The sequence below is a fragment of the Thalassophryne amazonica genome, chromosome 11 (genome assembly GCF_902500255.1).
Source record: "Thalassophryne amazonica chromosome 11, fThaAma1.1, whole genome shotgun sequence".
NCBI lineage: Eukaryota > Metazoa > Chordata > Actinopteri > Batrachoidiformes > Batrachoididae > Thalassophryne > Thalassophryne amazonica.
In genome coordinates this window covers 95,710,312-95,782,400 of record NC_047113.1, presented here as the reverse complement: position 1 = coordinate 95,782,400, position 72,089 = coordinate 95,710,312, and positions in this window count along the sequence as shown.

Here is a 72,089-nt window from a genome sequence, read left to right as displayed (position 1 = left end):
GTGGTAGGTGGACGTGGTGGAGCGGAGGGTTCTTGGAGCGGTGTGTGGCGTGAGGAGTTCACTATTTTCAATTTTCTTACTCGCTCATGAGGCGTTGGAAGAAAGAGGTGAAGCTTAAAACTTTAAGTAACTAAAACTGATTGGAATTTAGTGATGAATTTTTAAAGCCAATTATGAAGAAAAAATATTACATGAATGTCTTTAAGAAAAAGGAGATGAGCCACCTGTACCCATTGACAACAAACCTCCTTCATGGAGCCTGGACTGGGTCAATTAGCTGCTGTTGGAGGGCTGGTTCTGTCCGTCCGTCCGTCCGTCCGTCCGTCATCGATATCGGCAGCGTGAGCTCACCTGGGTCAGAGAGGTTCACTCAGAGGTGTCCCCGGGTGATCCCAGGGCTTGTGTCGGCTGGGTTCACCAGCTGTTGCAGTCCGGTCAGTCGCAGTCTGAGAGGTTCCTACCTTAATTTAGGTCTCCTCCTGTCCTGGAAAAGCTCAGATTTTGACGTTAAGCCATTATCATGTAATTCACGAATTACAACCTTGTTTTTCTCTGGAAAGCAGTGTTGGACCATCGGTGATGTCTCCAAAACATATATGAAAATCTCCAGATGACTTAGGAATTTCTCAACTGGGGTGGAAATACAGTATCTGTCTCCAGTGGGTTTTTGTAGTTGAGAGAGGATTAATATATTTTATTTAATCAGGTCTAATCAAGGCCATCGCGCTACAAAATAAAGAGTAAAAAAGCCAGTTTTGAAAGTGAATGCTCTCAATTCTCGATGCCTGTATTGGTATTCCCTGTGTACCAGAATTTAGGAAATATATTTTTCTAAATTTTTTTAGTGTCTGTAGTGTGGCATATTGCAATGTAAATTAGCAAAGTGGCCTTTTTCTGAGGGAATGTCAATTCCCTAGTTACTGTCTTTAACGAGCAGTCTCAGAGAAAATCATGCTGGATGACCGACCCCAATTTTGATGAAATTTTCACCATATACCCTTCAAGTAGATTGATTAGGAATGGCAAAGTAATGTTTTCCATCACGCAAAAATTTACTTGAATTTTGGTAAGTTAAAAATTTGATGTCAAAATGGCCTCAGATTGTGTTACATTAAAATATAGTAAAAATGGCCAACTTGACATATCGGTTCTCAATTCTCGACAGGTAGACAGAAAAAGTGAGTGTGATTCCTCATATGGGGTGCCAGTGATCTTCAAAAACTGCTGTTTGTTCTGTGGCATATTTCCTTATATTTCTGTAATTTACACTTTTGAATCCTATATAGTGCAGCAAATAAGAAAATATTTAGAGAGAATCCTGCAAATGGTGATACAAGCATGAAATTCGGCACAAATACTGCTCAGACATTACTCTTTTGAAATAACAGATTTTCAATAGGCAGCCAGGTAGGGGGTCAATTGAAGAATTACACAGGGGTCAAACTTTTAAAATGCTCCAATCATTTTGAAAACTACGTATACCACATTATTTGTCTGATCATAACAATTCGAAAAAAGGTATAGTTTGGACTATCTATGACTGAATTCCATGGAATTATGGGGTAAAACAGCAAAAATGGTGACAAAGATCAGTTTCAGTTTGTACAGGGGTCAAAAGCTAAAGACCAATTTAACCCTCTGGGGTCAACGCCATCGTATACAACGGCTGAGGCCAAGCTTTACTAAATTATAAATAACGTTTTAATGATATGAGATATAAACTTACTTTTTTTGCTGAAAATTTAAGTCCACAGACTTTCGAGTCAGCCATTGGCCATCTTTGTACTCCTCATAGAAGCTGTGTGATGACGTGCGCAATGTGAGTGTCCAATTGGAATTGGTTCACCGTCACATGGTTTTCCAAAATCCAATCGTAGGGCAGATTTTCCTCATGTGAAAAGCCAAAGATCGTTTTCAGAAGTGATATGTTACTAGTTGGCCCGTTTGAATAGCCCCCTGGGTGCTCCAATGAGTACATAATGTTAGTACATACTCAGTGTGCCCTGCGCCATTACGCACAACGAAAGTGAAAGCAGACAGAGAGCCTCTGATGACAATCTCACGTGCTCAAACAAAGAGTGTGTAACTATCAACATTGCTCCACTAGTTTGCATGTGAATGTTACTGGATAACTTTGTTGCTTTCTCTGCGTAAAGCACTGTTTACCATATCAATGACAACAAAACGCATAGACCATTTTGTATATATTGTTCAAAATGTGCATTTGTGTTTATTGTTTGAACCGTTCTGTTGTACAGTCTTCCACACAAGACCTCAAATTACCTTTATAAAGTGTCAAAACAGTTGTTTATTATAGTTTGCTGTGTGTTTTGAATAAATGTGTGTGGAAAATTATTTTTAGCTTTATTTTTTCCTTGCCTATTTTTGATTGTAAACCTTTATTACACTTATAAAACACAACAAAAACATATATATTCTGAAAGCACAGGTTGTCCTGAAAAAAAGAGACATAAAACTTGATTGTGGGATGCAGGGAGAGCTGTTAACAGCAATAATAAAACATTTATGCCAGGCGAGTGAACTGTCCAAACAATGCCCTCGGACCTCAGAGGGTTAATGATAGTCTGTTAATATCAAACCAACTCTTCAACTTTATCATTTCTGCTCCTAAATGAAACAGGTTTGTGTCATCTGCAAAGAGAACTGCTCTGAATACATCTGAAACTTTACATAAATCGTTAATGTACAAATTAAATAACTTTGGTCCCAACACAGAACCCTGGGGAACCCCACAAATGATGTCCAGATACAAAGAACAGCAGTCCCTGAGTTTAACAAACTGCTTCTGGTTTTCTAAATAGCTTTTAATCCAATTCAGAGCCACTCCTCTGATCCCATACAGTTCCATCTTTTGAAATAATATGTTGTGACTGATTGTGTCAAAAGCCTTTCTTAGGTCAATAAATAAACCTATTACTATTTCCCTTTGGTCCACATGTTTATTGATCTCTTCTATCTTCTTTTCCCCCATAACTCCATAACATTCAGTCATAGATAGTCCAAACTATACCTTTTTGGAATCATTATGTTCAAGCAAATAATGTAATATAGTTTTCAGTATATTACAGCATATTTTAATTTTGACCCCTGTGTAATTCTTCAATTGACCGCTACCTGGCTGCCTATTGAATATTCAGGTGGCTAATCAGTTATTTCAAAAGAGTAATGTCTAAGGTGCATTTGTGCCAAATGTGATGCTTGTATCACTATTTGCAGGATTGTTTCAGTAAGCTGCACTCACAGGTGAGCACTTCCAGTGCCAAATCTGGGTGAGCGGGAAATTTGATATTTCTCATCAATCAGTCAATTTTCTGCTTATTTCAGCAAATAAGATATGCTTTCCTATGTTTTCCAATATGCAGAATCGATTTATAGTTATATTGGTGATTAGAGGTCAAGGTCATTAATAAAGGTCAAGGTCATTCTCAAATTTTGCAATTTTTCACATATCTTTTGTGCTTAACAGGAAATTTTAGCACCCAAAATGATAAAATTTAGTTTGTGACTACAATTGATAGAACATATTGTTAGCATAAAGTTAATTGCTAACATACACAGGTTTAAGTATCTTCGCATTCCGTGAGGTTATCGGGCATTCTAAACACAGAAGTTGATGAAAAACTTGTGTTAAAGTTTTAATACTAATATCCATTTATTACAAAGAAGTATTTTCTCCACTCATACCATAATATGCACAAACCTGTTCACAGTATAAAACACCATAGCACCATGAAATATCTTCTTGGCATTACTCCTGATGTGTTGTTTATTTGATTTCAAAATGCTGGGGTGGGAGAACAAATGATAAACACATCAAAAATAGTGGGTTTTTAAATAATTTGTTACTAGGAGATGTTGTTCTTGCTGACAGGGGTTTTCTTGTAGGTGACTCGGTTAATATTTTAAATGCCAAACTACAAATACCAGCTTTTGGGTGATTCTCTGAATTTGCTGCACTTCGGTAAACAGCTTTATCTCAAAGTTTTTTCATATAAATTAAACCACACAATGCATTTTAATACAATAAATGAGAATACCCACGTCTTTGGATTAAAACACACAAATGTATTTTAAAGTGTATATTTTGAAAACATTTCTGAGTTGCTGAGGTGTAGAGGTCAGCAAAATGAGCATGTCCCCACTGATCAAAGTTACTACAACCCCTGGCAATAATTATGGAAGCACCGGCCTCGGAGGATGTTCATTCAGTTGTTTAATTTTGGAGAAAAAAAAGCAGATCACAGACATGACACAAAACTAAAGTCATTTCAAATGGCAACAATGGTTACTTTTTTAGACCAAGCAGAGGGGAAAAAAAAATGGACTCACTCAATTCTGAGGAATAAATTATGGAATCACCCTGTAAATTTTCATCCCCAAAACTAACACCTGCATCAAATCAGATCTGCTCATTAGTCTGCATCTAAAAAGGAGTGATCACACCTTGGAGAGCTGTTGCACCAAGTGGACTGACATGAATCATGGCTCCAACATGAGAGATGTCAATTGAAACAAAGGAGAGGATTATCAAACTCTTGAAAGAGGGTAAATCATCACGCAATGTTGCAAAAGATGTTGGTTGTCCACAGTCAGCTGTGTCTAAACTCTGTACCAAATACAAACAACATGGGAAGGTTGTTAAAGGCAAACATACTGGTAGACCAAGGAAGACATCAAAGCGTCAAAACAGAAGACTTAAAGCAATATGTCTCAAAAATCGGAAATGCACAACAAAACAAATGAGGAACGACTGGGAGGAAACTGGAGTCAACGTCTGTGACTGAACTGTAAGAAACCGCCTAAAGGAAATGGGATTTACATACAGAAAAGCTAAACGAAAGCCATCATTAACACCTAAACAGAAAAAAAACAAGGTTACAATGGGCTAAGGAAAAGCAATCATGGACTGTGGATGACTGGATGAAAGTCATATTCAGTGATGAATCTCGAATCTGCATTGGGCAAGGTGATGATGCTGGAACTTTTGTTTGGTGCCGTTCCAATGAGATTTATAAAGATGACTGCCTGAAGAGAACATGTAAATTTCCACAGTAATTGATGATATGGGGCTACATGTCAGGTAAAGGCACTGGGGAGATGGCTGTCATTACATCATCAATAAATGCACAAGTTTATGTTGATATTTTGGACACTTTTCTTATCCCATCAATTGAAAGGATGTTTGGAGATGATGAAATCATTGTTCAAGATGATAATGCATCTTGCCATAGAGCAAAAACTGTGAAAACATTCCTTGCAAAAAGACACATAGGGTCAATGTCATGGTCTGCAAATAGGTCAGATCTTAATCCAATTGAAAATCTTTGGTGGAAGTTGAAGAAAATGGTCCATGACAAGGCTCCAACCTGCAAAGCTGATCTGGCAACAGCAATCAGAGAAAGTTTGAGCCAGATTGATGAAGAGTACTGTTTGTCACTCATTAAGTCCATGCCTCAGAGACTGCAAGCTGTTATAAAAGCCAGAGGTGGTGCAACAAAATACTAGTGATGTGTTGGAGCGTTCTTTTGTTTTTCATGATTCCATAATTTTTTCCTCAGAATTGAGTGAGTCCATATTTTTTTCCTCTGCTTGGTCTAAAAAAGTAACCATTACTAACTGCCACAATTTTTTTTTTCCTGATTTCTTATAGTGTTTCTTAAAGCCAGGAAGTTGCCATTTGAAATTACTTTAGTTTTGAGTCATGCCTGTGATCTGCTTTTTTTCTACAAAATTAAACAACTGAATGAACATCCTCTGAGGCCGGTGATTCCATAATTTTTGCCAGGGGTTGTATTTCACTGAATATAAAACAAATAAAAATAGCCAGTAACCGCACGTATTGTCCACTGTTATAACCATTTGCCTGTCTACTTTAATATAAATGGAAGAAATATGAGACAAATACATGAATTATTTATAGAACAGTGCTGTTTAATCATGTCCCCTAGCTTTGTTCAACCCCGTAACAGCACACCATTCTCCCCTTTTTAAAAATAATGGTTCAGTCCAACTTTCACAGCATCCTGAAAGTGACATCACAAGTCTTTTCCCGCTCAAACTCGAACGAGTTTTTATCGTCAGATTAACATTGTCAAGCACAGCTTTTCAACACTGTTACATGGATAAATTATATTGACTATTGTTTTGGGAAAGGGCAAATAATTGTTTTGGAAAAATATATTAATTTCTTGTTTTCCCTCAATCCATATGCTGCTATATACATTTGATAATATGGACTTGTGGTTACTTTTGGCTAAAATCTTCAATCCCATAACATTCAACCCCGTAACAAAAAACACTGTCATGGGGTTGAATCATTGTTATGGGGTTGAATGTTGCACTGATTTTTAAGCCAGCTGGACCCTTTTCTCAAAATATTATTTCATGTTCCTTATTTCCAGAGAGGACCCAACAGATGGCTGTGTCAAATGCAAAGTGAGTAATGGTGTTTCAGTTTATCTTCTTATGTCCTCATTCCCAATTTTGGTACAGTCTACACATTTCCAACTCTTAGTTTGTTTTTTCACCTTGAGACAATCTTTGTGAAAGATGCGGCACGTACAGAAATTTGTGGTCCAGGCTAGTATAGTTTCCTCATCTGTGGTTGGCTCTCCACAGGAGCCGGTGCCATCTACCAGACTCGGTGCACCTGAGGTACTGAGCAGAGGCCCCCAGGGAACTGTGTAGGATTCACCAAATAGTTCTGGGAGGGTACATTTCTGAAGGAATGAGCAGACCCTATTGTAGGATTGCTCAAAGAATCTACTGTCAGGCAGTATTCTCTGGATGAAGACAGCTTCATTTGGGCTCCACACCACAAAGTCACTGTACTCAGCCTCTGCTACATGCAGGCTGAGTACAGTGCTACATGCATTTGCATGTAGCAGAGGCTGAGCTTAATCATGCAGGACGCACAATTAAGCAGAAACTTGATGCGATCCAAAAATTCTCGCACAAGTACAAATCGACTCAAAAAGAGCCAAAACTCGCACAGTGTAAATCCAACTTATGGTGTAGGGGTGAAGGGTTCTCTATGACGTACACCATGATGTCGCTGAACTCCAACTTCAATTTTATTTATGAAGCACTTTAGAACAGCCACAACTGAAACAATGTGCTGTACATGATGAAGCATAAGAAACAGCAAAACAAACCAACAATACAAAACAACAAAGAACAAATTAAAACAACTAAAACAGATTGAGGTCTCATGCTGGGTTTAAAAAATGGTGAACAATAGTGGGTTTTGAGGTTGGTTTTAAAAAGAGACAGTGAGGAGGCCTGGCTAATGTTTACAGGTAGATCATTCCAGATTGTCAGAGCAACAACAGAGAATACTTGGTCCCCTGTGAGCATTCACTTGGACCTCAGTACCTCAAAGGGCAGCTGATCAGCTGACTGGAGGCACCGTGCAGTGGCTTAAGGGTGAAGAAGCTCAGAGAGGTAAAGCAGGGTGAGGCTCTTTAAAGATTTAAAAACAAATAAAATAATCTTGAATTGAATCCTAAAGTGCACAAGCAGCCAGTGGAGGGAGGACAGGATAGGTGAAATGTGCCCCTGCTTTCGTACTTTTCAGCAATTTTCTTCTTGTACCACTGTAATTCAAGGACACCTATCCCATAAGTATGGCCTGTTTACAAGCTGCTCAGTGGAAAGAAACAGTCACATTTTAACTTGAATTGATTTACTTGTATCTATTCATTGTTTATATAGGTTGAACCATGTTCATGCACTGAGGATGTGTGTGTTACAATACTTGGAGTGAATGCGTAGCAGCACTTAGTATGAATTGAGCTGTCATGCCCCGCCCTGATCTAGGCTCCTATAGTTCATCTCCATCTGCCCCAGCTTTGTTTTATTAATTGTTATTTTCATCATGTGCTTATTCTATGTTCTGCTTTTTGCTTTGTCACCTTCTTTCTTTGTTACTTTTATATTTCAGCTGTGTTTCAGTTCCGTTTTGTTCAGTCAGTCTGTTTTTATTGTTTATCATTTAGTTATCATCTGCTTATTTTTGCTGTTAACATTTCTGTTTATCTGTAGTACCTTAATGTCAGGTTATCTTTCAGTCTCTGTTTTACTTATAGTTTTATTTCTCAGTCTGTTCAGTTTAGTTTTGTCTTAGTGTTTAATTCCGATTCTTTTCTGATCAGTTTTTTATGTAGGTTTTCTTCTGTGTTTATCTTCTGTTTGCTTTGCTGTTCTGTTCTAGTTTGGATTGATCATTAGTTGTCATGTCAGGAATTCACTGCTCACTAGCACCTGCCTGTCATCCTGTCTTTGTCTGCACTCCTCTCAGGTCTCTTTTATTCACGCCCAGTTTCATTTGTATCACAGTCTTCCTCTGATCACTGCACTCTCTTTTCCTGCAACTCCACTTTCTCATCACTGTTGGCCACACCCCATTTGTCTGTCACTTCCTTACCCACTTGTCACTGTTTTTTGCATCTCTTTTTCCCCTTAGAGTCACCTGACCACACCCCCATCCAGGTCCTTCTCCCACCACGTGCACCTCGTTATCCAATTACCACCTGTTCTTATTTAAACTGCTTCTGTTCACTTCCTCTCTGCTCGTTTGTTGATGTCAATCACTTACCAGCACTTCGTCTCATCCTGTTTATGTCTAGCCGTGTTTTTGACCCTGCTCTGTGTACTGGATTCTGCTTTTGCCTCAGCACCAATAACCCTGTTTGCTTGTGTATTGCCCCTGCTTGTTTTTGACCATGTCCTCGGTCTTGCCCCTGCCTGGTACTTTTGCTCCGCGGACTGCCTTCCTGTTACCGAACCCTTGCCTGAATTAAAGACCATCTTTTAATCATACGTACTGTTGGAGAGCCTGCATTTGTGTCCAGCCTCTGTCTGTGCTTCGTCTCCGCTCAGCCGACATGAACTTCACAGGTTGCTGAGGAAATACTGTATCATGGTCCTACATTTTGTCTTTGACAATAATCCCTTTGTTCTCAATCAAAGAAAAGATCCTGCCTTTGATCCTTTGTCTTTAAGATTCTGGGCATTATTTAATTAAAGTTTGTGTGTTTGTAAAAATTAGGGGTGGAATGATACACTAGCTCCACTATGCAATACATACTGTATTACATAATTACATCACTGTTCCAATAATTAGGTAGAAAGCAATCTGCGATAAATGCATTAACTTAAAAAAACAAAGTATTCTTAAGTCTAAAGTTTAAACCTTGATGATATGCCTATTTGTACAATTTATTAATCATTTTTTATCCTTCTGCAAGAGGATAATTCTGTGCAGCAGTTGGATTTTCATGCTATCGAAATACAAGTCAATGCATGATGACAGAATTATCATGAAACACAATGCATAATTACACTAGTAGTAAAAATGTGTAAAAACCGACAACACTGTGTAAAGCAGTGGTCTTCAAACTATTCCAGAAAGGGCTGAGAGGGTGCAGGTTTTCTTTGCAGCCACTGGTTCCAGCAGGTGATTTCACTGATGAACTCATCTCACCTGTTCAAAGGGATGTTAATCAGTGAAATCACCTGCTGAAGTCAGTGGCTGCAAAGAAAACCTGCACCCTCTCGGCCCTTTCTGGAATAGTTTGGAGACCACTGGTGTAAAGGATCTTACTGCGTGGGCTCAGGAACACTTCAGAAAACCATTGTCAGTTAACACAGTTCGTCGCTACATCTACAAGTGCAAGTTAAAACTCTACCATGCAAAGCAAAAGCCATACATCAAACATCATCCAGAAACACTGCTGCCTTCTCTGGGCCCAAGCTCATTTGAAATGGACAGATACAAAGTGGAAAAGTGTGTTGTGGTCTGATGAGTCCACATTTCAAATTGTTTTTGGAAATCATCGACATCGAGTCCTCCAGACAATAGAGGAAAAAGACCAGCACAAAGTTCAAAAGCCAGCATCTGTGATGATACGGGGCTGTGTTAGTGCCCATGGCATGGGCAACTTACACATCTGTGATGGCACCATCAATGCTGAAAGGTACATCCAGGTTTTGGAGAAACACATGCTGCCATCCAAGCAACGTCTTTTTCAGGGACGTCCCTGCTTATTTCAGCAAGACAGTGCCAAGCCACATTCTGCACGTGTCACAACAGCGTGGCTTCGTAGTAGGGTGATTCTTAGACTACGGGCACTTATTATGTCCTTTGATCATATTGTATGAAAAACAGAATAAAGGGGAAATTTCATACTTTTATAGTTATCTTTACAATGAAAGTGTGTTACGAAATTTGTTCTAGTAGTCTATGATGACTTTTTCGCCTTTTTTCAGCATCATTATATGCAAATATTGCCGTTTTGTGCTTGTCCCACACCCAGACTTTTGATCTTCAATGATAAAAATTAATGGTAAAGAAACATTTTTTCTAATGTTTTAAAATATCTCTGAATCAGTAAAATAATCAAAACATAATTGGGGTATTCAATGTCATACAACTGTTGTAATTTTTTTAAACAAAATGTAGTTGTCCCACACTATTGCCGTAATTTCCACCACAACACTGTAATGTCCCTTTAAACAGTTTGTATGAAATACTGTTTGGGTAGTTTCTATGGAGATAAACAGTGACATCAGAGCACATGTATATAGCGCCAAATCACAACAAACAGTTGCCCCAAGGCACTTTATATTGTAAGACAATGGTGTGGTGGAAATTACATTTACAAGGCCAATAGTGCCCGTAGTTAAAGAATCACCCAGTAAAGGAGTGCAGGTACTAGACCCATTGAAAATGTGTGGTGCACTATGAAGTGAAATATACGACAACATAGACCCTGGACTGATGAACAACTGAAGTCATACATCAAGCAAGAATGGGAAAGAATTCTACCTACAAACCTTCAACAATTAGTGTCCTCAGTTCCCAAATGCTTACTGAGTGTTGTTAGAAGGAAAGGTGATGTAACACAGTGGTAAACATACCACTGTCCCAACTTTTTTGAAACGTGTTGCAGCCATCCATTTCAAAATGAGCAAATATTTGCACAAAAACAATGAAGTTTATCAGTTTGATCATTAAATATCTTGTCTTAGTGGTGTATTCAACTTAATATAGGTTGAAGAGGATTTGCAAATCATTGTATTCTGTTTTTATTTACATTTTACACAACGTCCCAACTTCATTGGAATTGGAGTTGTAATACATATCTAGAAAATACAACTTCTTTGTATAAATATTTGAACCGGTTGATATCTGGACATCGCTTAAGTTTCTCCGTTAACCTATTCCATTTTTTTGGGCCACAAATGGAGACACAAAAGCACCTCCTAGTGCCAGCAATTTTAAAATAATACACTCAACAAAAATATAAATGCAACACTTTTGGTTTTGCTCCCATTTTGCATGAGATGAACTCAAAGATCTAAAACTTTTTCCACATACACAATATCACCATTTCCCTCAAATATTGTTCACAAACCAGTCTAAATCTGTGATAGTGAGCACTTCTCCTTTGCTGAGATAATCCATCCCACCTCACAGGTGTGCCATATCAAGATGCTGATTAGACACCATGATTAGTGCACAGGTGTGCCTTAGACTGTCCACAATAAAAGGCCACTCTGAAAGGTGCAGTTTTATCACACAGCACAATGCCACAGATGTCGCAAGATTTGAGGGAACGTGCAACTGGCATGCTGACAGCAGGAATGTCAACCAGAGCTGTTGCTCATGTATTGAATGTTCATTTCTCTACCATAAGCCGTCTCCAAAGGCGTTTCAGAGAATTTGGCAGTATATTCAACCAGCCTCACAACCGCAGACCATGTGTAACCACACCAGCCCAGGACCTCCACATCCAGCATGTTCACCTTCAAGATCATCTGAGACCAGCCACTCGGACAGCTGCTGAAACAATCGGTTTGCATAACCAAAGAATTTCTGCACAAACTGTCAGAAACCATCTCAGGGAAGCTCATCTGCATGCTCGTCGTCCTCATCGGGGTCTCGACCTGACTCCAGTTCGTCGTTGTAACCGACTTGAGTGGGCAAATGCTCACATTCGCTGGCGTTTTGCACGTTGGAGAGGTGTTCTCTTCACGGATGAATCCTGGTTCACACTGTCCAGGGCAGATGGCAGACAGCATGTGTGGTGTCGTGTGGGTGAGCGGTTTTCCGATGTCAATGTTGTGGATCGAGTGGCCCATGGTGGAGGTGGGGTTATGGTATGGGCAGGCGTCTGTTATGGACGAAGAACACAGGTGCATTTTATTGATGGCATTTTGAATGCACAGAGATACCGTGATGAGATCCTGAGGCCCATTGTTGTGCCATACATCCAAGAACATCACCTCATGTTGCAGCAGGATAATGCACGGCCCCATGTTGCAAGGATCTGTACACAATTCTTGGAAGCTAAAAATGTCCCAGTTCTTGCATGGCGGGCATACTCACCAGACATGTCACCCATTGAGCATGTTTGGGATGCTCTGGACCGGCATATACGACAGCGTGTACCAGTTCTTGCCAATATCCAGCAACTTCGCACAGCCATTGAAGAGGAGTGGACCAACATTCCACAGGCCACAATTGACAACCTGATCAACTCTATGCGAAGGACATGTGTTGCGCTGCATGAGGCAAATGGTGGTCACACCAGATACTGACTGGTATCCCCCCCCCAATAAAACAAAACTGCACCTTTCAGAGTGGCCTTTTATTGTGGACAGTCTCTGGCACACCTGTGCACTAATCATGGTGTCTAATCAGCATCTTGATATGGCACACCTGTGAGGTGGGATGGATTATCTCAGCAAAGGAGAAGTGCTCACTATCACAGATTTAGACTGGTTTGTGAACAATATTTGAGGGAAATGGTGATATTGTGTATGTGGAAAAAGTTTTAGATCTTTGAGTTCATCTCATGCAAAATGGGAGCAAAACCAAAAGTGTTTGCGTTTATGTTTTTGTTGAGTATATGAACCCCTTAAATTATACATTCCTTCTCTTTGCGTAAAATATTCTAGTTGTTTATTTTTCACTTCATGCATCAACTGAACAGTCTTAAATGAAATAATATAAAGTTTTAATATATTCGATTTAATAAACAACTGATTGGTATGATCCCGAAACCCTGAATTTTGAATTATTCTTAATTCTCTTTTTTGAAGGATGAATAATGATTGTAATGTAGTTTTACTGTTATTACCCCAAACTTCAGCACAGTGTGTCAAGTAAGGTGCAGTCAATGCACAATACAGAGTGTGTAGTGATTTACCATCTAGAATGTACTTTGCCTTATTTAATACTGCAATACTTTTAGAAAATTTATTTTGGATATGTTGAATATGTGCTTTCCAGTTAATTCTATCATCAATAATCACACCTAACAACTTATTCTCTTTGACACATGCCATATTTACCCCAAGTATATTTAACTGTATTTGTACATCCTGTTTATAATTTTCAAATAACAGTTTAGTTTTAGACCATTTTAATGACAATTTGTTCATGTCAAACAAACTCTTCAACTTTATCATTTCAGTTCTCAAATCAAACAATTGCTGCAAATTCTCTCCAGAACAAAACAGGGTTGTGTCATCAGCAAAGAGAACTGCTTTAAACACATTGGAAACTTTCCATAAATCATTAATATATAAAATAAATAATTTTTGTCCCAGCACAGAGCCCTGGGGAACCCCACAAACAATGTCCAGATATGCAGAACAGCAGTCCTTAATTTTAACAAACTGCTTCCGGTTTTGCAAATAACTTTTAATCCAATTCAGAGCCACTCCTCTAACCCCATAAAGTTCCAACTTTTGAAATGTTATGATTAATTGTGTTGAAAGCCTTTCTTAAGCCAGTAAATAGACCTATTACTAATTCACTTTGGTGCACATGTTTATTGAGCTCTTCGATTGCATTGCACAAAGCCAAAGCAGTGGACCTTTTCGCACTGAACCCATATTGACTGTCATCAAGCTGGTTGTGTAGTTCAATAAATCTGTCCAGTCTGTTACTGTAAAGTTTTTACAGTATGTTACAAAATTGTGACAATAAAGACACAGGCCTGTAGTTGGTAAAAAGATGTTTGTCACCAGACGTAAATAAAGGTATCAGCTTTGCCACTTTCATACCATTTGGAACAATTCCCGTTTGAAATGAATTATCGAATATATATGCTAATGGTTTAGCAATTTCTGTAATTATCTGCTTTACTAATGTCATATATGTACAGTGAGGTAAAAAGTAAGTAGAGGTCTGTAATTTTCATCATAGGTACACTTCAACTATGAGAGACAAAATGAGAAAAAAATCTAGGAAATAACACTGTAGGATTTTTAAATAATTTATTTGTAAATTATGGTGGAAAATAAGTATTTGGTCAATAACAAAAGTTCAACTCAGTACTTTGTAACATATCCTTTGTTGGCAATGACAGAGGTCAAACGTTTCCTGTAAGTCTTCACCAGGTTTGCACACACTCTAGCTGCTATTTTGGCCCATTCCTCCATGCAGATATTCTCCAGAGCAGTGATGTTTTGGGGCTGTCGCTGGGAAACATGGACTTTCAACTCCCTCAACAAATTTTCTATGGGGTTGACGTCTGGAGACTGGCTCGGCCACTCCAGGACCTTGAAATGCTTTTTACAGAGCCACTCCTTCATTGCCCAAGCGGTGTGTTTAGGATCATTGTCATGCTGAAAGACCCAGCCACGTTGCATCTTCAATGATAGAAGGAGGTTTTGGCTTAAAATCTCACAATACATGGCCCCGTTCATTCTTCTCTTAACAAAGATCAGTTGTCCTGTCCCCTTTGCAGAAAAAACAGCCCCAAAGCATGATATTTCCACCCCCATGCTTCACAGTAGGTATGGTGTTCTTGGAATGCAACTCAGCATTCTTCTTCCTCCAAATACAATGAGTTGAGTTTTTACCAAAAAGTTCTATTTTGGTTTCATCTGACCACATGATATTCTCCCAATCCCCTTCTGCATCATCCATATGCTCTCTGCCAAACTTCAGACGGGCCTGGACACGTACTGGCTTAAGCAGGGGCACTGCAGGATTTGAGTCTGTCTCTGCATAATGTGTATCCTTTGTTACTTTGGTCCCATCTCTCTGCAGGTCATTCATCAGATCCCTCCGTGTAGTTCTGGGATTTTTGCTCACCGTACTCATTATCATTTTGACCCCACGCGATAACATCTTGCGTGGAGCCCCAGATCGAGGGAGATTATCAAGTGGTCTTGATAATTCCCAGCCTCGTGCAGGTCTGCAATGTTCTTCCTGGTGTCCTTCAACCGCTCTTTGGTCTTGGCCATGGTTGAGTTTGGAGTCTGACAGTTTGAGGCTCTGGATATGTGTTTTCTATACAGATAACCAGTTCCAACATATGCCATTAATACAAGTAACAGGTGGAGGACAGAAGAACTTCTTAAAGAAGAACTTACAGGTCTGTGAAAGCCAGAAATCTTGCTTGTTTGTGGATGACCAAATACGTATTTTCCACCATAATTTACAAATAAATTCTTTAAAAATCCTACAGTTTGATTTCCTGGATTTTTTTTCTCATTTTGTCTCTCATAGTTGAAGTGTACCTATATTGAAAATTACAGACCTCTCTCATCTTTCTAAGAGAACTTGCACAATCAGGGGCTGACTAAATACTTTTTGCCCCACTGTACATCATTATGATCAGTTGACTTTTTACTTTTACATGTGCTGACTAACATGATAATTTATCTCTCATCAACCGGGCCAAGAAACATTGTATATGGATTTCTCTCAATTAACTGCCAGTTTACCCATGTAGTGTGTGGAATGTCAGCTGCTAAATCTGACCCAACATTAGCAAAAAAAAAAAAAAAAAAAAAAATTAAAACTGTTCACTATTTGGTTCATGTCATATTCATCTTTATTATTATAAGTAAAGTAAGTTTGGCAATTCTTTGATTTGGGTTTATTTCTTAAAATACTATTCAGTATTTTCCATGTTTTCTTTATGTTATTTTTATTATCGTTTAGAATTTTTCCAAAGTATGATTTTTTTTTTACAATTCTGCATAATGGTTGTTAATTTATTTTTATAATACTTTCATTTAAAATCCACCTCTCTTGATTTATTTCTAATAAACTCTCTATATAACATATTTATCTTCTTACACGCCTTTTCCAGTCCCTTTGTTATCCATGAATGGGCCTTGTACTTGTTATTTCCACTGCAATGTAGAATTGGACAATTTCGTTATACATATCAAGAAATATATTTTAGAATTCGACATATGCTAAATTGGCATCATTCTCCATATAGATGGAATTCCAATCCTGCAGGCGTAAATCATTTTTTAGGGTGGTAATAGTTTTACACATTGCAAACATTTTCAATATTGTATTTTCTCCTTCCGTTTAGTATTCAACTCCATTACTATAAAAATTGGTAAGTCGTCACTGATATCATTCATTGCTATGCTGATGATAGTGATACATGCTGATAACTGCTGGTAATCTCATCCACATAAAATCCTTGCAAATTCCCACTTTTAAACTCTGATAAGACTGAAAATAATGGTTCTTGGTCCAGTGAGACATCAACATCAATTTGACCAGCTAACGCTTAGCCTAGGCTTGTGTGTCATACATCACACTGACATAGTGAGGAACCTTAGGGTAATTTTTGATCCTACAATATTCTTTGACATGCACATTAGAGATATTATGAGGACTGCTTTCTTCCACCTGTGAAATATAGTGAAGATTCCTCCCATCCTGTCTATGGCTGATGCTGAGACCCTGATTCATGCAATTGTCTCTTCTAATTTGGACTACTGTAATGTTCTATTTTCTGGTTTATCACAGTCCAACATTAGGGGTCTCCAACTGGTTCAAAATGCTGCTGCCAGACTTTTGACAGAAAGCAGAAAGTCTGACCACATTACACCCATTTTGGCATTTCTTCACTGGCTTCCTGTCCCTGTGAGATCATATTTTAAGGTTCTGCTACTAGCCTATAAAACTGTTCACAGAATGGCACCTCCTTACTTAGCTGACCTAAATGAAACGCTACGTACCGGCCTGGCCTCTGCATTCTCAGGGTGCAGCACAACTTTGTGTCCCAAAAATGAATTAAAAAGTCTGTGAGTCACAGAGCTTTCTCTTATCATTTCCCTGTTCTGTGGAATGATCACCCTGTGTCAATTAAACAGTCAGATTCTGTACAGACTTTCAAATCCAGAATTAAGATGCACTTATTTTCCCTTTCGTATGGCTAGCATACTGGCATATTATGTTACTATGCTTTTTGCTCTGTTAAATTCAATTTAATATGAAACGGAGTGGGCCCCAGACTCAACTTTATCTAAATTCTGGATCTTTATTGAACCTTCGGGCTAGTGGCTGGTGATCACCTTAGTAATTCTCCTGTTTTTCTTGTTGCTTAATGCTGACAAATTATACTGTATTTTTTTGTCTTTCCAATGTCTGATTCCATTTTATTCTCTCTGTTTGAGGTGCGGCTCCATCCAGAGAGGGGTGTGGTGTTTACTTCTGCTACCCTCCAATCCTGTGCACTGGCAAAATTTCTTGGATATTCGTTTTGTAAAATGTGCTGGTGGCATGGCCTGAGCAGAGGGTCACCCCTTTGACTCTGGTCTGCTTGAGGTTTCTTCCTCAAATCATCAGAAGGAGTTTGTCACCTTTGTGCTTGCTCTGGGGGTTGGTAAGGTTAAACCTTACTTGTGTGAAGCACCTTGAGGCAACTTTGTGATGGACTCAGGGTGTCATCACTGCTTTTTGCAGATGATGTGGTCCTGTCGGCTTCATCGGCCTGTGATCGCCAACACTCGCTGGATTAGTTCACAGCTGAGTGTGAAGCAGCTGGGATGAGGATCAGCACCTCTAAATCTGAGGCCATGGTTCTCAGCCAGAAACCGATGGATTGCCTACTCTGGGTAGGGAGTCTTGTGCCAAGTGAAGGAGTTCAAGTACCTTGGGGTCTTGTTCACGAGTGAGGGGACAATGTATGAGACTGGCCTGAGAATCAGCGCAGCAGGGGCAGTATTGCATTCACTCTGCCATACTGTTGTGACAAAAAGGGAGCTGCGCCAAAAGGCGAAGCTTTTGATCAATCTTCATTACTCCTCTCACCTATGGTCATGAGGGTTGGGTCATGACCGAAAGAAGTAAATCACAGGTACAAGCGGCCGGAATGGGCTTCTTTTGGAGGGTGGCTGGTGTCTCCCTTAGAGATAGGGTGAGAAGCTCAGTCATCCGTGGGGAGCTCGTAGTAGAGCCGCTGCTGCTTCGCGTTGAAAGGAGCCAGCTGAGGTGGTTCGGGCATGTGTCCCGGGAAAGGGAAGCCTGGGGTGACTAAGTGAGTGACTGAATGAGTGACTGAGTGAGTGTAATGTATTGGGATAGATGTATATTGTCTGCATTGCAATACTGGTGGCACTTTCCAAACAGCTATGCACATAATATCAACACAGGAGCAGCTTTAGGAAAAAACGAACACATTGACAGAACGACATGACTTTCCTAAAATACCAAATGGATTAGATAGTGTATGAAATAAAACAGATAAATAAAATGCCAAAGTGGGGTGCATCGTAATGTCAATACATTTATTATATAATGTCACCAATGACATATATTCGATTCAGATGTGCAGCAGGGACTATATCAATGGCACATCAACATACCTGCAATGCAGCAAGGCGGCACAAAGGTACAACCGTGGATGCAGAACTGGAATCATTCCTACATAGAATAGAATAGAATAGAATAATTCTTTATTGTCCACCGATGTGGAAAATTGTCTTTGGCTCACCAGCACAAAAAAGACAAAAAAAACCCAGTCATAAAACATTCATACAAACACACGAATAAAACAAAAATAAGATACATAAAATACATGGAAGTAAAAGAAGAAATAGAATAAGACCTAGTAAGATAAATAAAACGTACAGTAAGATCTAATAAAATCAAATAAAACAGAAGTAAATCAGTTCAGGTTTAATTTGTGGAGTGGTCACTTTTTTGAGTTCATTATGGTGACGGCATTTGGTATAAAAGATTTTTTGAAAGAACCTTTGGCCAGAGGAGCTCTGTAGTGCCTCGCAGACTTCAAGAGCTCAAACTGACAGGACAGAGGATGAGAGCTGTCTGCCAGGACTCTCTCAGCTTTCCTCCTCATCCTGTCAGTGTAAATGTGGGCCAGAGTCTTCTGGGGTTTTCCCACAATTTTCCCCGCCATTTTTACAATTCTATTTAATTTGTCCTTACATTTACAACTCAAATGACCAAACCAAACACAAAGATGAAATGTTAAAATACTCTCAATATGTGCAGAATACACAAGCTCTAAAATCTGCGGATTAACACCAAGACAACTCAATCTTCTGAGAAGACTGAGTCGCTGTGAACATTTCTTAAAGATAAAATCAGTGTTTTCAAAGAAGCTCAAGTGACTTTAAAAGTTTCAACCGTTTCAACAAGCTGGCCATCGAGTGAAACTGGCTGCACAGTCAGTTCTTGCTTTGTGTGAAAAACAAGCTCCTTTGTCTTAGACATATTGATTTCCAGCTGGCTGTCGAGACACCAAGCTTCAAGAGCCTTAGTGTGAGCGAGATAGGAGGCTTCTGTAGCAGGCCGACTAGGGCAATGTCATCCGCGTATTTAATCAGTTTAAAGTTGTGTCATTAACTGCAAATTCGTTTGTAAAAAGAGAGAAGAGCAGAGGTGAAAGAACGCTACCCTGTGGGCAGCCAGTGCTTATGATGAGCTCTCCTGACAGAATGTTGTTAGCACAAACTCTTTGAGGGCGACAAGACAGAAAGTCTCTGATCCAGAGCATCAGGCCCTTTTCAACATTTAAATCAGCCAGCCTTTTCAGAAGAATATGTAATTTCATAGAATTAAAAGCTGCACTGAAGTCTACAAACAAAACCCGAGCATATGCTTTAGTAAGTGAAAGCTGCTTTGAGATCATGTCCAGCAAGATCAATCCAGCATCATCAGTACCTCTGTCCCTCTTATAGGCAAACTGCAGAGGGTCTAGTTCACTGACCACTGTGGTGGTCAGGACGTCAACTAACACTCTCTCCATAGTTTTACACAATATGGAGGTTATGGCAATGGGCCGAAAATCTTCAAGTTTGCTTGCCCCTGGCTTTTTTGGTATAGGCCTTATTATGGAGAATTTCCAAGATTTGGGCACTCCTGTGACAAGAAGGGAATTAAACAATCTGGAAAAGACTCCTTTTAATTGAGGAGCACAGTCTTTGAGTAGACGGGCTTTCAGGCCATCTGGGCCAGTGGCCTTGTTTGGCTTCAGTTTAGAAAGACTTTTAGCCACGTCATCCTCAGTGATAGCTGTGGGAGCTCCTGCTGGAAGATTTTTACAGATCTCATCACATTCCTGTTTATCATCCACTTTATCAAATCTACAGAAGAAACGGTTTAACTCATCAACAAAACACTGATTAATGGTTGTAAGAGCATCACATTTCTTACTGGATTTGCCCATCAGTGTATTTAGACCTTCCCAGGCTTGTTTTATATTGCCACTGAAAAATTTACTTTCTACTTTATTCTTGTACTCAATTTTTGCCTTAAATATATTCCTTCTCAGCTGTCTCCTTTTTTCCTGCATTAATTGCACATTACCAGAGCAGAAGGCTGCCTTCTTTTCATTAAGACAGATTTTCAATTGTTTGGACACCCAGGGTTTGTTATTTGGGAATATTTTCACAGTTTTAGTCTCTGACACGTTATCCTCACAGAACTTAATATAAGATGTGATGGTGTCAGTGAGTTCGTCTCCATCCTGACAGGATTCAAAGAAAATGTCCCAGTTTGTTTCATCAAAACAGTCTCTGAGTTGCTCTTTGCTTTCCTCGGACCACACCTGTACCTGCTTATTAACTGTTTTAATTCTTTTGACCACAGCTTTGTATTTAGGCAAAAGATGAATCACATTGTGGTCAGATTTTCCAAGAGGCGGTCTGCATACCGCTTTATAAGCCTCTGGGATGTTGCCGTAGCAACGGTCAAGCGTGCGATACAGACGTGTAGGACAGTCTACATATTGCTGTAGAGTGGGCAGGTGGTCAGACAGACTGCAGGAGTTAAAGTCACCCAGAATGAAAACGGGCTGGTCAGCAGAGCGGGTGAGTGCATTATTATAGCTCTCTGCTATTCTCTCTCCTGCTGTGTCGTCATCTGGACTGGGCACGTATACGAGAATGACAGTGATCTGTCCGAACTCCCGCGGAAGATAAAAGGGTCTAAAAGATACAGTCACTATCTCATAGTCAGGTGTGCATACTTGCTCTCGTATGCTGTATTGAGTGGCCCAGCTGTTATCCACAAACAAACACAGACCCCCTCCGATGGATTTGTGCGCAGTGCGCGCGTCCCTGTCCGCTCTGACAGACTCGGTGCATCGTGATGATCTTTAAGCCATGTTTCCGTCAAACACACAAGATTACTCTGTCTAAATTCACTGTCATGCTCGGCTCTCAGCACAAGTTCATCGAGTTTATTGCTTACCGAGTGGACGTTAGACAGAGTGATGACAGGCAGCGGGAATCTGCTGCGGCGTCTCCAGAGTCGGTGCCTCACGCCTCCCCTGGAGCCACGCTTTTTCCTCTTCCCCAGACATTTAAGAGGCCGTCGGATTTCCTGACAGTCCGCAGGTAGACAAACTGAAGGAACCCCACCAGGTGAGCGAAGTGACAAAAGATGCTCTCTGGTGTAAGTAAGGAAGCTTTGCCGGCTTGTGAGGCAGCTCCCGTGCGCAAACGCTGATAGGCAGAAAATGATCCACAGCAGTGCGATTTTCATTGCGACAATAAGGTCCAAAGTGCAAAGTGCAGTGAAGTTCTGACAGGTCACATCCACATTAAACCAATGAACTGCTTAAAAAAAATATGTTAAAACAAATTTAATAACGCTAACAGACAAACAGTGAAACAAACAGTGAGCGCAGGGTCAGCAGCAGGCCGCGCCCCCGGAAGTAAACAGGAACAAGTACGCCGAACAAGTAACCTTCTAATGCAGCTTGTAGGCACACAGATGAAGCCCTCATGACTGTATTGGAAAGGATACGTAACGTTTGTCATGTGAATGAACATTTTGTTGACATGGCAGCATACGTAAATGCTATTCATGAGATCTGCTTGACGACATACACGTCCACAACACCTAACCTCCATATGGTGCACTGCCCACAACAGATGAGGATGACTACACAATATGGTACAGATACCAACACATACAGTTGTGCTCAAACATTTACATACCCTGGCACAATTTTTGCTTTTTTGGCCATTTTTAAGAGAATATGAATGAAAACACAAAAACTTTTTTTCACTCATGGCTAGTGGTTGGGTGAAGCCATTTATCATCTATTTGTCAAACAACTGTGTTTCCTCTTTTTTAAATCAAAATGACAAGAGAAGTACCCAAATGACCCTGATCCAAAGTTTACATACCCCTGTTCTTAATACTGTGTATTGCCCCCTTTAACATCAATGACAGCTTGGAGTCTTTTGTGGTAGTTGTGGACGAGGCTCTCTGATGGTAAAGCTGCCACTGAATATGTTTTGGACTTTATTTACATTAATTACAAAGAAATACAAACAGTATGGCACTCTATGGTAAATCTGCATGGAGTAGACAGTTCTCAAAAACTGAGTGATTATGCAAGAAGGAAAAGAGTGAGGAAAGCCACCAAGACGCCCAGACAACCCAGGAGAAGTTATGGCACTATGTGGCTGTGATTGGAGAAATTGTGCACAGTGCAAGCTTTGCATTTTTTGTATCACTACTCTTAGCTTCATAGTGGAGTAGAGCAGAGAAGGATTTTCTTTCACCAAAACAGATCAAATCCAGGCTTGCATCTCAGATGTACCTTCTGGCAATTTGTAGCTAAACTTTCAGGTGTTCTTTTTAAGAAAGTCCTCCTCTATACGACTTCATTATGAAGATGGATAACTGGTGATACAAAATCATGATACAAGATACAAGAAATTTAGCAGCTGTTTCAGGTCCAAATTTAGTCCAACGAATGCACCAGAATGCACCACAGGGCACTTGTATTCTCAAAATTTCATGGGGGTGCCATCCCCCCAGACCCCGCCCCCCTTAGTTTTCCAAACACCTATGGGGTTTGGGCTAACTTTTGCTGTCTTCAGTATTATAAATGAATCACATTGCTGTCTTTTTTTCTCCTAAACATCCATGGCATAATGACGTCACAACTGTGTCTGGTTAGGGAGACGCGGTTTCTTTCAACAAAAAGAAATGTCAAGAAACTTTATTGTTGTGTGGAGCTAGGAATAGGCTTTTGAGTGCTTGAATAATGACATCAGTCACACAAAGAAATCAAATAATAGTGAAAACATGTTCATTGCTCCCAGAATGTTGGTATTTTGGTCATTGAACTTTCCTAGCAATGAATGTAAAGCCCCAGTCACACGGCACTAATGAAGGACACCAAAGCCAAAATGAAACAAGAAATCTGGACTTGCGTTGACATTCGAAGACATCAATTACCCGGCGTCCAGCTTTGATCGGTTAGCCGGTCCATGAGGCCTCATAACAACAGGTCGGTTCGCCGCTCCGTGAGGCATCATAACAACAGATCGGTGAGCCGCTCCGTGAGGCGTCATAACAAACGGGAGAGACTACTGACCTGGCGGCTGGGCACTCACAGTTGAAGTTTGCTATTTGCCCCAGCAGCTGTCTCTTTCTGGCCAGTGTGAGGGGTTCAGCACTTCCCTCACACCGGGACGACATTGACGAACAGTCTCTGAAAGAAGTTCCTGTCAGCAGAAGTCCGTCACTCTTCTGTTTTTTGCTTAGACTCGTAGACTAAATGTTTTGCTTTTTAATTTTCCCTTTTTTGGAGAAGACACAACATTTCACAAACATGGTAACTGGCCCATAACAACCAATTGGTTAGCCGCGAGGCGTCATAACAAGCTGTTGTTTCTAATGACGCCAAGCACACGAGCGAGAGGCTCACTAACCGGATATCTCTGCAGCGCAACTTGAAAATTGTCCATTCAGTGTAATTTTCTAGTTTTATTTTAATAAATGGACTTCTCTGTGCTCTCTGTCTCAGGTGTTTTCATGCAATGCTGGATGAAAAAAGATCAGATGAAAAAAAATGCTGGAGATGAAGGTAGACTGGCAAAAATGACAAAATCAGTGAGCTGACTCATGAACAAAACTTTCTGAAGCAGCAGTTGGCATCAGGTAAATATTTTTCACTATATTAAAATGTACTGTATGTGTTGTCCCTGTGTGTATTTCTCTATTTGCTCTAACGTTACAATTATACAGTAAAGTGAGTCTATTCTAGTGTTTTAATCAATTATCTTCATCTTTTAAATTTGTTTTCACAGTTCTTTAAATGGACACCCGCTCTAAAAAGGATTCTAGAGACACAGTAAGTCTTTCCTTCAACACAGCGTTAGAATGTTCGTCTGAGTCATCTGACTATTGCTCATCACCACTGTCATCAGATGATGATGACAAGAAGAAGAGGATGACCAAAAACAGGATGAAGGGGAAAGTCACAGAAGAATGAGGAGGAAGATTGTCAGAGAGGTAAATTTTTAATATTCCCCTGTTTTATTTGCATGTGTTAATTATTATGTTGTGTCTATTTATTTTGACCTTTACAATTGATAATTTAATACTTTCTATTCCAGCCCAAAGTCCAAATCAGGTGGTGTCCCAGTAGCGATGTCTGCTCAAGCTCTTCAGGAGAGACCTAACAATGGCTGGAGTGTTTATCTGCTATCGAGTGGTCCGGGACACCATTATGATACCAGCTCCCATCGCCGAGCTGTCAGGTTACAACAATCAGGTTAAGCTCTCTGTTTGCAGCGCAGTGTGCATTTGTAATAACAGAGGATCCAGAGGTAGGACAGCTGATTAAAGACTGGTTAAAGGCTGATTAAAGTCTAATGCACAGTAAAATCACCAGTGTTAAACTAATACTGACAGTGTACTTATGGTCCTACTCTGGTCAGACTGGGGCCATATGTTTACTGTCAGTGTTAATTTAACACTGGTGATTTTACTGTGTGGAAAGCTACTGCCTTTTAAGATAAAGTAGTGATGGATTATATTGTTGGCTGTTCATTGGTTTCAGAAAGTATTTCAGAGTTGTATTTATGATAGAAACATTTGCACTAAGATATTGTTGCCTTTGAAAAGTATTTCAGAGTTATGTTTATAAGTATTTGCACTGATAAAATATTTTTTATTATTATTATTTTGTGTTTTTAAGTAGCCTACACAAGTTTTGCAACTGTGTGGCTAAGTTTTAATGGAACATTTGTTTTTTTTTCTTTTACAGTATAACATAATGTTAAAGTGTGTACATATGTACATTGTTTTTTATTTCTGTACAGTTTTGCAAATACTTAATTCTGTATCGAAATCTCGTGGCTTTACTTATACTGATTTTTGTCTGATTTCTGCACTGAAAAGGGATTTGTGACATTTTCGGGTTTTGTCTACATTAACAAATACTTGATAAAGCATAAAAAAGTCTTCACTTTCATAGTGTTCACAAAGAAGTAGTTGTAATTGCCTGAATTAAAAATGCATTACAGAATTGGGTTGTCATTAACATATCACAACATATAAACGGACTGTCATGACTCCATTATGACAATGTAATCAAGATATTCTTTGACCTCAGGTAAAGTTGTTGCATTTTGATTTGTCATTAACATATCACAACGTAGAAACTGACTGTCATGACACCATTATGACAATGTAATGAAGGTATTCTTTGACCTCAAGTAAAGTGGTAGCTTTTTGATTTGTCATTAATATATCATGAAGTATAAACTGTCATGACACCATTATGACAATGTAATGAAGATATTCTTTGACCTCTGGTAAAGTGGTAGCAGTTTGATTTGTCATTAACATATCATGACGTATAAACTGATTGTCATGACACCATTATGACAATGTAATGAAGATATTCTTTGACCTCAAGTAAAGTGGAACATTTTTTGATTTGTCATTAATATATAATGCCATATAAACTGACTGTCATGACACCATTATAACAATGTCATGAAGATATTCTTTGACCTCAAGTAAAGTGATAACTTTATGATTTGTCATTAACATATCATGACATATAAACTGGCTCATTAATATATAATGACATATAAACTGACTGTCATGACACCATTATGACAATGTAATAAAGATATTTTTTGACCTCAAGTAAAGTGGTAGCAACTCAGCCACATGGGGTGTGCAGCCAGTACATTCTGAGTGCCGGTCCCAAGCCCGGATAAATGAGGAGGGTTGCGTCAGGAAGGGCATCCGGCGTAAAACAAGCCAACCCAACTATGCAGACTCAGAATTGAATTCCCATACCGGATCGGTCGCGGCCCGGGTTAACAACGTCCGCCACTGGTGCTATTGCCCAACAGGGTGCCGGTGGAAATTGGGCTACTGCTGGGTGAAGACGATGAAGAAGAGGAGGAAAACGTTGCCACGAACAGCGGGAGAAGAAGAAAACTAGAAGGGTGGAAATGAGAGTGAGGAGTTTGAATGTTGGTAGTATGACTGGTAAAGGGAGAGAGCTGGCTGATATGATAGAGAGGAGAAAGGTAGACATATTGTGTGTGCAAGAGACCAAGTGGAAGGGAAGTAAGAGCAGGAGCATCGGCGGTGGGTACAAGTTGTTGTACCATGGTGAGAACAGGAAGAGAAATGGTGTTGGGGTCATTTTAAAGGAAGATTATGTTAAAAGTGTGTTGGAGGTTAAGCGAGTGTCTGACAGGGTGATGAGTGTGAAGTTGGAAATTGAAGGGGTGATGAGGAATATCATCAGTGCATATGCCCCACAGGTAGGTTGTGAGATGAAGGAGAAAGAAGATTTCTGGAGTGTGTTAGATGAGGGGGTGAAGAGTGTGCCCAAGCATGAAAGAGTGGTGATAGGAGCAGACTTCAATGGGCATGTTGGTGAAGGGAACAGAGGTGATGAGGAAGTAATGGGTAGATATCAATCAATCAATCAATTTTTTTTTTATATAGCGCCAAATCACAACAAACAGTTGCCCCAAGGCACTTTATATTGTAAGGCAAGGCCATACAATAATTACGGGAAAACCCCAACGGTCAAAACGACCCCCTGTGAGCAAGCACTTGGCTACAGTGGGAAGGAAAAACTCCCTTTTAACAGGAAGAAACCTCCAGCAGAATCAGGCTCAGGGAGGGGCAGTCTTCTGCTGGGACTGGTTGGGGCTGAGGGAGAGAACCAGGAAAAAGACATGCTGTGGAGGGGAGCAGAGATTGATCACTAATGATTAAATGCAGAGTGGTGCATACAGAGCAAAAAGAGAAAGAAACACTCAATGCATCATGGGAACCCCCCAGCAGTCTAAGTCTATAGCAGCATAACTAAGGGATGGTTCAGGGTCACCTGATCCAGCCCTAACTATAAACTTTAACAAAAAGGAAAGTTTTAAGCCTAATCTTAAAAGTAGAGAGGGTGTCTGTCTCCCTGATCTGAATTGGGAGCTGGTTCCACAGGAGAGGAGCCTGAAAGCTGAAGGCTCTGCCTCCCATTCTACTCTTACAAACCCTAGGAACTACAAGCAAGCCTGCAGTCTGAGAGCAAAGCGCTCTATTGGGGTGATATGGTACTATGAGGTCCCTAAGATAAGATGGGACCTGATTATTCAAAACCTTATAAGTAAGAAGAAGAATTTTAAATTCTATTCTAGAATTAACAGGAAGCCAATGAAGAGAGGCCAATATGGGTGAGATATGCTCTCTCCTTCTAGTCCCTGTCAGTACTCTAGCTGCAGCATTTTGAATTAACTGAAGGCTTTTCAGGGAACTTTTAGGACAACCTGATAATAATTAATTACAATAGTCAGCCTAGAGGAAATAAATGCATGAATTAGTTTTTCAGCATCACTCTGAGACAAGAACTTTCTAATTTTAGAGATATTGCGCAAATGCAAAAAAGCAGTCCTACATATTTGTTTAATATGCGCATTGAATGAGATATCCTGATCAAAAATGACTCCAAGATTTCTCACAGTATTACTAGAGGTCAGGGTAATGTCATCCAGAGTAAGGATCTGGTTAGACACCATGTTTCTAAGATTTGTGGGGCCAAGTACAATAACTTCAGTTTTTATCTGAGTTTAAAAGCAGGAAATTAGAGGTCATCCATGTCTTTATGTCTGTAAGACAATCCTGCAGTTTAGCTAATTGGTGTGTGTCCTCTGGCTTCATGGATAGATAAAGCTGGGTAGCTAGAAGGAGAGAGCATATCTCACCCATATTGGCCTCTCTTCATTGGCTTCCTGTTAATTCTAGAATAGAATTTAAAATTCTTCTTCTTACTTATAAGGTTTTGAATAATCAGGTCCCATCTTATCTTAGGGACCTCGTAGTACCATATCACCCCAATAGAGCGCTTCGCTCTCAGACTGCAGGCTTAATTGTAGTTCATAGGGTTTGTAAGAGTAGAATGGGAGGCAGAGCCTTCAGCTTTCAGGCTCCTCTCCTGTGAAACCAGCTCCCAATTCAGATCAGGGAGACAGACACCCTCTCTACTTTTAAGATTAGGCTTAAAACTTTCCTTTTTGCTAAAGCTTATAGTTAGGGCTGGATCAGGTGACCCTGAACCATCCCTTAGTTATGCTGCTATAGACGTAGACTGCTGGGGGGTTCCCATGATGCACTGTTTCTTTCTCTTTTTGCTCTGTATGCACCACTCTGCATTTAATCATTAGTGATCAATCTCTGCTCCCCTCCACAGCATGTCTTTTTCCTGGTTCTCTCCCTCAGCCCCAACCAGTCCCAGCAGAGGACTGCCCCTCCCTGAGCCTGGTTCTGCTGGAGGATTTTTCCTGTTAAAAGGGAGTTTTTCCTTCCCACTGTAGCCAAGTGCTTGCTCACAGGGGGTCATTTTGACCGTTGGGGTTTTACATAATTATTGTATGGCCTTGCCTTACAATATAAAGCGCCTTGGGGCAACTGTTTGTTGTGATTTGGCGCTATATAAAAAAATTGATTGATTGATCTGCGTAACAATGAAAGCAATGCTGTCTAATAATACTCCCTAAGGGAAATATGTATAAAGTGAATAAAAATGGTCCTAGCACAGAACCTTGTGGAACTCCATAATTAACCTTAGTCTGTGAAGAAGATTCCCCATTTACATGAACAAATTGTAATCTATTAGATAAATATAATTCAAACCACTGCAGCGCAGTGCCTTTAATACCTATAGCATGCTCTAATCTCTGTAATAAAATTTTATGGTCAACAGTATCAAAAGCAGCACTGAGGTCTAACAGAAGAAGCACATAGATGAGTCCACTGTCTGAGGCCATAAGTAGATCATTTGTAACCTTCACTAATGCTGTTTCTGTACTACTACCCTTGGCAAAAATTATGGAATCACCGGCCTCAGAGGATGTTCATTCAGTTGTTTAATTTTGTAGAAAAAAAGCAGATCACAGACATGACACAAAACTAAAATTATTTCAAATGGCAACTTTCTGGCTTTAAGAAACACTATAAGAAATCAAGAAAAAAAGATTGTGGCAGTCAGTAACGGTTACTTTTTTAGACCAAGCAGAGGAAAAAAATATGGAATCACTCAATTCTGAGGAAAAAATTATGGAATCACCCTGTAAATTTTCATCCCCAAAACTAACACCTGCATCATATCAGATCTGCTCCTTAGTCTGCATCTAAAAAGGAGTGATCACACGTTGGAGAGCTGTTGCACCAAGTGGACTGACATGAATCATGGCTCCAACACGAGAGATGTCAACTGAAACAAAGGAGAGGATTATCAAACTCTTAAAAGAGAGTAAATCATCACGCAATGTTGCAAAAGATGTTGGTTGTTCACAGTCAGCTGTGTCTAAACTCTGGACCAAATACAAACAACATGGGAAGGTTGTTAAAGGCAAACATACTGGTAGACCAAGGAAGACATCAAAGCATCAAGACAGAAAACTTAAAGCAATATGTCTCAAAAATCGAAAAATGTACAACAAAACAAATGAGGAACGAATGGGAGGAAACTGGAGTCAACGTCTGTGACCGAACTGTAAGAAACCGCCTAAAGGAAATGGGATTTACATACAGAAAAGCTAAACGAAAGGCATCATTAACACCTAAACAGAAAAAAACAAGGTTACAATGGGCTAAGGAAAAGCAATTGTGGACTGTGGATGACTGGATGAAAGTCATATTCAGTGATGAATCTCGAATCTGCATTGGGCAAGGTGATGATGCTGGAACTTTTGTTTGGTGCCTTTCCAATGAGATTTATAAAGATGACTGCCTGAAGAGAACATGTAAATTTCCACAGTCATTGATGATATGGGGCTGCATGTCAGGTAAAGGCACTGGGGAGATGGTTGTCATTACATCATCAATAAATGCACAAGTTTATGTTGATATTTTGGACAATTGAAAGGATGTTTGGGGATGATGAAATCATTTTTCAAGATGATAATGCATCTTGCCATAGAGCAAAAACTGCAAAAACATTCCTTGCAAAAAGACACATAGGGTCAATGTCATGGCATAGGGTCAATGTCAATGAGCAGATCTGATTTGATGCAGGTGTTAAGTTGGGGGATGAAAATTTACAGGGTGATTCCATAATTTTTTTCTCAGAATTGAGTGATTCCATATTTTTTTCCTCTGCTTGGTCTAAAAAAGTAACCGTTACTGACTGCCACAATCTTTTTTTCTTGATTTGTTATAGTGTTTCTTAAAGCCAGAAAGTTGCCATTTGAAATGACTTTAGTTTTGTGTCATGTCTGTGATCTGCTTTTTTTCTACAAAATTAAACAACTGAATGAACATCTTCTGAGGCCGGTGATTCCATAATTTTTGCCAGGGGTTGTATGATGAATTCTAAAACCTGACTGAAACTCTTCAAATAGACCATTCCTCTGCAGATGATCAGTTAGCTGTTTTACAACTACCCTTTCAAGAATTTTTGAGAGAAAAGGAAGGTTGGAGATTGGCCTATAATTAGCTAAGATAGCTGGGTCAAGTGATGGCTTTTTAAGTAATGGTTTAATTACTGCCACCTTAAAAGCCTGTGGTACATAGCCAACTAATAAAGATAGATTGATCATATTTAAGATCGAAGCATTAATTAATGGTAGGGCTTCCTTGAGCGGCCTGGTAGGAATGGGGTCTAATAGACATGTTGATGGTTTGGAGGAAGTAAGTAATGAAAATAACTCAGACAGAACAATCAGAGAGAAAGAGTCTAGCCAAATACCGGCATCACTGAAAGCAGCCAAAGATAATGATGTGTCTTTGGGACGGTTATGAGTAATTTTTTCTCTAATAGTTAAAAGTTTATTAGCAAAGAAAGTCATGAAGTCATTACTAGTTAAAGTTAAAGGAATACTCGTCTCAATAGAGCTCTGACTCTTTGTCAGCCTGGCTACAGTGCTGAAAAGAAACCTGGGGTTGTTCTTATTTTCTTCAATTAGTGATGAGTAGTAAGATATCCTAGCTTTACTGAGGGCTTTTTTTTTATAGAGCAACAGACTCTTTTTCCAGGCTAAGTGAAGATCTTCTAAATTAGTGAGATGCCATTTCCTCTCCAACTTACAGGTTATCTGCTTTAAGCCGTGAGTTTGTGAGTTATACCACGGAGTCAGGCACTTCTGATTTAAGGCTCTCTTTTTCAGAGGAGCTACAGCATCCAAAGTTGTCTTCAATGAGGATATAAAACTATTGACGAGATACTCTATCTCACTCACAGAGTTTAGGTAGCTACTCTGCACTGTGTTGGTATATGGCATTAGAGAACATAAAGAAGGAATCATATCCTTAAACCTAGTTACAGCGCTTTCTGAAAGACTTCTAGTGTAATGACACTTATTCCCCACTGCTGGGTAGTCCATCAGAGTAAATGTAAATGTTATTAACAAATGATCAGACAGAAGGGAGTTTTCAGGGAATACTGTTAAGTCTTCAATTTCCATACCATAAGTCAGAACAAGATCTAAGGTATGATTAAAGTGGCGGGTGGACTCATTTACATTTTGAGCAAAGCCAATTGAGTCTAATGATAGATTAAATGCAGTGTTGAGGCTGTCATTCTCAGCATCTGTGTGGATGTTAAAATTGCCCACTATAATTATCTGATCTGAGCTAAGCACTAAGTCAAACAAAAGGTCTGAAAATTCACAGAGAAACTCACAGTAATGACGAGGTGGACGATAGATAATAACAAATAAATCTGGTTTTTGGGACTTCCAATTTGGATGGACAGACTAAGAGTCAAGCTTTCAAATGAATTAAAGCTGTCTGGGTTTTTGATTAATTAATAAGCTGGAATGGAAGATTGCTGCTAATCCTCCGCCTCGGCCCGTGCTACGAGTGTTCTGGCAGTTAGTGTGACTCTGGGGTGTTGACTCATTTAAACTAGAATATTCATCCTGCTGTAACCAGGTTTCTGTAAGGCAGAATAAATCAATATGTTGATCAATTATTATATCATTTACTAACAGGGACTTAGAAGAGAGAGACCTAATGTTTAATAGACCACATTTAACAGTTTTAGTCTGTGGTGCAGTTGAAGGTGCTATATTATTTTTTCTTTTTGAATTTTTATGCTTAAATAGATTTTTACTGGTTATTGGTGGTCTGGGAGCAGGCACCGTCTCTACGGGGATGGGGTAATGAGGGGATGGCAGGGGGAGAGAAGCTGCAGAGAGGTGTGTAAGACTACAATTCTGCTTCCTGGTCCCAACCCTGGATAGTCACGGTTTGGAGGATTTAAGAAAATTGGCCAGATTTCTAGAAATGAGAGCTGCCCCATCCAAAGTGGGATGGATGCCGTCTCTCCTAACAAGACCAGGTTTTCCCCAGAAGCTTTGCCAATTATCTATGAAGCCCACCTCATTTTTTTTTTTTTGGACACCACTCAGACAGCCAGCAATTCAAGGAGAACATGCGGCTAAACATGTCACTGATGGTCCGATTGGGGAGGGGCCCAGAGAAAACTACAGAGTCCGACATTGTTTTTGCAAAGTTACAGTTCGATTCAATTTTAATTTTAGTGACCTCCGATTGGCGTAACCGGGTGTCATTACTGCCGACGTGAATTACAGTCTTACCAAATTTACACTTAGCCTTAGCCAGCAGTTTCAAATTTCCTTCAATGTCGCCTGCTCTGGCCCCCGGAAGACAACTGACTATGGTTGCTGGTGTCGCTAACTTCACATTTCTCAAAACAGAGTCACCAATGACCAGAGTTTGATCCTCGGTGGGTGTGTCGCCGAGTGGAGAAAAACGTTTAGAAATGTGAATGGGTTGGCGGTGTACATGGGGCTTCTGTTTAGGGCTACGCTTCTTCCTCACAGTCACCCAGTTGGCCTGCTTTCCCGGCTGCTCGGGATCTGCTGGAAGGGAACTAACGGCAGCTAAGCTACCTTGGTCCGCACCGACTACAGGGGCCTGGCTAGCTGTAGAATTTTCCACAGTGCGGAGCCGAGTCTCCAATTCGCCCAGCCTGGCCTCCAAAGCTACGAATAAGCTACACTTATTACAAGTACCATTACTGCTAAAGGAGGCCGAGGAATAACTAAACATTTCACACCCAGAGCAGAAAAGTGCAGGAGAGACAGGAGAAGCCGCCATGCTAAACCGGCTAAGAGCTAGTAGCTGCGCTAAGCTAGCAGATTCCTAAAAACACACAAAGTGAATAATGTGTAAATAATTTAGAGGTGATTCAGCAGAGGGAGTGCTTTAGTTAAGGCACGTGAAGATTACACTGTGAAACAAATCGTTATCTAGTTAACTAGATCAATCTAACTATGCAGATTAAACAGCTAACAGATACAGCAAAACACAGCTGTGCTCCGGAACAGGAAGTGATACAATACCGCAGTGAGAGCAAGCCACCAGTAGAGGCAAGCGTCAATGAATATCAGCGTCAAAAGAATATCAGCAAGAGTGAAGGGGAAAGTTTACAAAACAGTAGTGAGACCAGCTATGTTGTATGGTTTAGAGACAGTGGCACTAACAAAAAGACAGGAGGCAGAGCTGGAGGTGGCAGAGCTGAAGATGTTGAGATTCTCTTTGGGAGTGACAAGAATGGACAAGATTAGGAATGAACATATCAGAGGGACAGCTCAGGTGGGACGGTTTGGAGACAAAGTCAGAGAGGTGAGATTGAGATGGTTTGGACATGTGCAGAGGAGAGACCCAGGGTATATAGGGAGAAGGATGCTGAGGATGGAGCCACCAGGCAGGAGGAGAAGAGGGAGACCAAAGAGGAGGTTCATGGATGTGCTGAGAGAGGACATGCAGGTGGTTGGTGTGACAGAGGAAGATACAGAGGACAGGGTGAGATGGAAACGATTGATCTGCTGTGGCGACCCCTAATGGGAACAGCCGAAAGACAAAGAAGAAGAACAAGTAAAGTGGTAGCATTTTGATTTGTCATTAACATTTCATGAAGTATCAACTGACTCATGAGTCATGACAGTTATGGCAGTATAATGAAGATATTTGAATTGGTCTGTAACCTTGTGCATGTAATTAGAATAATCATTATGTCAACTTGCCATGAACACAAAGTAATTCATGGCAATATAGTGCCTACATAGTGCACTTACAAATAGTTTGTTTCTTGTTTATTAAGTATGAAAAACAATGAGTGAACACATAATGAATGAGAGTAATCATGAGAAATAAAGCATTAATTAAATGTATTAATTACTTATTAAGTCGGCTGGAGTGGTGGCTCTAAGTGGTTAATGCCCTTGGTTTAAGTGTGGAAGGTTCCCCGTTCAAACCCCACCTCTGCCACATTTCTCCATGTAATATGGAATTTTGTCATGAAGGGCATCCTGCATAAAATGTGCCAATTCAATATACAGATGCATCTTGGAATTGCTGTGACAACATCTTCTGAGGCCGGTGATTCCATAATTTTTGCCAGGGGTTGTATGATGAATTCTAAAACCTGACTGAAACTCTTCAAATAGACCATTCCTCTGCAGATGATCAGTTAGCTGTTTTACAACTACCCTTTCAAGAATTTTTGAGAGAAAAGGAAGGTTGGAGATTGGCCTATAATTAGCTAAGATAGCTGGGTCAAGTGATGGCTTTTTAAGTAATGGTTTAATTACTGCCACCTTAAAAGCCTGTGGTACATAGCCAACTAATAAAGATAGATTGATCATATTTAAGATCGAAGCATTAATTAATGGTAGGGCTTCCTTGAGCGGCCTGGTAGGAATGGGGTCTAATAGACATGTTGATGGTTTGGAGGAAGTAAGTAATGAAAATAACTCAGACAGAACAATCAGAGAGAAAGAGTCTAGCCAAATACCGGCATCACTGAAAGCAGCCAAAGATAATGATGTGTCTTTGGGACGGTTATGAGTAATTTTTTCTCTAATAGTTAAAAGTTTATTAGCAAAGAAAGTCATGAAGTCATTACTAGTTAAAGTTAAAGGAATACTCGTCTCAATAGAGCTCTGACTCTTTGTCAGCCTGGCTACAGTGCTGAAAAGAAACCTGGGGTTGTTCTTATTTTCTTCAATTAGTGATGAGTAGTAAGATATCCTAGCTTTACTGAGGGCTTTTTTTTATAGAGCAACAGACTCTTTTTCCAGGCTAAGTGAAGATCTTCTAAATTAGTGAGATGCCATTTCCTCTCCAACTTACAGGTTATCTGCTTTAAGCCGTGAGTTTGTGAGTTATACCACGGAGTCAGGCACTTCTGATTTAAGGCTCTCTTTTTCAGAGGAGCTACAGCATCCAAAGTTGTCTTCAATGAGGATATAAAACTATTGACGAGATACTCTATCTCACTCACAGAGTTTAGGTAGCTACTCTGCACTGTGTTGGTATATGGCATTAGAGAACATAAAGAAAGAATCATATCCTTAAACCTAGTTACAGCGCTTTCTGAAAGACTTCTAGTGTAATGAAACTTATTCCCCACTGCTGGGTAGTCCATCAGAGTAAATGTAAATGTTATTAACAAATGATCAGACAGAAGGGAGTTTTCAGGGAATACTGTTAAGTCTTCAATTTCCATACCATAAGTCAGAACAAGATCTAAGGTATGATTAAAGTGGCGGGTGGACTCATTTACATTTTGAGCAAAGCCAATTGAGTCTGATGATAGATTAAATGCAGTGTTGAGGCTGTCATTCTCAGCATCTGTGTGGATGTTAAAATTGCCCACTATAATTATCTGATCTGAGCTAAGCACTAAGTCAAACAAAAGGTCTGAAAATTCACAGAGAAACTCACAGTAATGACGAGGTGGACGATAGATAATAACAAATAAAACTGGTTTTTGGGACTTCCAATTTGGATGGACAGACTAAGAGTCAAGCTTTCAAATGAATTAAAGCTGTCTGGGTTTTTGATTAATTAATAAGCTGGAATGGAAGATTGCTGCTAATCCTCCGCCTCGGCCCGTGCTACGAGTGTTCTGGCAGTTAGTGTGACTCGGGGGTGTTGACTCATTTAAACTAGAATATTCATCCTGCTGTAACCAGGTTTCTGTAAGGCAGAATAAATCAATATGTTGATCAATTATTATATCATTTACTAACAGGGACTTAGAAGAGAGAGACCTAATGTTTAATAGACCACATTTAACAGTTTTAGTCTGTGGTGCAGTTGAAGGTGCTATATTATTTTTTCTTTTTGAATTTTTATGCTTAAATAGATTTTTACTGGTTATTGGTGGTCTGGGAGCAGGCACCGTCTCTACGGGGATGGGGTAATGAGGGGATGGCAGGGGGAGAGAAGCTGCAGAGAGGTGTGTAAGACTACAATTCTGCTTCCTGGTCCCAACCCTGGATAGTCACGGTTTGGAGGATTTAAGAAAATTGGCCAGATTTCTAGAAATGAGAGCTGCTCCATCCAAAGTGGGATGGATGCCGTCTCTCCTAACAAGACCAGGTTTTCCCCAGAAGCTTTGCCAATTATCTATGAAGCCCACCTCATTTTTTTTTTTTTTGGACACCACTCAGACAGCCAGCAATTCAAGGAGAACATGCGGCTAAACATGTCACTCCTGGTCCGATTGGGGAGGGGCCCAGAGAAAACTACAGAGTCCGACATTGTTTTTGCAAAGTTACACTCCGATTCAATTTTAATTTTAGTGACCTCCGATTGGCGTAACCGGGTGTCATTACTGCCGACGTGAATTACAGTCTTACCAAATTTACACTTAGCCTTAGCCAGCAGTTTCAAATTTCCTTCATTGTCGCCTGCTCTGGCCCCCGGAAGACAACTGACTATGGTTGCTGGTGTCGCTAACTTCACATTTCTCAAAACAGAGTCGCCAATGACCAGAGTTTGATCCTCGGTGGGTGTGTCGCCGAGTGGAGAAAAACGTTTAGAAATGTGAATGGGTTGGCGGTGTACATGGGGCTTCTGTTTAGGGCTACGCTTCTTCCTCACAGTCACCCAGTTGGCCTGCTTTCCCGGCTGCTCAGGATCTGCTGGAAGGGAACTAACGGCAGCTAAGCTACCTTGGTCCGCACCGACTACAGGGGCCTGGCTAGCTGTAGAATTTTCCACAGTGCGGAGCCGAGTCTCCAATTCGCCCAGCCTGGCCTCCAAAGCTACGAATAAGCTACACTTATTACAAGTACCATTACTGCTAAAGGAGGCCGAGGAATAACTAAACATTTCACACCCAGAGCAGAAAAGTGCAGGAGAGACAGGAAAAGCCGCCATGCTAAACCGGCTAAGAGCTAGTAGCTGCGCTAAGCTAGCAGATTCCTAAAAACACACAAAGTGAATAATGTGTAAATAATTTAGAGGTGATTCAGCAGAGGGAGTGCTTTAGTTAAGGCACGTGAAGATTACACTGTGAAACAAATCGTTATCTAGTTAACTAGATCAATCTAACTACGCAGATTAAACAGCTAACAGATACAGCAAAACACCGCTGTGCTCCGGAACAGGAAGTGATACAATACCGCAGTGAGAGCAAGCCACCAGTAGAGGCAAGCGTCAATGAATATCAGCGTCAAAAGAATATCAGCAAGAGTGAAGGGGAAAGTTTACAAAACAGTAGTGAGACCAGCTATGTTGTATGGTTTAGAGACAGTGGCACTAACAAAAAGACAGGAGGCAGAGCTGGAGGTGGCAGAGCTGAAGATGTTGAGATTCTCTTTGGGAGTGACAAGAATGGACAAGATTAGGAATGAACATATCAGAGGGACAGCTCAGGTGGGACGGTTTGGAGACAAAGTCAGAGAGGTGAGATTGAGATGGTTTGGACATGTGCAGAGGAGAGACCCAGGGTATATAGGGAGAAGGATGCTGAGGATGGAGCCACCAGGCAGGAGGAATAGAGGGAGACCAAAGAGGAGGTTCATGGATGTGCTGAGAGAGGACATGCAGGTGGTTGGTGTGACAGAGGAAGATACAGAGGACAGGGTGAGATGGAAACGATTGATCTGCTGTGGCGACCCCTAATGGGAACAGCCGAAAGACAAAGAAGAAGAACAAGTAAAGTGGTAGCATTTTGATTTGTCATTAACATTTCATGAAGTATCAACTGACTCATGAGTCATGACAGTTATGGCAGTATAATGAAGATATTTGAATTGGTCTGTAACCTTGTGCATGTAATTAGAATAATCATTATGTCAACTTGCCATGAACACAAAGTAATTCATGGCAATATAGTGCCTACATAGTGCACTTACAAATAGTTTGTTTCTTGTTTATTAAGTATGAAAAACAATGAGTGAACACATAATGAATGAGAGTAATCATGAGAAATAAAGCATTAATTAAATGTATTAATTACTTATTAAGTCGGCTGGAGTGGTGGCTCTAAGTGGTTAATGCCCTTGGTTTAAGTGTGGAAGGTTCCCCGTTCAAACCCCACCTCTGCCACATTTCTCCATGTAATATGGAATTTTGTCATGAAGGGCATCCTGCATAAAATGTGCCAATTCAATATACAGATGCATCTTGGAACTGCTGTGACAATACAAGTGCAAACCATGGAGCAGCCAAAGGGACTTCTTAATTACTTAAGTATGAGTTAGTCTTAATTATTTGTGATGAATTCATTACATATGTATTCATGCTTACTTAAGGCTAAATAAGGTATAGTCATTATAAAGTGCTACATAATAATCATTATGTGAACTTGCCATAAACACAAAAATAGATGCATATGTTGTTAATGTCAAGTTGTTATGACAGACATATTTTGGTAATGTCACGTTGATTAATGTCAAGTTGTCATAATAAGGACATCCCAAACAAATTTAATGTCAAGTTGTCATGACAAAGACAACTTCTGGTTATGTCCCTTTGATAAATGTCAAGTTGTCATAATAAGGACATCCTAAACAAATTTAATGTGAAGTTGTCATGACAAAGACAACTTATGGTAATGTCACTTTGATTAATGTCAAGTTGTCATAATCAAGGCAACCCAAAAAAATGCCAGCTTGTCACGACGAAAACCGAATGACAATGACAGCAGTCATAAACATTTATGACATTGACATAATGTTTATGATACATTCATGACTGTGTCATGTAACAGTTATGACAGTGTCATGTCACGATTATGATGGTACCTTCAAGTAAAGTGTTACCCAAAATTTCTCACCTGTTCTCAAGACAAATAAAATCCTGCACATGTAAGTACTGTGGACATGAGGACAAGGCTGGCTGCACTCGGTGCTGGTCACATCATTGTGTTGTTGATGTTCATTCGGCTGCTCCCAGTTTTGTTCGGGGTCACCACAGCGGATACAACCAGATCTGCATTGGTAATTGGCACAAGTTTTATGCCAGATGCCCTTCCTGATGCAACTCCAGTTTTACCTGGAGAAACACACGCTGGTGTTTGAAAGAGGTCTCCCATCCAAGTACTAACCAGATCCTGCTCTGCTTAGCTTCTGAGATCTGACGGGATCAGGCTGACACAGAGCAGACCGGCTGTTTCATTTTGATTTTGCTTAAAGCGTCGAGGTTGATGTTTGCTTCGTTTTTCTTCTATCTGTTCGCAGGCTTTTTGGTGATGGCAAAGGTCCAGGATCTTTTGTCCACCTTTTGTTGATGATTGTGACTTTTTTTTTTACTTTTTATCCTTCATTTAGCTATCATTGTGTGCCATGTGACACAGTAAAAATGCATCCCTTGGTAAAAGGCATATGGCAACCCACCTGGAGTATGACTCAGACCATGAGAAACAAAATTCGCTGGTCTGTTGAGACAAAGATTGAACTCTTTGGCGTGAATCCTAGGCATCATGTTTGGAGGAAACAAGTCACCTTTCTTTACCTAGACTACACCATCCCTACAGTGAAGCATGGTGGTGGCAGCATCATGCTGTGGGGATGTCATTCAGTGGCAGGAAGTAGGAAACTACTCAGGACAGAGGGAAAGATTAATACAGCAATGTACAGAAACATACTGGATGAAAACCTGCTTCAGAGCACTCTTCACCTCAGACTGGTGGCTTCAGGACAATTCTGTGCACGTCCATGAGTGGTCCAGGCAGAGCCCAGACCTGAATCTGATTGAACATCTCTGGAGAGATCTGAAAATGGCTGTGCACCGACCGCTCCCCATCCAACCTGATGGAGGTTGAGAGGTCCTGCAAAGAGGAATGGGCAAGACTGCCCAAAGATAGGTGCACCAAGCTTGTGGCATTATAATCAAGAAGACTTGACACTGTATTTGCTGCCAAAGGTGCATCAAAAAAGCATTGAGCAAATTGTGTGAATACGAGGTCTGTTAGAAAAGTATCCGACCTTTTTAATTTTTCAAAAACCATATGGATTTGAATCACGTGTGATTGCATCAGACAAGCTTGAACCTTCGTGCGCATGTGTGAGTTTTTCACGCCTGTCGGTTGCATCATTCGCCTGTGAGCAGGCTTTGTGTGAGCACTGGTCCACCCCTCTCGTCGTTTTTTTATTGTGAATAAATGTCTGAATGATTTGGAGCTTTGCTGCATCAATTTTTTTCCAGAAACTGTGAGAGACCTCCAGGTGGACACCATTCGGAAAATTAATATGGCTTTCAGGGACGGTTTTATGGGGATTATACAGATTAAGGAGTGTTACTGCCGCTTTAAGGACGGCCCACAACTGCTGAGAGCGCGGCGCACTCCCAGTGCCGATCGACATGCTCAGACCCCGCTGAAACAACCAGATCATTTCCTATGTGAAGGCTTTGTTGATCCGGGACCTCATCTGACTTTCACAAAAAGGCAGAAGTTGTGGACATCAGCACTTTTTTGGCACATTCCACTGTTGCAGGACGCACGTCTGGCTTAATGTGCTGTAAAAATGCTGATGTCCACATCTTTTCACAATTCCTGTGCTAGTCAGACAACATACCGGATCAAGACAGTGTCCAGTTTAGTGAAATGAACGGCACATTCCACTGTTACAGGAGTTTTTTTCATGGAAAGAAAAGCAGAGGGATGCGCCACGGAGCCGTTCATTATGCGGCACAAAACCACCTCCGTGTTGGTCTCACAGGATGGCTTTCAGGTAGATTTCAGATGGATTCCGGTTGCTTTTCAGTCGTATGATTATCCGATTGTGATTGTGCATGAGCTGGACATGCCCCAACATGTCCCGGAAGGCTTCATCACGGCATTGCTTTGCGCCACGCGGCTCCACTCCGACGCGCGGAACTCCTCCGCACGTCTGTCTTAATGTGCTGTAAAAATGCTGATGTCCACGTCTTTTCACAATTCCTGTGCTAGTCAGACGACATACTGGATCAAGACAACATCCAGTTTAGAAATGAATGGCACAATCCGCTGTTACAGGAGTTTTTGTCATGGAAAGAGGAGCGGAATTCCGTGCGTCGCGGTGGAGCCGTATGGCACAAAGCAACGCCGTGATGAAGCCTTCCGGGACATGTTGGGGCATGTCCAGCTCATGCACAATCACAATCGGATAATCACAAGACTGAAAAGTAACCGGAATCCATCTGAAATCCACCTGAAATCTGTCCTGTGAGACCAACACGGAGGTTGTTTTGTGCCACATAATGAACGGCTCTGTGGCGCATCCCTCCGCTTTTTTTTCCATGAAAAAAACTCCTGTAACAGTGGAATGTGCCGAAAAAGTGCTGATGTCCACGACTTCTGCCTTTTTGTGAAAGTCAGACGAGGTCCCGGATCAACAAAGCCTTCACGTTGGAAATGATCTGGTTGTTTCAGCGGGGTCTGAGCATGTCGATTGGCGTTGGGAGCACGCCGGGCTCTCAGCAGTTGTGGGCCGTCCTTAAAGCGGCAGTAACACTCCTTAATCTGTATAATCCCCATAAAATCATCCCTGAAAGCCATATTAATTTTCCGAACGGTGTCCACCTGGAGGTCTCTCACAGTTTCTGGAAAAAAATTGATGCAGCAAAGCTCCAAATCATTCAGACATTTATTCGCAATAAAAAAACAATGAGAGGGTGGACCAGTGCTCACACAAAGCCTGCTCACAGGTGAATGATGCAACCGACAGGAGTGAAAAAACTCACGCATGCGCACGAAGGTTCAAGCTTGTCTGATGCAATCACATGTGATTCAAATCCATATGGTTTTTGAAAAAAATAAAAAGGTCGGATACTTTTCTAACAGACCTCGTACACATGTATATGTATTTTCTTACATTTCTTTTTTAATTTTTCATTAAATATGTAAAAATAAAATAAAATTAAAAAAAATATGTATTTTTAATGTCATTATGAAGGTATGGTGAGTAGAAATTTGAGGGGAAAATGAATTTAAACAATTTTGGAATTTGGCTGTAACATAAAATGTGGAAAAAGCAAAGTACTGTGAATACTTTCTTGATGCACTGTACATGGATGTCAGCAAGCTGTATGCCAAAAGTGAGACATTGACTCACTGATTAACCTCACCAGGATCTACAGCAAGGACACCACTGGGATGTCATTCGGATTGGATAAGTTTGACCGAATGGTTGCAAAGAGAGGGAAGGTGATCCGGACTGAGGGGGTGTAGTTTGCCAGAAGGTAGGATAGTGGACATACAGGACAGTGGACATACAAGTGGGAATCCTGCAAGCCAGAGGTAACCATGAGAATGAAGCAAGAAGGTCAGCCACATCTAAATACAAAGGTAACACAGGTGCTGAGAACCCAGCTCAGAAGTAGGAAAAAGATCTGAGCTATGAATACATACAATATGCTTTACTTGTCATCAAATACCCAGCCCAGTCTCACATTTTTTCGTGCTCCTGTCATGAAATGAGTCAAATTTTCGTGACTTTTTTAACTCACTATTACTAACCCTACTCCTATCCCAAACCCTAATCTTATCCATAACCAAGCCCTACTCCTTCCTCCAACCCTGATGAAAATGAGGTGTTTTTCCTCATAATATCACAAACCAAAAGATTAATGTATATTTTGTGCTGCTGAATCACGACTTGCCATGAGACCAGGTTGCAAATACACAGCTTGGATATAAGTTGGCCACAGGAGGAGATAAATGCCACTGATGTCAAGAAACAAAAACTTCTCACAATGCACCAAGGTTTCCACCCAACATCGTTCACCCCGAGGCTCCATGAGCAATGTAAGGCCTGGTTCACATGGTAGGATAATTAGGCCGATATTGGACTCGATCTTACCCTTCCGACAATCTTAAGGATGCCCCGACAATCGTGATGACACCAAAGATAATCTTATCAGATGTTCCTGCCATGTGTGGTGTGTTAAGAGCACTCTGATCTGCTCGGAAGGATGTCAGGGGTGCTCCGATTGCAAATCGGGGATATTCAACATGTTGGATTGTCTTGACCCAATATCGCAGCGTGTCGTGTCCTCCGACCACAAATGAGCATGCAGCCTGCTGAATGTGACGTGCAGCCAATCAGAAAGCAAGGTGATGGATGTACGGCATGAAATGTAAAATCAAAACAGTTGTTCTGACATACCAGAAAGTCCGGTGGTCGTGCTGTCTCCACTCCTTTAAAGAACGCCTTTTTTCCCTCTGTTTTAAATAGTCCACAAAGTATCTCCATTTGTTTACTCTGAAGTCACGTTTAATCTCGAGAGATTTTGTGAGATGTCCTGTCATCAGATGTCCTGAGCTGGGAATGTTCGTGTGTGAAATCTGTTCGTGTGTGGTGGTGTTGTCATTACCGTGTGGTTGAACACCACACACTGTATGACCAAACCTGTTAGATCTATGATTTTTTTATCTTAACATGTGTGGTCTCTCAGGTTTTGGAAACCTAAAGGTACTTTTAGAATCCTGTCTAATCCTCACCCTCCTTCCTGTCGTGGAAGGAGGGCGAGGATTAGTGAGTGTCAGATCAACAATCCACTAGGAGACGAGGAGCATCGATGAATACATCTGAAAGATTGCCCCCTGAGATCGTCTGCTACAAGAATGCCTCAGACAGCTTAAGAAAGATGATGAGCCACTATGCGTGTGTGTATGTACTGCTGTCAGCCACTGGACACCGTTTGCTGCAGCGGGCCAAGCTTTCCCATGCACACAACATTCATCAGATGCAGCCTTTCCATTTAACTTTAATTATTTTTTTAATTTCTTTGCTCACTTCAGCATGAGCAGTACAATGAAACTCTGTACACCGTGATGTCTGACTGGATAATCACATGGGATTTAGTTATGTGTGGTTCGATTGCCACCTGAAGTCTGATTGGAAGGTAAGCAAGGGGATGGGAGGAGGGACAGTGCAGTATCTAATGATGTTTCTTCCAAGACCTGGCATTCCTGTCTTCTGCATATTGAAAGACAGCCAACATATGAACTGAAATCATGTTAACCAGGTACCTCTGATTAAGGCACTACTGCAGTGCATGTTAATGGAGCAGGCAGATTATGGTGCTCATCAGATCATGAACATGCTCATGCATAATTACCAGGGCAGTCCCCAGTAATAGCCACCATTCCATGATGCATATCACTGATCCCATAATCAGAAGGTCCTGGATTCCATGTTTCAGGTCATAAATTAGATTTCCTTTGAAATCTAGAAAGGACTGATGGCAGGTCTTCACTAAAAATGTCAAATACAGCACACAGTTGGACACACACTCTCTCTATCTCTTTCTCTCTCCAAGCTATCAGATGGCATAAACAAGGGATGTTGAAGAACAACCCAGTCTCAAGCTGCCATACATTATTGGGCACACATAAAGGACTCTCTGGACCAAGCGATTGGATGGTACGAGCCCTGACGCAGCAGTGGACCATGCTGTTGTATGGCTGCATGCTGCGCAATATGGAATATGTATTTCATAGTGGATGACACATTTGCCCTCGTACTCTAGATGATGTAACAATCTCATGTTGCTCACAGGATCACAGGCTGCAGTCTGTCTGGTGTGCATCGTGCGGTGGGATGTGCATGGGGTCGTTCCAAAGGTCTTGATCTTTTTTATTTATATTGTAATGGCTTGGTAATACAGTTGCAATGTTATTCCTTAAATGAGTTGGATGTTGTATTTGTCATATGATGTGTATTACAGCTGTGACAGCCCGCTCAGATGCGCATGCTGCTCCGCAGTTCTGTAATGCACATGCTTGCAGTGCATTACAGATCTTGGTGGTACTAGCAAATATTCAAACGAGAACTTTGAAGGCCGAAGTGGAGAAGGGTTCCATGTGAACAGCAGTTCAACATGGGTCAATTGGTCCGCTTGGGACTCCGACGAGGGCGGGCAAATCTCCTCCACTCTCCCTTATCTCTGCTCTCTGCTTTAACCTTCAAGTCCCTAATTCACCAGACTGTGAATTCCTCAAATGTTATTGCATACTGGATCTATTGGACTACTATTGGATTAACCATGGAATTGATCAGCTGGTCTCTGAACACTATTGACACCAACTTTTCTACAAGAAGGTCAGGACTGGAGGATCCTACCTGCCCAGATGGAATGTATCCTGCGGGCTAGGTTCTCGACTCCTGGATTTCCTGGCATGTTGCATGCTTTGTACCTTTCTCTGTTGAGGACGACGAGGATTTATTCATATTTGGTCTTATGGTAGCAGGGCTGGTACTTTCTGGCTTATGTGCTGCCAAGATCTACCAGAAAATTGGCAAGACGGCAGCATCAAGAACCACGGCCCCTCGCTTGTCCATCATGATTAACGAGTTGGACAAGCCAATGCATTCTCAGACTGCGATGACTTGAACTCAGACGCAAATTGGATGACATCTTGGAGCAGATGAAGATGAAGATTTTGGAGGCAGGGGAATATTCTTAATTCATAATTGGGAATATTCTTAATTCATAATTGAGATTTGGTTGTTCAATTGAAGCTGTAAAAAGTGTTTTTCACTGCTCAAACCACAACACAGCAGGCTTGTCAGCCTGAAGGACAAATTGCCCTACTGTTTTCCTCCAGAGGAATGTCTTAGGCTTTGGTGAACACTCGGCTGTTTCCTATCTCAACTCACAAAGACAATAAACTGTTTCACAGGACTGACGCATGCTCCACTCCCTCTCCCCACCCCCCTCCTACCCCCCATCACACACCCCCTAGTCCGGCTTCTGCTCACGTCATCCCTTCCCTTCTGCGGGGGTGGCGCAGTTTTAGCTGCAGCTGGTCTCCCCCTGCCCCCCAAAGCTGACGGTGGCGCAACTCAGGGTTGCTGCATGACCTTCACCCACTTGCCTCAATTCGGATAACGGACTTCTTCAAATTTAGTGCACATAAACAATGTCAAATGTGTATGTGCTGTCTTTAATTCTGATGTGTGCCATTATTACGGTAAACAAGTAATAATTGTGGACTAATTGCTGTCTGAGATAACTGGAGTGTAAACGTAATTTCTCCACTGTGAGATCAATAAAGTATATCTCATCTCATCTCAGTGCAGTGTGTCTGAACGGGGTGCTACAGCCACGATAACATACTATTACAGATATAGCTTCTAACTCATGAGATGGACAGCAATTAACTGATTCCATCTGCTCAAAAATCCGCTGATGTTAATCAGTGAAATCACCTGGTGGAGTGGGTGGTTGCAAAGGAACCCTGCACCCTCTCTGCCCTGTCTGGAACGAGCTGAATATCCCTGGATTAGATGATGTTTCTGTAATATCATGTTTATTATGGATGTAAAACCCCACTCTGATGCACTCGCTGCTCTGTGGCTCAGACGCATTGACACATTGTTTTTAGTCTGACTGCGTAATATTTATGTCTAGTTCACAAAATGAATGTGTGCCACAGACTTGGCACATTGCAATATTTCCTTTGCGCACCCCAAAATGGATGCAATGGAGGTGCTGTTCGGCAGCTCCGTGCCACATTTGCCACATGCCAGCAGGAGTTGACATACCTGACCATGGTGAATTTACCTCTAACATAATCAGACAGAAATGATATTATGATACCATAAGAATATTTAGAAATCAGTCAGAATACAGATGGAGTTCATCTCCACTGCTGCACAATATTTTTCCACCTCAACTGCACCTTGAATGGAGTGAACATGTGCTGTATATTCAGGCTGGCCGTGCGAATGTGCCTGACTTTTTGGAGTGCACTCAGAATGTTGTCAGAGGTTTGCAAATGCACCTTGACTTTGCCGGAATGAAATGTCACTGATGCCACCATTGTGTATATGTGTGCAAGAGGGCCTTTCACTAATGTCTTATGTATGTGGCTGCAAATTTTTCCACCACAAAGTCTGTGACAATATTCTTGAGGTAGCTCTGAAAAAGACTGTTGGCAACTCTCCAAAATTGCTGAGTCTTTTCTATATGACTAGCGCTTTAGCAACATGAGTTATGTGACATGTCCTTTAACTTTGCTTTGCTTAATATCAGGAACCAAACAGTGAACAGTACTGGAATATTTGCTTTTAACACATTTAGTTGACCTCTGTATTTTGGGGATTTTTGGTGCAGAAATTATATTTCACTGGCATCAAAGGATGAGTCTCTCAAAGAAGGGCCATCATGCTCAGATAAAAAGCCTTGAAAATAACAAACTGGACTTGAACACACCTCAGATTCACTTGCACTACTCAGTTTAGACCAGGCAGCATATCACCAAGACAGAGGTTATTCATGAACTTCAGAAAGATATACATTTTTGATGTTAGACTTCAAGGCATCCTGTCCAGGGTGTTCCCCACCTCATGCCCTATAGCTGCTGAGATAGGCTCCAGCACACCACCCCCAGACCCTTAATTTGGCTAAGCAGGTAAAGAAAATGGATGAATGGATGTTAAACTTCAACCATCTGTCTTCATGAAAAAAACAAGAATATTATTTTATTTTCCTTTCATAATTGATATTTATTTGACGATGATTTTCTTTTGTTTCTCTGGTTGTGTGTCTCGATATTTTGTGAACTTTAACTGCCAGAGGTCGAACAAGTCATTCAACTTTAATGAATAATTTATGCAGATAAGTCAACAACCAATTTAGCATTATGTTTTTCAATAAAAGGCAATCAAATAGAGATAATTTGTATGAAGGTGTGGCTGATTTAAAATGCATAATAATTAAAAAATGTAATACTTTATGCAAGGATGCACACGGTGCATACACCCTTGCATAAAGTAGCAAAAGGACACAGTAATAAGAAAGTACAATCGTGTTTAAAGACTACAGACAAGAAGCTACAGTGAAAGTATATCAGCTGAGACTCACAGATGTACAGAACTGAAATAATCTAATTTAATGATTTTCATAAAACAGTCTGAATAAGGGAAAGCCTGATTTTGTCTTGTACCAGCCATTTTTGTGCTTCAAAAAATCTCCAACAACATATAGGAAAATTATTGCTGTGGGGTCTGCTGCCTTTTAAATGTGTCGCTGTGTTACTTGGTCTTCTGATTCCAAGAGGAATAAGCAGTGTTGGGCAAGTTAATTCCAAAATGTAATACATGACACAGTACTAGTTAAAAATGATAATAAATGCGTAAATATAATAATTTCTATTTTTGCATGACCTTAAATGCACGTGCTTACATAACATCACTACATGCTCATGCACGCACAGCGGTTCAACCAATCACAATGCGTGCAGTTGTCACAGGTAGGTCCTCATAAGTTACATATCATTTTAGACCTCCGAAACATCCGCTATTTTGGGCATCAGTTACTCACTGTGTGAGGGATTGTGCTTTCAGAATTGGTGAGTCTATTGCTCTATGTTTGGTTAGCTGCTAACTTGGCTGGGTGTTAGCTGCGCCCATTGGGCCTCATGTATCAATGTGCGTACGGCGATATTTGAGCGTATATGGGGTGTACGCCAAAACGGCTGTGCCACTTGGCATTTATCAATGTGGTCGTTGGCGTACGCTGCGCTGAAAATATACACCAGGTCGAGAGGTGGCATAAATGAACCAGTACTGGAATCCACATAAAAATGAATATGATCGGCCTGATAAACAGTGCCATCATACAAATCAATGCATATGTTACATAAATAACACTTTCCTGATTATACTACATAATAATCAATACAAATCCTGCTTTTGCGGGATTGTTGGTCTCAAGCATGATCCGTGGCCACAGCGCTGACTGCAAAGAAAGCACTGCTCGCCTTTTTCTCCAGACTTCGAGCCTGGAGCCAGAGCAGCGCTGAGCTTAACTTTATGTGGTGTGATCGTTTTAGACAATGAAATTGATAATAACAACTGTAGTTTTGTCATTCCCTTCACCCGTGCTGCAATCAGGTTTTGTCTTCTCCATTCGTTTGTTACAATAAAATAAATAAAGAAATACATCTTAAGAATAAAGAAATTTGAAAAATTAGGCGTGTCTTATTAATTGAGCGAGCAAATATCCACAATAGAGCGCTTCGCTCTCAGACTGCAGGCTTACTTGTAGTTCCTAGGGTTTGTAAGAGTAGAATGGGAGGCAGAGCCTTCAGCTTTCAGGCTCCTCTCCTGTGGAACCAGCTCCCAATTCAGATCAGGGAGACAAACACCCTCTCTACTTTTAAGATTAGGCTTAAAACTTTCCTTTTTGCTAAAGCTTATAGTTAGGGCTGGATCAGGTGACCCTGAACCATCCCTTAGTTATGCTGCTATAGACGTAAACTGCTGGGGGGTTCCCATGATGCACTGTTTCTTTCTCTTTTTGCTCTGTATGCACCACTCTGCATTTAATCATTAGTGATCGATCTCTGCTCCCCTCCACAGCATGTCTTTTTCTTGGTTCTCTTCCTCAGCCCCAACCAGTCCCAGCAGAAGACTGCCCCTCCCTGAGCCTGGTTCTGCTGGAGGTTTCTTCCTGTTAAAAGGGAGTTTTTCCTTCCCACTGTAGCCAAGTGCTTGCTCACAGGGGGTCGTTTTGACCGTTGGGGTTTTACATAATTATTGTATGGCCTTGCCTTACAATATAAAGCGCCTTGGGGCAACTGTTTGTTGTGATTTGGCGCTATATAAAAAAATTGATTGATTGATTGATTGACATGTCAAGAATTATTGACATGTGAAAAGAGAATACAGTGGTTCCTTGCTATAACTCGGGTCACCATTCGCAGCCTCGTCGTTTCGCAGAGTTTTTAGTCCAATTTTGCATGCTTTTTTACAGAGTTCTGTGTTCTGTGTGTCTGTTTATAAGAATCTTCTCACCCAGAAGAAAAAAGAGTGCCAACAACTACTCATAACTGTGTTCTACACTCGGAAACAGTCACCTGCAGCCAGGTGTGAGTGGAAAAAGGCGCGGCGTCAGGACGAAGAGGCGCGATCTGTGAAATACTGGTCAGTCACTATTAATAATTTCTTATGTGTCCAACCTCGTACATTGATCGTTAAAATTAAATTCGTTAGTTCTGAAAGCCATCATAATTATTTATAGGAAAACATTTTATTTTTATTTCTCAAACAAATGTTTGGGCCTGAAAACAGTTTGGTCTTATTTTTCTGCTATGGTTTGAACTTTGAGAGTGGCTTTTATTTACAAATCTAGGTTTTCTTTATTAGCTGTTGAGGGTCACAGATATAATTCGTTTGAGCATCTGACTCTCTGTTATACCCATGATGCTAAGTACTGTCAGGGTCATAAAACTGGAGCTCAGCTATGTTATTTTGTCACTGTTTATAGGCCCCCTCGCCCATATTCTGACTTCTTAGATGAATTTGGTGCATTCATCTGTAGTTTGTCAACTAGTGCAGATAACATTTTGATTATTGGTGACTTTAGCATTCATATAAATAAGCCCTCTGATCCCCTTAGCAAATTGTGGATGCTTTAGGATTCCAGCAATGCATTCAGGACCCGACACACATTAGTGGAAATACTCTGGATCTGGTTCTTGCACGTGGGTTTGCTGTCACAAATATTGACATTTTGCCTCTCGCATCTATAGTCTCTGACCATTCACTTGTCAGGTTTACATTTACGCTGCCACGTTTAGTGGAAAAACAACCTTGTCTACAACTGCAGCGTCATATTAAACCCTCAACTATGACTGAACTTGAGGCCAGACTACCTGATATTTTAGCTTTGAATCTGGAGAATGCTAAATCAGTAGACAGCCTTGCGGATAGTCTAAATTTAACACTTAAAACTACACTTGATAAGATTGCGCCTCCTCTTTTAAGGTCATGCCCTCCCAAGGCACAGTCACCTTGGTTCAATGATTATTTGCGTGACCTCAGGCAGAAGGCTAGAGGTTTGGAACGGAAATGGCGTTATTCCAAATTAAAGGTGTTCTACCTTGTGTGGCGGGATGCTATTTTAGATTATAAGCATGCACTACTGGCCACGAAGCGGACCTATTACTCTGATTTGATCAGTAAAAACAACCATAACTCGAAGTTTTTGTTTGACGCGGTCGCATTTCTTATTCACGGGCAGCCACCTGTTAGTCGTTCTCCCTTTTCAGCACAGGATTTCTTGGATTATTTTGAGAAGAAAATAGAAGATATTAGGCTGAGCATATCTCAGCACGCCTCGGCCCAGCCATTAAAACATGCTATGGAGGTGGGCGCTATCATTGAGGTGTTACCTAGATTGACAGAATTTAATAGTATTTCATTGGGCGTGCTGACGAAACTTGTGCCGTCTACAAAAAGCACAAACTGTTTATTTGATCACATACCAACAAAAAAAACTGTTTAAGGACCTGTGGCCCACTCTTGGGCCGACTGTGCTGGAAATTATTAATCTGTCATTAACCTCTGGATCTGTTCCGAAATGTTTTAAATCAGCAGTGATTAAACCATTACTTAAGAAATCTAATCTTGACCTTAGTGTATTGAAAAATTACAGGCCGATATCAAATCTATCATACTGTTCCAAAATTTTAGAAAAGGTGGTTTCATGGCAGCTCATAGACCACCTTACTGAGGATGATCTTTTTGAGCCGCTGCATTCTGCTTTTAGGAAATATCACTCCACAGAGACAGCGCTCACTAAAGTTGTGAATGATCTTCTGCGAGCAATGGACTCAGACACCACTACGGTTTTGGTGTTGTTAGATCTCAGTGCTGTGTTTGATACCGTGGATCATCATATTTTGCTCAATAGGTTGGAGAATTTTTTTTGGGATTACTGGAAGTGCCGTTGCCTGGTTGACGTCATATCTGTCCAGTCGTTCTCAATGTGTCTTGTATAATGGCACTATCTCTGACCTTGCTGACATGAGATTTGGGGTTCCACAGGGATCTGTTTTAGGCCCCTTGCTTTTCTCCCTGTATGTGGCACCCCTTGGGCGTATACTGCAGAGTTTTGGGATTGCCTTTCATTGTTATGCTGATGATACTCAGTTGTACTCCCATAAAATCCCTGGAGGACTGTCTTCTATCAGTGAGAAATTGGATGTCTAGTAACTTCCTACTTTTAAACTTTGATAAGACTGAAATGATGGTTCTTGGTCCAGCGAGACATCGGCATCAGTTTGACCAGCTGGCTCTCAGCCTGGGTTCCTGTGTCATACATCATATGGACAAAATGAGGAACCTTGGGGTAATTTTTGATCCCACGTTGTCTTTTGAGAAATATAGTGAGGATCCGCCCCATCCTGTCCATGGCTGATGCTGAGACCCTGATTCATGCTTTTGTTTCTTCTAGACTAGATTATTCTAATGTTCTATTTTCAGGGTTACCACAGTCCAGCATTAGGGGTCTTCAGCTGGTTCAGAACGCTGCTGCCAGACTTCTGACACGTAGCAGAAGGTCTGAACATATCACACCCATTTTGGCATCTTTGCACTGTCTCTGTGAGAGCAGATTTTAAGGTATTGTTATTGACTTATAAGGTTGTTCATGGACTGGCGCCATCTTATCTGGCTGATCTGGTGGAACTCTACATGCCGGCCCGGGCTTTGCGGTCGCAGGATGCGGGACTTCTCTGTGTTCCCAGGGTGAAGAAGAAGTCATCAGATCAAAGAGCCTTTTTGTATCGTGCACCCACCCTGTGGAACAGTCTTCCTGCGACCGTGAGGCAGTCTGAGTCTGTGGACATTTTTAAGTCAAGACTCAAAACCTATTTTTATTCTCTTTCTTATGGATAGTTTTTATTTTTATTTGTTTTATTCTTTTACTTCTGTTTTTATTTATGTATTTGAATTTTTTATTCATTTTTAATTATTTATTCAATTTTATGTTGACTTGTTTTATGTAAAGCGCCTTGAGATGGCTTTTGCTGTGATTTGGCGCATTATAAGCTAATTAAACTTAAATTAAATTAAACATTAACCCTCTGGAGTTGAATAACACACCCTTGCATCAAAAGTCACATGACCCAATTAAGCAGATGTAGCACAAAATCTGCTCAACTCTGAGGGTTTGTTTGAATGTGTGTTCAAAGTGGAGACTTTAAAACCACCTCCAAACCACTTTTTAAATTTTAAATTTAAATTTTTAGGCCAAGTATAACTTGAATTATGATTAATAATTTACCCAATTTTTGGGGGGGATAATATTCTCATATTCACTGTTTGCAAACGGCTGTGGTAGGAGAAAGGGGTGTTACCATTGGTGGAAATCTCAGTAACTTACTAATCACATTCACCAACTTCACGTGTGTTTGATGACAACAGACAGACCCACGGAGCGCGTCATCCATCTCAACCAGAGCGCGTTCAATCTGCTGAGGAAGTGGACTTTATTGTTCTGGTCTGGACGAATGAGAGCAGGTGGATTCACCGATCTGTGCGCACAGATCAGCTTAATGGATCGGACTGCGCACTCCTCCTTCCTACTGCTCAACTCATGTGTTTCTGCTCCAGCGCCGAGTCCTGGAGCAGAGCAGGGTGGAGACACACACTGCACCAACAGTGAGCAGCTCCAGGGGCAGAGAGCATGGGAGTTCAAGTAGAGACCCTGCCCCCCCTGCCCAAGTAAAAAAACACCTTTTTCTAATGTAGTTTTCTTTTTTCTTTTTTGGCCACTAACACAGCCAGGACAGTCTGTACAAATACTAATAAAAATGCTACAAAAACAAGTAATTAGGGATAAATACACATGGATATTGATGTGGAATATCTGTATACATTTTGGAGACAGGATTTGTTTTGTTTTGTTTTTTGTTTTTTTTTACTTTTTTCTGATTCGAATTTTATCTTTTGGGGTGACTATTGGGTCACTATTTTAATGCAGCATGTCAGAATGGCAGGGTTACAGGTTTTCTATGTCAAAAACATTTTACTGAGTCTTAAAGTAAATAAATATGACATTGGTTACTGGATCCTTGATCTCTTGACATAAATAAAAATAAAAATAGAAATATCTGTACATGGTGGATCCTAGATCTCTGGACATAAATAGAAATAAACAAACTCTGTAGTTTTTGTCAAAAGCATTTCCTTTCAGGTATTAATGAGACTCTCATTAATGAGCTTCTGAGTTGAGCTCTTGTAGCCAGCTGCCCTGCACGTCAACATCAATGTAATTCATAAAGAATGGAGGATGTCTCATTTTGGGAGGAAAAAAAAATGGTTTTACTTGCTTGCAGTTTGTTGTCTGTATTACAGTGTTTGGAAAGCGGTGCCATTTGATTTAAAATAGTGATTCACTTTGAAGTCATTAATTCTGACTGAAATCTGCGCGGCAGAGACTGTTGCAGTGTTTGGAGGGGTGCAGTTAGTCCCACAAAACAGGAACAGAGTGGAGCTCGATTGTCGTTTTGTGCCCGCAACAAGGCAAGAGTCCCAGTTAGTGACTTTAATCTGCACAAAGGTGACCCACGATGGACATTTTTAAATGGGTTTAAGAGGGGCAATGAAGAAATTGCAGACCTGCTGCAAAAAAAAGTCGATTGATGTTGGCAGATCAAATCATTTCTTAAATCAATTCTTAAAAGGAACCTGTTTCCGATACCCATCCCTACCCCCAGCACACATCCAGGACAGCTGGTGCTGCGAACATTACCTCCGTACAGATTGCAGAGCTCCAACGCCAGCTGCTGCAAAGCCTGGAGCAGGACTGCCAGGAAGCCAAGACCTCCCACCTGATGTCTTGATGAATCTGTGTGTTTGTTTTGCCCAAATGTGACATACAATGTCTTGTTCACCCTGTCATATATATTGCACCAACCCTGCCATGCTATCTATGTGTCAGTTGTCAGCTCAAGGTGCTGATGTGTCCTGTGCAGATGTGCTATGACAATAAACATCTGTGATATTGTATTTGGTTGTGTTGCTGTGTATTTCATGCTTGTTGTGCTCATAAGTTTAGATATCCAGGCAAATTGTGTGATTTTGGGTCATATGTCTTGGGTCAATGTGAATGAAAGTACAAACATGTTACTTTGCCACACATGGCTGGTGGTTCTGTGAAGCCACACGTTGTCATAGCCAGAGGTGCACATAACTGGTCATGTGTGCTAAACATCACTGATGCACAGCAGAGGGAAACATTCTCCTACATTCTGTCACTGCTTTCCTCTCATGAAGCACTTCCCTTTTCTCCCATTCGACCTTATTCATCCTGATCTGGCCTGTTTCTGCGTCATTTGTGTTATGTTGAGAAGGGGACGTTGTGCTTGATCAAGAATTACAAAGTGCGCTTGGAGGATTAGCCCTCAGCCTCATGGGCTATAGCTCTGTCATTTATTCAAACTTGACAAAAATTCATAAATAGGCTAAACATAGCCTAAAACTGCACTGAAATAAAACAAGCCAAATGCAGAAAACGTATTAGGCCTATATATATATATATATAGAGAGAGAGAGAGAGAGAGAGAGAGAGAGAGAGAGAGAGAGAGGGAGAGAGAGATTCAGTAGATTCTCACAAATCCAACAAGACCAAGCATTCATGATATGCACACTCTTAAGGCAATGAAATTGGGCTATTAGTAAAAAAAAAGTAGAAACGGGGGTGTTCATAATAATAGTAGTGTGGCATTCAGTCAGTGAGTTTGTCAATTTTGTGGAACAAACAGGTGTGAATCAGGTGTCCACTATGTAAGGATGAAGCCAGCAACTGTTGAACATGCTTTTCTCTTTGAAAACCTGAGGAAAATGGGATGTTCAAGACATTGTTCAGAAGAACAGCATAGTTTGATTAAAATTGATTGGAGAGGGGAAAACATATACGCAGGTGCAAAAAATTATAGGCTGTTCATCTACAATGATCTCCAATGCTTTAAATTGGACAAAAAAAAAAACAGAGACGCGTGGAAGAAAACAGAAAACAACCATCAAAATGGATAGAAGAATAACCAGAATGGCAAAGGCTCACCCATTGATCAGCTCCAGGATGATCAAAGACAGTCTGGAGTTACCTGTAAGTGCTGTGACAGTTAGAAGATGCCTGTGTGAAGCTAATTTATTTGCAAGAATCCCCCGCAAAGTCCCTCTGTTAAATAAAAGACATGTGCAGAAGAGGTTACAATTTGCCAAAGAACACATCAACTGGCCTAAAGAGAAATGGAGGAATATTTTGTGGACTGATGAGAGTAAAATTGTTCTTTTTGGGTCCAAGGGCTGCAGACAGTTTGTGAGACGACCCCCAAACTCTGAATTCAAGCCACAGTTCACAGTGAAGACAGTGAAGTATGGTGGTGCAAGCATCATGATATGGGCATGTTTCTCCTACTATGGTGTTGGGCCTATATATCGAATACCAGGTATCATGGATCAGTTTGGATATGTCAGAATACTTGAAGAGGTCATGTTGCCTTATGCTGAAGAGGACATGCCTGTGGAATGGGTGTTTCAACAAGACAGTGACCCCAAGCACACTAGTAAATGAGCAAAATCTTGGTTCCAAACCAACAAAATTATCAAATGTCGCGGCCGTTCATTTCCAAACTGGACGCTGTGTTTTATCCGGGAATTGAGACAGACGGCGGTGCCGCAACGCGCAAAGCAACGCCGTGATGAAGCGTCACAGAACATGTTCTGGCATGTCCAGGCACATCCACAATTTCTTGGATAATCACTCGACTGAAAAACCACCGACAGCTGTCTGAACGCCATCTCAAAGCCGTCCTGTGAGACCAAAACGGAGGTGGTTTTGTGTGGGTCCAGCAGCGAATCCATCATGACGCACGAAGCGTCCGCTCGGCTTTCCACGACAAAATCTCTTGTTAAAAGTGAAATCTGCAGGAAAATGGGTGATGTCCAGCTCTTGTGATACCCAGAGAAAGTGCACACAATGGTCACGGATCCACAGAGCGATCCGTTTAGAAATGAAATGGTCGTTCAGCCTGTCAATGGCAGCTGGAGCGCGGCGCGCCCCCCAGCTGCTGTGGGCCATCCTTAAGGCGACAGTAACATCCCTTAATGTCTATGAAGCCCATAAAATTTTCACCAAAAACCACCTGAATTTCTCGAATGGTGTCCACATGGATGTGCCTCACAGTTTCTAAAAAAAAATTTGATCAAGCAAAGCAGCAGTCTCTCAGCCATTTCCCTGACAATGAAAATCTGCCGAGGGGGTGGACCACTCCTCACTCAAAGCCTGCTCACAGGCGAATGACACAACCGACAGGCGTGAAAAAAATCACGCATGCGCATGAAGGTTCAAGGTTGGCTCACGCAAGCACACGTGATTCAAATCCATATGTTTTTTTTTTTAAATAAAGTCGGATACTTTTCTAATAGACCTCGTATATATATATATATATATATATATATATATTTTTTTTTTTTTTTTTTTTTTTTACAAACAGAATCTGTAGAATGCCAGCAAGATGGAAATCATCTGAAAATGCAGTTAATGATTTTTCAAGAGTTATTTATTACCATGTGATCATGTGATTGCACAAGTTGGAGTTTCAGCCAGTTCTGCTGTATGTGCTGCACTTGCTTGATTCAGTGGGCTCAGACAAAATCAGAACAATTCTTGGTCTCAAAGTAAACATGGTTCAAAATGCATTACGTTATTCTTAAATATTACAAATAATAATAATAATAATAATAATAGTAATAATAATAATACATTATATTATTTTTTTCAAAGTAGTAGAGTCTGGCTAATATGATCATCATTTTGTGCAGAAACAGCCTTTAAAATTTCTTCAAAAGTGGGCCTTTAAGGGGTTTGGGAGACCTTTCCCACCCCTCACTACTGTGTGTCCTCCCTTGTACGGTCTACTCACGAGACAGACCTGCACTAGTGATGATGGAAAAGGAAGTTATTCCAGCAACCACTGGCTGCTCGTGCCACCTCACAGATGAAAGTGAAAGGATGTACCCTTTTTTTAGTAAATCAAGTTTAACTGACTCAGAAAACTACATTCATCAGGGCTGATTCTTATCGGATTCAATCAAAGTTTTGGTCTATTCATCAACAGGGCACACAGCAGATTTATGAATGTGGCTTTTGTAGAAATCGATGCGGAAAAGCTTCACTCCACAGCCCCACTGGTTAAAACTGTGCTGTGATGCATGTTACTGAAATATGCAATGAATGTAATATTACTGAAAATTTATTAGTAAGGCCTTATATCACTGCATTTAAACAAAACAAAATATATTACCATTGTAATGCGTTACTCCCAAAACTGATAATGAGCATCAACATTTGACTTGCATGGACTTAGTGGAACTCAGTTTATGACATGTAGAGACATCTAGGAATACCTTATGGAGCCATGTTGAAGTTGGTCACAGGTACGGTATATTTTGACGAAGGATGAATGTCCAAGTCTTTAGAGTTTAATTCATTTCTGTCTTACTGTATGGGCTGTGGCAACATGACAACTGGATGTCTGAGCTACTGGGTCTTCCTGGAGGACCTTGAGTAACATAAATGGCTTTTTGTTAAAGAAGAATCTATTTTGGGAGACCAAGTTGAAGCATATGACTGACATTATGTATTACATCACTGTGGTCATGTAGCTTGTGTTTCTGATCATGGTCCATGATGCATAACCACAATGTGATTAGACATGCTCATGATGTTAAGTGCACTGGTGCAACAGACAAGCCATTTAAGGAATAGCTCAGTGTGAGCCTCATAATACACATGTTGTCAGGGTTAAGGGCCCCTTTACACATAACACGACTGAAGCCGACTAGCGCACGAAGGAGGAACTGAGTGCCCATTCGATCCCTATCTCGGCAGGTGTCGAACAAATTCCAGGTGTTACACACAAACATCTAATGCCACTTGCGAAGCACTTAAGAAATATGGTGCCATTCGTACAGTCAGTACTCATCTGTTTCCAGTTAACCTGTTCAGCTGTGGAATGTTCCAAACAGGTGTTCTTTGAGCATTATTCAACTTCCCAGTCTTTTGTTGCCCCTGTCCCAGCTTTTTTGAAACGTGTTGCAGGCATCCATTTCAAAATGAGCAAATATTTGCACAAAAACAAATTTTATCAGTTTGAACATTAAATATCTTGTCTTTGTGGTGTATTCAATTAAATATAGGTCAAAGAGGATTTGCAAATCATTGTATTCTGTTTTTATTTACATTTTACATTTTACAATGTCCCAACTTCATTGGAATTGGGGTTGTAGTTATTAGATTAAAATCCTGCATATAATTGAATTGAGTTCATCCAACGCATCAGTGTTTGGAGTGTAGTTGTTCTGAGTCAGGGACAAACATTGTACCAGACCAAAAGCTCAGGCATTCGCTTATCAAAATCTGACCATTTTCATATATGGAAGACTCAGAGAACATATCAACAGCAAAGTGGAGCCTTGCTAGGTTCCCGAAAAGCAGGGGAATATTGAGATCCTTGCTGAGACACAGGACACTTTATTTACCCCCCCATATGATCCTGGGAGTTGCTATGCGGCTTATTAAACCAAATCATCACTGCCTTCAAGACATGACCCTTGGGAATTTCCCATGGTTTTGTCTTTTTCATAGAAGAGGGTCCAAACAACTTTCTCCCATACCATTCATAACACATGTTGTCCTCTGATGGAAGACAGCAGCACAGTCCCTCACACTGACTGCAAAAGCAGTCTGTAATGAAGGAAAATATAAAATGTTCTCATTCTGCCATTCTACTCACCTATATAATCTTTTAATATCCATGTACTGTAGACTCCATCTGTCTTTCCATAAACACATGATCTGAACTGATTTTCAGTTTAGGGTCAACAGGACAAGCAGTGGGCAAGACAGATTGCAAAAATCACAATGACTAACATACACAGGCAAAAAACAACAACAAAAAAAACAATTTTCTATCACATATTACTTACTGAATTTTCATATATATATATATATATATATATATATATATATATATATATATATATATATATATATATGAGGTCTATTAGAAAGGTATCCGACCTTATTTTTTTCAAAAACCATATGGATTTGAATCACGTGTGATTCCATCAGACATGCTTGAACCCTCGTGGGCATGCGAGAGTTTTTTCACGCCTGTCGGTTACATCATTCGCCTGTGGGCAGTCTTTGAGTGAGGAGTCGCCCACCCTCTCGTCGAAAAAATCGACGAGATGGTGGGCTTGCCTCTACTGGTGGTTGGCTCTCACTGCGGTATTGTATCACTTCCTTTTCCGGAGCACAGCGGTGTTTTGCTGTATCTGTTAGCTGTTTAAGCTGCGCAGTTAGATTGATCTAGTTAACTAGATAACGATTTGTTTCACAGTGTAATCTTCACGTGCCTTAACTAAAGCACTCCCTCTGCTGAATCACCTCTAAATTATTTACACATTATTCACTTTTTGTGTTTTTAGGAATCCGCTAGCTTAGAGCAGCTACTAGCTCTTAGCCGATTTAGCATGGCGGCTTCTCCTGTCTCTCCCACACTTTTCTGCTCTGGGTGTGAAATGTTTAGTTATTCCTCGGCCTCCTTTAGCAGTAATGGTACTTGTAATAAGTGTAGCTTATTTGTAGCTTTGGAGGCCAGGCTGGGCGAATTGGAGACTCGGCTCCGCACCATGGAAAATTCTACAGCTAGCCAGGCCCCTGTAATCAGTGCGGACCAAGGTAGCTTAGCCACCGTTAGTTTCCCTCTGGCAGATCCCGAGCAGCTGGGAAAGCAGGCCGACTGGGTGACTGTGAGGAGGAAGCGTAGTCCTAAACAGAAGCCCCGTGTACACCGCCAACCCGTTCACATTTCTAAACGTTTTTCCCCACTCGACGACACACCCACAGAGGATCAAACTCTGGTTATTGGCGACTCTGTTTTGAGAAATGTGAAGTTAGCGACACCAGCGACCATAGTCAATTGTCTTCCGGGGGCCAGAGCAGGCGACATTGAAGGAAATTTGAAAATGCTGGCTGAGGCTAAGCGTAAATTTGGTAAGATTGTAATTCACGTCGGCAGTAATGACACCCGGTTACGCCAATCGGAGGTCACTAAAATTAACATTGAATCGGTGTGTAACTTTGCAAAAACAATGTCGGACTCTGTAGTTTTCTCTGGGCCTCTCCCCGGGAGTGACATGTTTAGCCGCATGTTCTCCTTGAATTGCTGGCTGTCTGAGTGGTGTCCAAAAAATGAGGTGGGCTTCATAGATAATTGGCAAAGCTTCTGGGGAAAACCTGGTCTTGTTAGAAGAGACGGCATCCATCCCACTTTGGATAGAGCAGCTCTCATTTCTAGAAATGTGGCCAATTTTCTTAAATCCTCCAAACCGTGACTATCCAGGGTTGGGACCAGGAAGCAGAGTTGTAGTCTTACACACCTCTCTGCAGCTTCTCTCCCCCTGCCATCCCCTCATTACCCCATCCCCGTAGAGACGGTGCCTGCTCCCAGACCACCAATAACCAGCAAAAATCTATTTAAGCATAAAAATTCAAAAAGAAAAAATAATATAGCACCTTCAACTGCACCACAGACTAAAACAGTTAAATGTGGTCTATTAAACATTAGGTCTCTCTCTTCTAAGTCCCTGTTGGTAAATGATATAATAATTGATCAACATATTGATTTATTCTGCCTTACAGAAACCTGGTTACAGCAGGATGAATATGTTAGTTTAAAGGAGTCAACACCCCCGAGTCACACTAACTGCCAGAATGCTCGTAGTATGGGCCGAGGTGGAGGATTAGCAGCAATCTTCCATTCCAGCTTATTAATTAATCAAAAAGCCAGACAGAGCTTTAATTCATTTGAAAGCTTGACTCTTAGTCTTGTCCATCCAAATTGGAAGTCCCAAAAACCAGTTTTATTTGTTATTATCTATCGTCCACCTGGTCATTACTGTGAGTTTCTCTGTGAATTTTCAGACCTTTTGTCTGACTTAGTGCTTAGCTCAGATAAGATAATTATAGTGGGCGATTTTAACATCCACACAGATGCTGAGAATGACAGCCTCAACACTGCATTTAATCTATTATTAGACTCAATTGGCTTTGCTCAAAATGTAAATGAGTCCACCCACCACTTTAATCACATCTTAGATCTTGATCTGACTTATGGTATGGAAATTGAAGACTTAACAGTATTCCCTGAAAACTCCCTTCTGTCTGATCATTTCTTAATAACATTTACATTTACTCTGATGGACTACCCAGCAGTGGGGAATAAGTTTCATTACACTAGAAGTCTTTCAGAAAGCACTGTAACTAGGTTTAAGGATATGATTCCTTCTTTATGTTCTCTAATGCCATATACAACACAGTGCAGAGTAGCTACCTAAACTCTGTAAGTGAGATAGAGTATCTCACTTACAGTATGTAATTTAGAAGATCTTCACTTAGCCTGGAAAAAGAGTCTGTTGCTCTATAAAAAAGCCCTCCGCAAAGCTAGGACATGTTACTACTCATCACTAATTGAAGAAAATAAGAACAACCCCAGGTTTCTTTTCAGCACTGTAGCCAGGCTGACAAAGAGTCAGAGCTCTATTGAGCCGAGTATTCCTTTAACTTTAACTAGTAATGACTTCATGACTTTCTTTGCTAATAAAATTTTAACTATTAGAGAAAAAATTACTCATAACCATCCCAAAGACGTATCGTTATCTTTGGCTGCTTTTAGTGATGCCAGTATTTGGTTAGACTCTTTCTCTCCGATTGTTCTGTCTGAGTTATTTTCATTAGTTACTTCATCCAAACCATCAACATGTCTATTAGACCCCATTCCTACCAGGCTGCTCAAGGAAGCCCTACCATTATTTAATGCTTCGATCTTAAATATGATCAATCTATGTTTATTAGTTGTCTACGTACCACAGGCTTTTAAGGTGGCAGTAATTAAACCATTACTTAAAAAGCCATCACTTGACCCAGCTATCTTAGCTAATTATAGGCCAATTTCCAACCTTCCTTTTCTCTCAAAAATTCTTGAAAGGGTAGTTGTAAAACAGCTAACTGATCATCTGCAGAGGAATGGTCTATTTGAAGAGTTTCAGTCAGGTTTTAGAATTCATCATAGTACAGAAACAGCATTAGTGAAGGATACAAATGATCTTCTTATGGCCTCAGACACTGGACTCATTTCTGTGCTTGTTCTGTTAGACCTCAGTGCTGCTTTTGATACTGTTGACCATAAAATTTTATTACAGAGATTAGAGCATGCCATAGGTATTAAAGGCACTGCACTGCGGTGGTTTGAATCATATTTATCTCATAGATTACAATTTGTTCATGTAAATGGGGAATCCTCTTCACAGACTAAGGTTAATTATGGAGTTCCACAAGGTTCTGTGCTAGGACCAATTTTATTCACTTTATACATGCTTCCCTTAGGCAGTATTATTAGACAGCATTGCTTAAATTTTCATTGTTACGCAGATGATACCCAGCTTTATCTATCCATGAAGCCAGAGGACACACACCAATTAGCTAAACTGCAGGATTGTCTTACAAACATAAAGACATGGATGACCTCTAACTTCCTGCTTTTAAACTCAGATAAAACTGAAGTTATTGTACTTGGCCCCACAAATCTTAGAAACATGGTGTCTAACCAGATCCTTACTCTGGATGGCATTACCCTGACCTCTAGTAATACTGTGAGAAATCTTGGAGTCATTTTTGATCTGGATATGTCATTCAATGCACATATTAAACAAATATGTAGGACTGCTTTTTTGCATTTACGCAATATCTCTAAAATTAGAAAGGTCTTGTCTCAGAGTGATGCTGAAAAACTAATTCATGCATTTATTTCCTCTAGGCTGGACTATTGTAATTCATTATTATCAGGTTGTCCTAAAAGTTCCCTGAAAAGCCTTCACTTAATTCAAAATGCTGCAGCTAGAGTACTAACGGGGACTAGAAGTAGAGAGCATATCTCACCCATATTGGCCTCTCTTCATTGGCTTCCTGTTAATTCTAGAATAGAATTTAAAATTCTTCTTCTTACTTATAAGGTTTTGAATAATCAGGTCCCATCTTATCTTAGGGACCTCATAGTACCATATCACCCCAATAGAGCGCTTCGCTCTCAGACTGCAGGCTTACTTGTAGTTCCTAGGGTTTGTAAGAGTAGAATGGGAGGCAGAGCCTTCAGCTTTCAGGCTCCTCTCCTGTGGAACCAGCTCCCAATTCAGATCAGGGAGACAGACACCCTACTCTACTTTTAAGATTAGGCTTAAAACTTTCCTTTTTGCTAAAGCTTATAGTTAGAGCTGGATCAGGTGATCCTGAACCATCCCTTAGTTATGCTGCTATAGACTTAGACTGCTGGGGGGTTCCCATGATGCACTGAGTGTTTCTTTCTCCTTTTGCTCTGTATGCACCACTCTGCATTTAATCATTAGTGATTGATCTCTGCTCCCCTCCACAGCATGTCTTTTTCCTGGTTCTCTCCCTCAGCCCCAACCAGTCCCAGCAGAAAACTGCCCCTCCCTGAGCCTGGTTCTGCTGGAGGTTTCTTCCTGTTAAAAGAGAGTTTTTCCTTCCCACTGTCGCCAAGTGCTTGCTCACAGGGAGTCGTTTTGAATGTTGGGGTTTTTACGTAATTATTGTATGACCTTGCCTTACAATATAAAGCGCCTTGGGGCAACTGTTTGTTGTGATTTGGCACTATATAAATAAAACTGATTGAAATTGATTGATTGATTGTTTAGGAATGGCTCAGAGACTGCTGCTTTGTTTGATCAAAATGTTTTCAAAACTGTAAGGCACAACTGAGTGGACACAATTCGATAAATTCAGCTGGTTTTCGGTAAAAATTTTCACGGCTGATGAGAGATTTTGGTCCGGTAGCGTCACTTTAAGGACGGCCCACGGCGCCTGATGGCGATCTGCGCTTCGAGGCAGCAGCGTCTCGCCATTTCAAGTTGAAAACTTCCACATTTCAGGCTCTGTTGACCCAGTAAGTCATCAGAGAACAGAGAACTTTCAGAAGAAGTTGGCATGAGGAGTTTATTCGGACATTCCATTGTTAACGGACATTTTGTAATGAAAGAACGTGCGGGCAGAGTCGCATGTCGGGCCGGACCCGACCGCTGGGGGTCGCGACAGGAAAAACACCTACGTTGGAAACCTTAACGGGCAAGTTGGAACATGCCCAAGCTGTTAAACAATTTCTCAGTTACTCACTTGTTGAAAGCCACCTGAATTTTACAAATGGTTTTCAACACGGAGGTGTTTTTCCTGTCGCGGCGCACACAGATTCGCCGAGTCGTCACGGAAACGACTCGGCGAATTTGCGCGCACGTCTTTCATTAAAAAATGTCCTTAAACAGTGGAATGTCCACATAAAGTCCTCATGCCGGCCTCTTCTGAATCTTCTCTGTTCTCTCACGACGTCCTGGGTGAATTAAGCCTTAACTTAGGATGTTTTCAGGTCGAAACAGGCCGACGACAGCGCCTGGAAGCGCTGCACGACGTCCCGCTCTGTGGGAAGTCCTTACAGTGACAGAAACACCCCATATTCTCTCATTACCCGTTAAACCTTTCACCGGAAACCAGCTAAATTTCTCGAATAGTGTCCACTCGGATATTCCTCACAGGTCCAGAAAAAATTTTGATAAAGCAACGCGCACTGTCTCGAGCAGTGTGTGAAACAAAGGAATTTGGGGTTCCACATGGATCTGTTTTAGGCCCCTTGCTTTTCTCCCTGTATGTGGCACCCCTTGGGCATATACTGCGGAGTTTTGGGATTGCCTTTCATTGTTATGCTGATGATACTCAGTTGTACGTGCCGATAACTGCGGGAAATCTCACTCCCATAAAATCCCTGGAGGACTGTCTTCTATCAGTGAGAAGTTGGATGTCTAGTAACTTCCTACTTTTAAACTTTGATAAGACTGAAATGATGGTTCTTGGTAACTGGCGCTCAGCCTGGGTTCCTGTGTCATACATCATACGGACAAAATGAGGAACCTTGGAGTAATTTTTGATCCCACGTTGTCTTTTGACTTCCACATCAGGGATGTTACTAGGACTGCTTTTTTCCATCTGAGAAATATAGCGAGGATCCGCCCCATCCTGTCCTTGGCTGATGCTGAGACCCTGATTCATGCTTTTGTTTCTTCTAGACTAGATTATTGTAATGTTCTATTTTCAGGGTTACCACATAGAGGTCTTCACCTGGTTCAGAACGCTGCTGCCAGACTTCTGACACGTAGCAGAAGGTCTGAACATATCACACCCATTTTGGCATCTTTGCACTGGCTCCCTGTTTCTGTGAGAGCAGATTTTAAGGTATTGTTATTGACTTATAAGGTTGTTCATGGACTGGCGCCATCTTATCTGGCTGATCTGGTGGAACTCTACATGCCGGCCCGGGCTTTGCGGTCGCAGGATGCGGGACTTCTCTGTGTTCCCAGGGTGAAGAAGAAGTCATCAGATCAAAGAGCCTTTTTGTATCGTGCACCCACCCTGTGGAACAGTCTTCCTGCGACCGTGAGGCAGTCTGAGTCTGTGGACATTTTTAAGTCAAGACTCAAAACCTATTTTTATTCTCTTTCTTATGGATAGTTTTTATTTTTATTTGTTTTATTCTTTTACTTCTGTTTTTATTTATGTATTTGAATTTTTTATTCATTTTTAATTATTTATTCAATTTTATGTTGACTTGTTTTATGTAAAGCGCCTTGAGACGGCTTTTGCTGTGATTTGGCGCATTATAAGCTAATTAAACTTAAATTAAATTAAACATTAACCCTCTGGAGTTGAATAACACACCCTTGCATCAAAAGTCACATGACCCAATTAAGCAGATGTAGCACAAAATCTGCTCAACTCTGAGGGTTTGTTTGAATGTGTGTTCAAAGTGGAGACTTTAAAACCACCTCCAAACCACTTTTTAAATTTTAAATTTAAATTTTTATGCCAAGTATAACTTGAATTATGATTAATAATTTACCCAATTTTTGGGGGGGATAATATTCTCATATTCACTGTTTGCAAACGGCTGTGGTAGGAGAAAGGGGTGTTACCATTGGTGGAAATCTCAGTAACTTACTAATCACATTCACCAACTTCACGTGTGTTTGATGACAACAGACAGACCCACGTGGGGTCTGTGGGTGTGGGTGTGCGCGAGCGTTTTGTGAATGGAACTTTTTGTCAGTGTCTCTCTGCGACAGCAAACAGGTAAAAAAAAAAAATACACCTTATTTCTTTAGCAGTGGTGTAAAATATATTACCAAATAAACAATGATCCCCAGTCCATGCAGTCTGGTTGCTGAGCAAAGAAAATTGTGGTTTTCTGTGGAGCAAAAAGGAGACGCAAACAGTTTTGAAAGCTGTGATATTTGCCATGCTTGGAGTGTGTTTTAGTGTGTGTGGTGGAGTGTTTTACTGTGTGTACTTAGTGTGTGGTGTAGTTTTTTTTTATTTAGTTAGTTCGTCAAAAATAATCAAGCCTCTGGGACAGCGCGTCAAGTCTCTCTTTTTTTTTTAACTGCATGAAGACAATTGCAGCACGGAGCGCGTCATCCATCTCAACCAGAGTGCATTCAATCTGCTGAGGAAGTGGACTTTATTGTTCTGGTCTGGACGAATGAGAGCAGGTGGATTCACCGATCTGTGCGCACAGATCAGCTTAATGGATCGGACTGCGCACTCCTCCTTCCTACTGCTCAACTCATGCGTTTCTGCTCCAGCGCCGAGTCCTGGAGCAGAGCAGGGTGGAGACACACACTGCACCAACAGTGAGCAGCTCCAGGGGCAGAGAGCATGGGAGTTCAAGTAGAGACCCTGCCCCCCCTGCCCAAGTCAAAAAACACCTTTTTCTAATGTAGTTTTCTTTTTTCTTTTTTGGCCACTAACACAGCCAGGACAGTCTGTACAAATACTAATAAAATGCTACAAAAACAAGTACACTCAACAAAAATATAAACGCAACACTTTTGGTTTTGCTCCCATTTTGTATGAGATGAACTCAAAGATCTAAAACTTTTTCCACATACACAATATCACCATTTCCCTCAAATACTGTGCACAAACCAGTCTAAATCTGTGATAGTGAGCACTTCTCCTTTGCTGAGATAATCCATCCCACCTCACAGGTGTGCCATACCAAGATGCTGATTAGACACCATGATTAGTGCACAGATGTGCCTTAGACTGCCCACAATAAAAGGCCACTCTGAAAGGTGCAGTTTTATCACACAGCACAATGCCACAGATGTCGCAAGATTTGAGGGAGCGTGCAATTGGCATGCTGACAGCAGGAATGTCAAGCAGAACTGTTGCTCGTGTATTGAATGTTCATTTCTCTACCATAAGCTGTCTCCAAAGGCGTTTCAGAGAATTTGGCAGTACATCCAACCAGCCTCACAACCGCAGACCACGTGTAACCACACCAGCCCAGGACCTCCACATCCAGCATGTTCACCTCCAAGATCGTCTGAGACCAGCCACTCGGGACAGCTGCTGGAACAATCGGTTTGCATAACCAAAGAATTTCTGCACAAACTGTCAGAAACTGTCTCAGGGAAGCTCATCTGCATGCTTGTCGTCCTCATCGGGGTCTCGACCTGACTCCAGTTCGTCGTCGTAACCGATTTGAGTGGGAAAATGCTCACATTCGCTGCCGTTTGGCACGTTGGAGAGGTGTTCTCTTCACGGATGATGCGAAGGAGATGTGTTGCACTGCATGAGGCAAATGGTGGTCACACCAGATACTGACTGGTATCCCCCCCAATAAAACAAAACTGCACCTTTCAGAGTGGCCTTTTATTGTGGGCAGTCTAAGGCACACCTGTGCACTAATCATGGTGTCTAATCAGCATCTTGGTATGGCACACCTGTGAGGTGGGATGGATTATCTCAGCAAAGGAGAAGTGCTCACTATCACAGATTTAGACTGGTTTGTGCACAGTATTTGAGGGAAATGGTGATATTGTGTATGTGGAAAAAGTTTTAGATCGTTGAGTTAATCTCTTACAAAATGGGAGCAAAACCAAAAGTGTTGCGTTTATATTTTTGTTGAGTATAATTAGGGATAAATACACATGGATATTGATGTGGAATATCTGTATACATTTTTGGAGACAGGATTTGTTTTGTTTTGTTTGTTTTTTTTACTTTTTTCTGATTCGAATTTTATCTTTTGGGGTGAATATTGGGTCACTATTTTAATGCAGCATGTCAGAATGGCAGGGTTACAGGTCAGCAGGTCAAACAGCCTTTTTGTATCGTGCACCCACCCTGTGGAACAGTCTTCCTGCGACCGTGAGGCAGTCTGAATCTGTGGACATTTTTAAGTCAAGACTCAAAACCTTTTTTTATTCTCTTTCTTAAGGATAGCTTTTATTTTTATTTGTTTTATTCTTTTACTTCTGTTTTTATTCATGTATTTGAATTTTTTTAATTTATTTTTAATTATTTATTCAATTTTATGTTGACTTGTTTTATGTAAGGTGCCTTGAGATGGCTTTTGCTGTGATTTGGCACATTATAAGCTAATTAAATTAAATTAATTAAACTGGAAACAGGTGAGTGCCATGATTGGGTATAAAAGAGTATCTGAAAAAAGCTCAGATGCTCACAAGCAAAGACGGGGCAAGTATCACCACTTTGTGAACAACTGCATGAAAAAATATTCCAACAGTTTAAGAACAATGTTTCTCAATTTTAAATTGCAAGGAATTTAGGGATTCCATCATCTACAGTCCATAATATAATCAGAAGATTCAGAGAATCAAGGCCGAAAACCAAGAGTGAATGCCCATGACCTTCGATCCCTCAGGCGGCACTACATTAAAAACCAACATCATTCTGTCAAGGATCTTACGGCGTGGGCTCAGAAACACTTCAGAAAACCATGGTCAGTCACTGTAAGTCTTGATTTGGACAGGAATTGTTTTTCAGAGTGGCACAGCTATAATTTGTGTTGCATCCTATTGTTTTGTGAATAGCTGTAAAAAAAAACCAAAAACAAAGCATTTCCTGCATGTTTAATGTAAATACTTTATATATATATATATATAAAACTACTGTTTCCTACATTTGAACATATCCTTTTGAAATTTACAATTTATTTTTACATTCTAAGTTATAAAAATGGAAACCCCGCAAATCTGCACGAATCCCAGTAACGATCCTTTGTGGGGATTTAACCCTTCACGCCGCAGCACTGGTAGACACGGGGTCGGAAGGGAATCTGCTGGATAGCAGATGGGCAAAGGAAGTAGGGCTCCCCCTGGTGGCTCTGCCGGCACTATTGCAGGTGCGAGCACTAGATGGCACCCTGCTTCCGTTAATCACACATCAGACACAGCCTGTCACCTTGGTTGTGTCTGGAAATCACAGGGAGGAGATCGTGTTCCATGTAACACCTTCTACCTCCCGCGTGATTTTGGGATTTCCATGGATGGAGAAGCACAATCCCCGGATAGATTGGCCGTCCAGGGTTGTGACGCAGTGGAGCGAAACCTGCCACCGGGAGTGTTTAGGATCCTCGGTTCCTCCCGGCATGACGGCTAATGAGGAGGTTAAAGTCCCCCCCAATCTATCGGCGGTGCCAAAGGAGTACCAAGATCTTGCTGACGTCTTCAGCAAAGATCTGGCGCTTACTCTTCCCCCGCACCGACCGTACGATTGTGCCATCGATTTGGTCCCGGGCGCTGAGTACCCGTCCAGTAGGTTGTACAACCTCTCACGTCCGGAACGCAAATCAATGGAGACCTACATCCGGGACTCTTTAGCTGCCGGGCTGATCCAGAACTCCACCTCCCCGATGGGTGCTGGTTTCTTTTTGTGGGCAAAAAGGATGGCGGACTCCGTCCATGCATTGATTACAGAGGGCTGAATGAGATCACGGTTCGCAACCGATACCCGTTACCTCTGTTGGATTCAGTGTTCACGCCCCTGCATGGAGCCCAAATTTTCACAAAATTGGATCTTAGAAACGCATACCACCCGGTTCGGATCCGGAAGGGAGACGAATGGAAGACGGCATTTAACAACCTGTTAGGTCACTTTGAGTACCTGGTCATGCCGTTCGGCCTCACTAACGCCCCCGCGACGTTCCAAGCTTTGGTAAATGACATCTTGCGGGACTTCCTGCATCGGTTCGTCTTCGTATATCTGGACGATATACTCATCTTTTCCCCGGACCCTGAGACCCATGTCCAGCATGTACGTCAGGTCCTACAGCGGTTGTTGGAGAACCGGCTGTTTGTGAAGGGCGAGAAGTGCGAGTTCCACCGCACTTCTTTGTCCTTCTTGGGGTTCATCATCTCCTCCAACTCCGTTGCCCCTGATCCGGCCAAGGTTGCGGCGGTGAGAGATTGGCCCCAACCAAAAAGCCGCAGGAAACTGCAGCAGTTCCTCGGCTTTGCAAATTTCTACAGTATGTTCATTAAAGGCTACAGTCAGGTAGTTAGCCCCCTGACTGCCC